The 53312-nt window shown below is 43.2% G+C and overlaps 4 protein-coding genes across 5 annotated transcripts; 2 read left to right on the forward strand and 2 right to left on the reverse strand.

Annotated features, from left to right (window-relative positions):
* Positions 1–4178: 4178 nt before the first annotated feature.
* msmp2 (microseminoprotein, prostate associated 2) lies at positions 4179–5736 on the reverse strand. Its single transcript, XM_014152190.2, has 4 exons — positions 5567–5736; positions 5185–5308; positions 5007–5115; positions 4179–4882 (listed from the first exon to the last, which is right to left on the reverse strand). Exons 2-4 carry the CDS (start codon positions 5303–5305, stop codon positions 4672–4674), a joined length of 441 nt encoding a protein of 146 aa, XP_014007665.1. The 5' UTR covers positions 5306–5308; positions 5567–5736; the 3' UTR covers positions 4179–4671.
* Positions 5737–25357: 19621 nt separating this feature from the next.
* LOC106595606 (pollen-specific leucine-rich repeat extensin-like protein 1) lies at positions 25358–27844 on the reverse strand. Its single transcript, XM_014186974.2, has 5 exons — positions 27444–27844; positions 27263–27317; positions 26553–26667; positions 26257–26431; positions 25358–25820 (listed from the first exon to the last, which is right to left on the reverse strand). Exons 1-4 carry the CDS (start codon positions 27741–27743, stop codon positions 26257–26259), a joined length of 645 nt encoding a protein of 214 aa, XP_014042449.1. The 5' UTR covers positions 27744–27844; the 3' UTR covers positions 25358–25820.
* A 217-nt stretch (positions 27845–28061) lies between these two features.
* Positions 28062–41219, forward strand: si:dkey-87o1.2 (restin homolog). Of its 2 annotated transcripts, none has more exons than XM_045698590.1 (5): positions 28062–28335; positions 34320–34620; positions 38051–38105; positions 39519–39636; positions 39826–41219. In XM_045698590.1, exons 1-5 carry the CDS (start codon positions 28283–28285, stop codon positions 39857–39859), a joined length of 561 nt encoding a protein of 186 aa, XP_045554546.1. In that variant the 5' UTR covers positions 28062–28282; the 3' UTR covers positions 39860–41219. The 2 variants fall into 2 exon arrangements, with proteins under 2 accessions (XP_045554546.1, XP_045554548.1); XM_045698592.1 differs by having other exon boundaries at positions 28067–28335; positions 34323–34620.
* Positions 41220–45920: 4701 nt separating this feature from the next.
* On the forward strand, positions 45921–49456 carry LOC106575342 (acyl-coenzyme A thioesterase THEM4). The gene is made up of 6 exons (XM_014151825.2): positions 45921–46379; positions 46724–46913; positions 47241–47403; positions 47565–47675; positions 47867–47991; positions 48225–49456. The coding sequence occupies exons 1-6, from the start codon at positions 46218–46220 to the stop codon at positions 48266–48268; spliced, it is 795 nt and encodes a 264-aa protein (XP_014007300.1). The 5' UTR covers positions 45921–46217; the 3' UTR covers positions 48269–49456.
* Positions 49457–53312: the final 3856 nt, after the last annotated feature.

Below are 53312 nucleotides of genomic sequence, written 5' to 3' on the forward strand. Positions count from 1 at the left end.
TTGGAGTCACACTCAAAATTAAAGTGGAAAACCACACTACAGGCTGATCCAACTTTAATGTAATGTCCTTAAAACAAGTCAAAATTAGTCTCAGTAGTGTGTGTGGCCTCCACGTGCCTGTATGACCTCCCTACAACGCCTGGGCATGCTCCTGATGAGGTGACGGATGGTCTCCTGAGGGATCTCCTCCCAGACCTGGACTAAAGCATTCGCCAACTCCTGGACAGTCTGTGGTGCAATGTGGCGTTGGTGGATGGAGTGAGACATGATGTCCCAGATGTGCTCAATTGGATTCATGTCTGGGGAACGGGCGGGCCAGTCCATAGCATCAATGCCTTCCTCTTGCAGGAACTGCTGACACACTCCAGCCACATGAGGTCTAGCATTGTCTTGCATTAGGAGGAACCCAGGGCCAACCGCACCAGCATATGGTCTCACAAGGAGTCTGAGGATCTCATCTCGGTACCTAATGGCAGTCAGGCTACCTCTGGCGAGCACATGGAGGGCTGTGCGGCCCCCCAAAGAAATGCCACCCCACACCATGACTGACCCACCGCCAAACCGGTCATGCTGGAGGATGTTGCAGGCAGCAGAACGTTCTCCACGGCGTCTCCAGACTCTGTCACGTCTGTCACATGTGCTCAGTGTGAACCTGCTTTCATCTGTGAAGAGCACAGGCCGCCAGTGGCGAATTTGCCAATCTTGGTGTTCTCTGGCAAATGCCAAACGTCCTGCACGGTGTTGGGCTGTAAGCACAACCCCCACCTGTGGACGTTGGGCCCTCATACCACCCTCATGGAGTCTGTTTCTGACCGTTTGAGCAGACACATGCACATTTGTGGCCTGCTGGAGGTCATTTTGCAGGGCTCTGGCAGTGCTTCTCCTGCTCCTCCTTGCACAAAGGCAGTGGTAGCGGTCCTGCTGCTGGGTTGTTGCCCTCCTACGGCCTCCTCCACGTCTCCTGATGTACTGGCCTGTCTCCTGGTAGTGCCTCCATGCTCTGGACACTACGCTGACAGACACAGCAAACCTTCTTGCCACAGCTCGCATTGATGTGCCATCCTGGATGAGCTGCACTACCTGAGCCACTTGTGTGGGTTGTAGACTCCGTCTCATGCTACCATTAGAGTGAAAGCACCGCCAGCATTCAAAAGTGACCAAAACATCAGCCAGGAAGCATAGGAACTGAGAAGTGGTCTGTGGTCCCCACCTACAGAACCACTCCTTTATTGGGGGTGTCTTGCTAATTGCCTATAATTTCTACCTGTTGTCTATTCCATTTGCACAACAGCATGTGAAATTTATTGTCAATCAGTGTTGCTTCCTAAGTGGACAGTTTGATTTCACAGAAGTGTGATTGACTTGGAGTTACATTGTGTTGTTTAAGTTTTCCCTTTAGTTTTTTTGAGCAGTGTAGTATGACATCACTGTCGCCTGTATGGCCTCCCTTGATAAAAAAAGTATACAATAATAGCCAATGTTGAGCTAACTGAGCGAGCTCAACTGTGAATGGTGTCAAGGGAAGCCAGTTTGGATTTGGCTTCACTCAAATCACATCACATGGAGAGCAATACCTAATTGGTCTTGTCTACACTTGACACTTACATGTGACTTCTGCTATCAGACTACGAAGCTCGCATTGTGCGGATTTCCCCACAGTCTTGATGCAATCAGGCTACTGAAAGCGCATACAGTGGGGGACTTCATCAGCACTATTCCCACAAGTCTCCAGAAAACTTGTGTTTTTGGACAGAGGCACCTTTTCATTATAACATTGGAGGAAATACATTCCTAGTGTATGGGGAACGTGTTTGCTGGCCTCAAATGCTAGCCAGCTAGTTAATATTAAGAAAAACTATTTCTTGGGGGCTAGAGTTATGCTAACTCGTTTGCAATCCCTTTAGCGTTACTTGCTATCTTGCTGGCTAGCTACAGAGGTTAGCTAGGTACTTTGCTACAATAGTTAGCTACTGCCATCAGTTGTTGTTGTGTTAGGGTGCGTTCGTAAATTCACTCTGGCGATCTACTCCGATTTCAGTGCACTCTCATCTGAATGTGCCAGAGCGCAGAATAATTGATGAATTTACCAATGCGCAACACCTGTTGAATATGACCAGTGTCAGTAAACTTAGGCACATTTTTTTTAACTCAATTGTTTCCAGCAGCACAGTTAGTCACCAACGCTCTAGACAACATGAAAACAGCCTAACCACTTCTACTAGGGTGAGTAAAATGGTCAGAGTGAGGTGTTCTATCATTTGTGTGTGGAAGTAGCTAGCCAACTTTAGCCAGTTAGCTTGGGTGCTTGACTGCTGTTGTGAGGTCAGAATGCTCAGATCAACCCTACTCCTCAGCCAGAGCGTCCAGTGTGTGCTCTGAACGCTCACGCTCTGAAATTATAAATGGCTCACTTGACAAATTCCAATACTTTGAATTTATGAAAGCCTAGAGCGCACTCTGGCACTCCAGAATGAATTGACGAACACACCCTTTTTTTAATCATATTTAGCCTATTCCACCATTTGTAGAATGCATACTGGCATTTGAATATAGTGCAGGAATAGACACAATGTGGACATGGTGGACACATTTAAATGTAAATGAAGAGGCATGACTTGTTTGGAATTCCATGATCAGAACTCCATTATCGGAATACAAAAGCTCCATGAACTGTCAAGTGTAGACACGGCTATTGACAGAAACAACTTGAATTGTTGCGTCTCATTGTGTTGTTGTCCTCCGGTGGCTAGCTAGCTAAAATTGTCCCTTTTCTAAATTCACCATGGATGGAGATAGGGATTTGGACCTGTGATTTGACTTAATTCTCCATACTGGCCAATGATTATGAAGGTTATTCTGATCCAGCCATAAATTCATACATTGTGCCCTTGGCCTGAAAGCATGGAAGTTCGATATGTAGCTAGCTAGAAGTAGAAGGCTAATGTTAACTAGCTAACATTGCCCATGAAAGGAAGTTAGGCTAGCGAGCATGCATTTTGGCCAGGTAGCCTAGAACGACAAAAAATAAAGGCGTGTACTGTATGACAGAGTCATAGACCGTTTCATCAACATGAAGAGAGGATTGCGGCATTATGTTTTTTCTACTTGCATGAATACACACACACACATACACACACACACACACACACACACACACACACACACACACACACACACACACACACACACACACACACACACAGAAACCAGAACCATGGACAGCCACATCATATTTAGCTTACGTTGATTGGACTAAATTGTTTTTGGTATCTTTTAGTTGTCACTGTATTAGACTAAGCAGAGGTGATTTGATGATGTTGAAATGTTGCCGGAATAGTGGAGGCAGCTCTTGTTTTCTTTGCGACTTGGGGTAACTTTCCAATAGTTTAATAATCCGATAATGTCGGAAACTTTAACTTGCTTGACCATGCTGTAGGTCATGTAACTGTTTGTTCCATGCAATATGCTTTGTGGACTTCACCGGACGGAGGTTGCTCTCTGTATAATGTTTCAGGTAATACAGAATGTAGACTGTGTTGAAGTAACAATGTTTATTACAGCAACAGGGGCAGGCAAATGACAGGTCAAGGCAGGCAGGGGTCGATAATCCAGAGTGGTGGGGCAAAGGTACAGGACGGCAGGCAGGCTCAGGATCAGGTCAGGCAGAGGTCGGTAATCCAGAGTAAGGGCAAAGGTACAGGATGGCAGGCAGGCTCAGGGGCAGGCAGAGTGGTCAGGCAGGCGGGCTCAGAGTCGGGACAGGCAAGGGTCAAAACCAGGAGGGCAAGAAAAAGAGAGACTGGGAAAAGCAGGAGCTAAGACAAAACACTGGTTGACTTGACAAACAAGACGAACTGGCAACAGACAAACAGAGAACACAGGTATAAATACACAGGGGATAATGGGGAAGATGGGCGACACCTTGGAGGGGTGTGGAGACAATCACAATGACAGGTGAAACAGATCAGGGTGTGACACTGATTTTCTGATGAAACAAAGGTGTGAATGAATTTATTCTATCACTGTCTTCTTACTGTCTCTGCCTTCAGGCCTATAAATCACGGTGGCAAGGCAGGTGAACTAACAGGTTACAGAGCAAACAAAGGTTGTAATATGGCTTTTTTCCCCCAGGGATTTTTCTCACGCACCACTCTACATGCACAGAAGAAGAACAGAAGGCATTTGAAATGTATCTTTTTATTTAAACATCAGGTACATGTAGGACCTAGGTACTAACGTCTTGTGGATTAAACATGTCCAATGTAACATACATGTATGAAGGAAATTCAATAATGCAGTGAGTCTGACTTTATAACCCCTCCCCCAATCTTTCGGTGTCACTGTGCCATTAGCTGCTGTGGCTGTGTGAGTGGATTGTATTACAGTAATTCTTATTCTTTGCTGTGTTCAAGCCTTGACTTGGGCAGGAGCTCACTGGAGCTGAGTACCAGTATCTCAAATGTTCTACTGCTTGGGCTCCTGTTCCTTTTATAGAATATTATCTCAAAAGTATTTGGAGCTCCTGCACCTAAATATAAACAGTACCGGCACCCAAAATGATTACCGGAACCAATTTCAGTCCAAGTCAAGCACTGCCTATGTTAATAACAGTCTATCTGCATTTGTTTGTAAGAAACAGTGAGAAACACTATCAGTCAATCTGTGTTTTAATCATTTCTCATCTTCCCATTTATGAATGGCAGAATTATGGACCGATCCAAATAAAGGGCAGCTGTCAGATTTCCATGGCTGCCGCGCCCCTAGCCTGAGACAACCCGGTCCACACAGACAAGGCAGCTTGTGATTGGCTTTCATCACAGCGATGATGTTGCAGGAGTCTGGCTTGCGGATCACATCACACCAGTCCATGGGTTGAGATCCACTGTGAGGAAGGTAAAGACATTAATAACACACTTTGTTCTATCAACCGTCAATACAATTAAACAGTGTCAATGCTGGGGTGGGTATTGTTATGTAAAAGGCTACAGTGTGATGGTCACACTTACTGATCACAGCAGCCCACTCCAAATGGATCCATACAGACACACTGGTAACAGTCCTTGGTCATCCAACTCTCACCTATTCCATACACTTGCCCCATGTACTCACAGCTTCCTATAAGACACATACACACATGGTTAATACACTCACACGCACACACATACTGTACACAAATACACGCACCTTTGGTATTGAAGTAGCACTCCCCACTGTTGTAGACAGATAAACAGGGCATACTGACACTCAGGATGAAGACTAGAGCGAGCAGCATCATCCTCATCATCCTCACTGGGTCTGTCATCATTGTCTGTGGATGAGGAACCAACTTAATAGTCAGACAATGGTCAGTCCATAGGGTTTAGTGTGGTGCATAGAACCAACATGGTCAATTATGATGAAAGAAAGGTATACTGTATACTCTTAGAGTTAAGGCTATAGAAAGGAAATCAGTTAATTCCATTTTATACAAATTATCCATCTGTTCATCTCTCACTCTCCCTTAATCTCTCTCTCTCTCTCTTTTCCACACTCACCATCTTTAATTCTATTTTTCCATCTCACTTACCCCCCAAAGATCCCTCTGTTTCTTTGTTGTGAAACTCTCGCATGTCCTCCTCTTTCTCCCCCTCTATCTTCTTTCTCTCTTCTTGGACAAAGTCTTCAGCTCCTGATGTCTTCTGTCTCTCTGTCCAGTATTCCTTATCCCTCCTCTCCCTCAGCCTGTCTCCCTTGGTGTCAGTCTTGTACTGTGGTGTGGTCTGTTCAGACTCAGATATTTATACAGCACCTCCATCTCATCAGCTCTGTCCCCCCCTCCTAACTCTATAGGTCCATCTCTCTCTCTCTCTCTTTATGATTATCTTTCTATGCCTTGGACACACACACACACACACACACACACACACACACACACACACACACACACACACACACACACTGTTATGACTTGCCTTCGTCATCTCCTCTTGTTTCCCTGCAGTGATTGTCCCTGTGCATATTGTCCCTGTGCATACATTGTGGACTCACTCAGATAACAGTTGCCACAGGATGCAGTTATGAGACCATTTTTATGGATCCCCCAAACTGGATGTGACATGTGGCTTCAGAGAGTTAAACCACTGGTGATTTAAACCACTGGTGATCATGTGGCTTCAGAGAGTTAAATCACTGGTGATCATGTGGCATCAGAGAGTTAAACCACTGGTGATCTTGTGGCTTCAGAGAGTTAAACCACTGGTGATCATGTGGCTTCAGAGAGTTAAACCACTGGTGATCATGTGGCCTCAGAGAGTTAAACCACTGGTGATCGTGTGGCATCAGAGAGTTAAACCACTGGTGATCTTGTGGCTTCAGAGAGTTAAACCACTGGTGATCTTGTGGCTTCAGAGAGTTAAACCACTGGTGATCTTGTGGCTTCAGAGAGTTAAACCACTGGTGATCTTGTGGCTTCAGAGAGTTAAACCACTGGTGATCATGTGGCTTCAGAGAGTTAAACAACTGGTGATCTTGTGGCTTCAGAGAGTTAAACCACTGGTGATCATGTGGCTTCAGAGAGTTAAACCACTGGTGATCATGTGGCCTCAGAGAGTTAAACCACTGGTGATCGTGTGGCATCAGAGAGTTAAACCACTGGTGATCTTGTGGCTTCAGAGAGTTAAACCACTGGTGATCTTGTGGCTTCAGAGAGTTAAACCACTGGTGATCATGTGGCTTCAGAGAGTTAAACCACTGGTGATCATGTGGCCTCAGAGAGTTAAACCACTGGTGATCTTGTGGCTTCAGAGAGTTAAACCACTGGTGATCATGTGGCTTCAGAGAGTTAAACCACTGGTGATCATGTGGCCTCAGAGAGTTAAACCACTGGTGATCGTGTGGCATCAGAGAGTTAAACCACTGGTGATCTTGTGGCTTCAGAGAGTTAAACCACTGGTGATCTTGTGGCTTCAGAGAGTTAAACCACTGGTGATCATGTGGCTTCAGAGAGTTAAACCACTGGTGATCATGTGGCTTCAGAGAGTTAAACCACTGGTGATCTTGTGGCTTCAGAGAGTTAAACCACTGGTGATATTGTGGCTTCAGAGAGTTAAACCACTGGTGATAATGTGGCTTCAGAGAGTTAAACCACTGGTGATCTCTATCAATGTAGCTGTTTAGTAACCATTAACCTATGCCATCACGGGACAGCAGATGAGTGTTTGCTTTCTGTGCATGTGTGTGTGTTTGGTGTGTGTGTGCACCCTTGTGTGTTTATGAGGGAGGGAAAGTCATTGAGAGAAAGTGTCTGCAATATTTGAGGGACCATGTTGTAAGACCACATTATATGACCACTCAGTATACCAGATGTACTCCCATAGCTCCTTCCACCAGCCTCCTCTGCTATATACAGTTGAAGTCAGAAGTTTACATACACTTAGGTTGGAGTCATTAAAACTCGTTTTCAACCACTCCACAAATGTATTGTTAACAAACTATGGTTTTGGCAAGTCGGTTAGGACATCTACTTTGTGCATGACACAAGTAATTTTTCCAACAATTGTTTACAGACAGATTATTTCACTTATAATTCACTGTATTATAATTCCAGTGGGTCAAATGTTTACATACACTAAGTTGACTGTGCCTTTAAACAGCTTGGAACATTCCAGGAAATGATGGCAAGGCTTTAGAAGCTTCTGATAGGCTAATTGGCATAATTTGAGTCAATTGGAGGTGTACCTGTGGATGTATTTCAAGGCCTACCTTCAAACTCAGTGCCTCTTTGCTTGACATCATGGGAAAATCAAAAGAAATCAGCCAAGACCTCAGAAAATAATTGTAGACCTCCACAGGTCTGGTTCATCCTTGGGAGCAATTTCCAAATGCCTGAAGGTACCACGTTCATCTGTACAAACAATAGTACGCAAGTATAAACACCATGGGATCACGCAGCCGTCATACTGCTCAGGAAGGAGACGCATTCTGTCTCCTAGAGATGAATGTACTTTGGTGCGAAAGTGCAAATTAATCCCAGAACAACAGCAAAGGACCTTGTGAAGATGCTGGAGGAAACAGGTACAAAAGTATCTATATCCACAGTTAAACAAGTCCTATATCGGCATAACCTGAAAGGCCGCTCAGCAAGGAAGTGCTGGACTGCTCCAAAACCGCCATAAAAAAGCCAGACTATGGTTTGCAACTGCACATGGGGACAAATATCGTACTTTTTTAGAGAAATGTCCTCTGGTCTCTTGAAACAAAAATATAACTGTTTGGCCATAATGACCATCGTTATGTTTGGAGGAAAAAGGATGCTTGCAAGCCGAAGAACACCATCCCAACCATGAAGCACGGGGGAGGCAGCATCATGTTGTGGGGGTGCTTTGCTGCAGGAGGGACTGGTGTACTTCACAAAATAGATGGCGTCATGAGGAAGTAAAATTATTTGGATATATTGAAGCAACATCTCAAGGCATCAGTCAGGAAGTTAAAGCTTGGTCGCAAATGGGTCTTCCAAAGTTGTGTCAAAATGGCTTAAGGACAACAAAGTCAAGGTATTGGAGTGGCCATCACAAAGGCCTGAACTCAATCCTATTGAAAATGTATGGGCAGAACTGAAAAAGCGTGTGCGAGCAAGTAGGCTTACAAACCTGACTCATTTACACCAGCTCTGTCAGCAGGAATGGGCCAAAATTCACCCAACTTATTGTGGGAAACTTGTGGAAGGCTACCCAAAATGTTTGAACCAAGTTAAACAATTTAAAGGCAATGCTACCAAATACTAACTGAGTGTATGTAAACTTCTGACCCACTGGGAATGTGATGAAAGAAATAAAAGCTGAAATAAATCATTCTCTCAACTATTATTCTGACATTTCACATTCTTAAAATAAAGTGGTGATCCTAACTGACCTAAGACAGGTAATTTTTACTCGGATTAAATGTCAGGAAGTGAATGTAAACTTCCAACTTCAACTTTGCCTGAACATATTTCTTTAGCAGATGCACTTTAATTTAGATTACGGGGAAGTCTTTTAATGGCTGCATTGTCCAACAATTGCTTTATGATGCAATTACATTAATACATTCATGCATATCAGTCATTATGTATAACAAGAGGTTATATCACTTATGAGTCATTAAAGCTGGAATCCTTAATTGAAACAAAAACAAAGCGGCTAACCCCGCCTGTGTTTTGGTATAAAGCTGAGGGATGGGCCTGGAGAAATGAAACCACTTTCAAATTGAAAGCAAGAGCTATGTATGCAAGGACTGACCATCCATGATATCAATATTATTGTTTTAACCATGTTTTGAGGCTGTATAGTGTTTGTTTACATGTACTTTGTTTACAAACATTGGAGTATAACAAGCCTTTATTTTGGGTTAAGATGGTGTATGACAGTTGAACTAAGCCCATGAGGCATTTAGAAGTTATATTCTTCAAGAATCAATGGCTATACTGTATATCTTTAAGTCCTAAAATGGATGTAGCAACTAAGGATTCTTGCTTTAAAATGTGTTTGTGAATATGGCATCACTATGTTTCACTGACCTTTATAATGAATGTCATTACATTTCTTAGAAACATGCAGCCATCTAATTATGTAGATATAGGCAATGTTATCCACACAATTTCAAAGTTTTGTTTTGTGTGTGTGTGTGTGTGTCAGAGTTTATCTAGTAATCTATTGTTTATACACATTAATGTTCTTTCTTCTTGAAATTGTTTGCATTCACCACCTTGGGTGTCCTGATAACACTCACAAAACAACACACACACACACACACCGTGGGTGATACACACAGGAGATATAGAGATCTATGGTGCTGCTGTGAAACCATATTGATATATTCTGTCCTATCCTGGGTAAGCAGCATCTGATAGATATTCATATCCTCTGACGTCAGAAAACCCACCCACCCAGTATACACTACTACCCAAATCAGTCAAATTGATATCATTGTGATGTGCAATACATTTTTCCTAATGCTCTCAGAAGCATGTAGAGAGTGGTGTAAAGCAGTTAAGTACAAATTCTTTAAAGTACTACTTAAGTAGTTTTGGGGGGTAAGCCAGACAAAATTAAACGGGCCTATTTATATAATGAATATGAATTCAGAAGACAGAAATTATTAAATATCAAAGTATTAGACCTCTCACTGAAGGCTTCAGTCATACAAAAGGTATACTTAAATCAGAACTGGTTCACTGGGAAATTAATAAGAATGTCTCACCCTGTTACGATTGTGTGGAGAGACGGACCAAAGCGCAGCGTGATATGGGTTCCACATGTTTATTGAATGAAACGCACAAAAACAATAAAGAACGAATGAAACGTGAAGCAAATGAAGTGCTCACAGGCAACTACACATAAACAAGATCCCACAAAACACAGTGGGGAAATGGCTGCCTAAATATGATCCCCAATCAGAGACAATGAAAAAGCAGCTGCCTCTGATTGGGAACCATACCAAGCCAACATAGAAATAAACAACCTAGATTACCCACCCTAGTCACACCACGACCTAACCAACATAGAGAATAAAAAGGCTCTCTATGGTCAGGGTGTGACAGTACGCCCCCCCCCACCCCCCCAAAGGTGCGGACTCCGGCCGCAAAACCTGACTCTATAGGGGAGGGTCCGGGTGGGCATCTAGCGTCGGTGGCGGCTCCGGTGCAGGTCGTAACCCCCGCCCAGACCCCGGATCCGACCATGGCGCCGGGCTGAATGCCGTGCCTGGACTGGGCACCGGCGCAGAAGAAGGCTCCGGCCATGGAGCTGGGTTGGACGCCGTGCCTGGACGCCGTGCCTGGACTGGGCACCGGTGCAGAGGAAGGCTCCGGCCTTGGAGCGGGACTGGACGCCGTGTCTGGACTGGGCACCGGCGCAAAGGAGGGCTCCAGCCATGGAGCGGGACTGGACACCAGTGCGGAGGAAATCTCCTGCCCTGGATCTGGACTGGACACCTTGCCTAGAAGCTCCGGACCGTGGACCGTCGCTGGAGGTTCCGGACCATGGACCGTCGTAGGAGGTTCCGGACAGTGGACCGTCATAGGAGGTTCCGGACCGGGGATCGTCGCCAGAAGCTCTGGACCGGGGACCGTTGCCGGAAGCTCTGGACCGGGGCTGTGGACCGGGGCTGTGGAGGCACACTGGGGACCTGGTGCATAGAGCCCGGCACAAATTGTACCGGAACGATGACACACTTCGCACGGCAAGTGCGGGGAGCTGGCACAGGACGTACTGGGCTGTGGAGGCGCACTGGAGACCTTGTGCTTGGAGCTGGCACACATGGTACCGGACAGATGACACGCTCCTCGAGGCGAGTGCGGAGAGCTGGTACACGACGCACAGGGCTGGGGAGGCGTACTGGAGACCTGGTGCGTGGAGCCGGTACAGATTTTACCAGACTGATAGCACACTGATAGACCTCAGGACGAGTACGGAGAGCTGACTCAGGTGGCATCAAACTGATAACGCGCTCCTTAGGGCGAATGTCGTGCATCATACACCAACACAACAACTCTCTCCTTTCTCTCTCCTCCAATTAATCCATCAACTCACTGATGGTCTCTGACTCCCTCCGTTCACTCTCCTCCAATTTCTCCATCTTCTCCCAGACTGGCTCTGGTTCACTCCTTGGGTCCGCCAACCACCCCCATGTGCCCCCCCCCCCCCTCCCCAGAAAAATGTTGGGGCTGTTTTTTGGGCTTTCGTTGTGGCCGCAAACCCGGCGTCGTCGCTGACCTCCCTTATCTACTTGTGTCTGCTTCCAAGGAAGGCTTTCGTGTCCCTCCATGATTTCCTCCCATGTCCAGGATATCTTCTCCTCCTTGATCTCCTCCCAAGCCCAGGATACCTTTTCCTCCTGGGCACGCTGCTTGGTCCTGGTTTGGTGGGATCTTCTGTCACGATCGTGTGGAGAAATGGACCAAAGCGCAGCGTGATATGGGTTCCACATGTTTATTGAATGAAACGCACAAAAACAATAAAGAATGAACGAAACGTGACGCAAATGAAGTGCTCACAGGCAACTACACATAAACAAGATCCCACAAAACACAGTGGGGAAATGGCTGCCTAAATATGATCCCCAATCAGAGACAATGAAAAAAAACAGCTGCCTCTGATTGGGAACCATACCAGGCCAACATAGAAATAAACAACCTAGGTTACCTTTGATACTGTGAACCATCAGATCCTCCTCTCCACCCTCTCCGAGTTGGGCATCTCCGGCGCGGCCCACGCTTGGATTGCGTCCTACCTGACAGGTCGCTCCTACCAGGTGGCGTGGCGAGAATCTGTCTCCGCACCATGCGCTCTCACCACTGGTGTCCCCCAGGGCTCTGTTCTAGGCCCTCTCCTATTCTCGCTATACACCAAGTCACTTGGCTCTGTCATATCCTCACATGGTCTCTCCTATCATTGCTATGCAGACGACACACAATTAATCTTCTCCTTTCCCCCTTCTGATAACCAGGCGGCGAATCGCATCTCTGCATGTCTGGCAGACATATCAGTGTGGATGACGGATCACCAGCTCAAGCTGAACCTCGGCAAGACGGAGCTGCTCTTCCTCCCGGGGAAGGACTGCCCGTTCCATGATCTCGCCATCACGGTTGACAACTCCCTTGTGTCCTCCTCCCAGAGTGCTAAGAACCTTGGCGTGATCCTGGACAACACCCTGTCGTTCTCCACTAACATCAAGGCGGTGACCCGATCCTGTAGGTTCATGCTCTACAACATTCGCAGAGTACGACCCTGCCTCACACAGGAAGCAGCGCAGGTCCTAATCCAGGCACTTGTCATCTCCCGTCTGGATTACTGCAACTCGCTGTTGGCTGGGCTCCCTGCCTGTGCCATTAAACCCCTACAACTCATCCAGAACGCCGCAGCCCGTCTGGTGTTCAACCTTCCCAAGTTCTCTCACGTCACCCCGCTCCTCCGCTCTCTCCACTGGCTTCCAGTTGAAGCTCGCATCCGCTACAAGACCATGGTGATTGCCTACGGAGCTGTGAAGGGAACAGCACCTCCATACTTTCAGGCTCTGATCAGACCCTACACCCAAACAAGGGCACTGCGTTCATCCACCTCTGGCCTGCTGGCCCCCCTACCTCTGAGGAAGCACAGTTCCCGCTCAGCCCAGTCAAAACTGTTCGCTGCTCTGGCACCCCAATGGTGGAACAAGCTCCCTCACGACGCCAGGACAGCGGAGTCAATCACCACCTTCCGGAGACACCTGAAACCCCACCTCTTTAAGGAATACCTAGGATAGGATAAAGTAATCCTTCTAACCCCCCCCCCCCCCCCCCTAAAAGATTTAGAAGCACTATTGTAAAGTGGTTGTTCCACTGGATATCATAAGGTGAATGCACCAATTTGTAAGTCGCTCTGGATAAGAGCGTCTGCTAAATGACTTAAATGTAAATGTAAATGTTACCCACCCTCAGTCACACCCCGACCTAACCAACATAGAGAATAAAACGTTTCTCTATGGTCAGGGCGTGACACACCCTATGTTCTAGAATGGCCTTTTCCCCTTTATTCAGATATCAACCTTGCACTTTCAGTTATTTGAAAAGGAAATGATCTCCCAAATGTTGCTATTTTTAAAACAAGCCATAGAAAGTTGGTTGCAATTTCAATTTAATCCACCAGAAAAAACAGAACAACAAATATTGTGGTTAAACTCAAATATACTAATAGATTTTAAAAAATCCTAATCCTTGCAAATGATATCATAAATAGGACTGGTGGAGTTATGTCACACATGCAGCTAACAGAAATATATGGAAATGTCTGCTCTACCCAAAATTATAACCAACTAATTGCACAATTACCGCAAAAATGGAAGAGGAAAGTGGAAAGGGAAAAGGTAAGGAACTTGTCTGTCGGCCCGGCATTAAATACCATAATTGGTTAAAAAAAATGGTCATAAATAAAAAAGTATACCCGTTTCATTTAAGGACCAAAAAAATGACAGCTGTGCCATATAGATTGCAAAATAGTTGGGAAGAAATTTTCGACGTAGCGATTCCATGGCACATGGTTTATGAACTGATAAGCAAAACGACGCTGGATTCAAAACTTAGAATTTTTCATTTTAACTTATTATACAAAATTCTTGCAACCAATATATGGGGGATACAACCTTCCCAGCTCTGCAGATTTAGCTGTGAAGAGACAGAATCATTAGATCATTTGTTTTGGTGCTGTCCATGTGTAGCTTGTTTTTGGTCACATGTCCAGGAATGGCTGAAGAATTGCAACATTTACTTCCAGCTAACTCTGCAGATAGCACTACTGGGTGATCTGAAAAGTCATAGTCAATCAATCCATAATATAATAATACTTTTAGCAAAAACTTTAATTTACAATCTGTGGAAATTATGAGAATAGAAAGGTTCAGAGCTTTGGTGAAACATCACAGCACACTTGAAAAATATATGGCAAACAGAAATCCAATATGGATGGTGTCAAGAGATAGATGGGCGGGGTTGAATGGAGCTGAAGGTTGGGAATAATATCAACTAATAACAAGAAGATAACTAATGTAAATCATACTGTGTCCGTAAAACATATATTGGTTCAGAAATTTTGTGAAAGAAACAGATGGAGAGGTTGAGGTTAGCGGAAGGACAGGAGTAAAAACAAACAAAATATAACTATTGTAAAATAGACTGTGCCATAAAATGTATATAGTATGTATAAGCTGGAAGTAGAAGCCTAAGTGTTGTTGTTCACTAGTTTACTCCAATTAGGGGAGGGGTGGTAGGGTTAGAAAGTAATAAAGGAAAAAAAAAAATATATATATATATATATATATATATATATATGTATGTATGTATATATATGTATGTATGTATGTATGTATATATGTATATATGTATGTGTGTATGTATGTATATATGTGTGTGTATATATATATATATATATATATATATATATATATACTGCTAAAAAAAATAAAGGGAACACTTAAACAACACAATGTAACTCCAAGTCAATCACACTTCTGTGAAATCAAACTGTCCACTTAGGAAGCAACACTGATTGACAATAAATTTCACATGCTGTTGTGCAAATGGAATAGACAACAGGTGGAAATTATAGGCAATTAGCAAGACACCCCCAATAAAGGAGTGGTTCTGCAGGTGGGGACCACAGACCACTTCTCAGTTCCTATGCTTCCTGGTTGATGTTTTGGTCACTTTTGAATGCTGGCGGTGCTTTCACTCTAGTGGTAGCATGAGACGGAGTCTACAACCCACACAAGTGGCTCAGGTAGTGCAGCTCATCCAGGATGGCACATCAATGCGAGCTGTGGCAAGAAGGTTTGCTGTGTCTGTCAGCGTAGTGTCCAGAGCATGGAGGCGCTACCAGGAGACAGGCCAGTACATCAGGAGACGTGGAGGAGGCCATAGGAGGGCAACAATCCAGCAGCAGGACCGCTACCTCTGCCTTTGTGCAAGGAGGAGCAGGAGAAGCACTGCCAGAGCCCTGCAAAATTACCTCCAGCAGGCCACAAATGTGCATGTGTCTGCTCAAATGGTCAGAAACAGACACCATGAGGGTGGAATGAGGGCCCGACGTCCACAGGTGGGGGTTGTGCTTACAGCCCAACACCGTGCAGGACGTTTGGCATTTGCCAGAGAACATCAAGATTGGCAAATTCGCCACTGGCGCCCTGTGCTCTTCACAGATGAAAGCAGGTTCACACAGCACGTGACAGACGTGACAGAGTCTGGAGACGCCGTGGAGAACGTTCTGCTGCCTGCAACATCCTCCAGCATGACCGGTTTGGCGTTGGGTCAGTCATGGTGTGGGGTGGCATTTCTTTGGGGGGCCGCACAGCCCTCCATGTGCTCGCCAGAGGTAGCCTGACTGCCATTAGGTACCGAGATGAGATCCTCAGACCCCTTGTGAGACCATATGCTGGTGCGGTTGGCCCTGGGTTCCTCCTAATGCAAGACAATGCTAGACCTCATGTGGCTGGAGTGTGTCAGCAGTTCCTGCAAGAGGAAGGCATTGATGCTATGGACTGGCCCGCCCGTTCCCCAGACCTGAATCCAATTGAGCACATCTGGGACATCATGTCTCGCTCCATCCACCAACGCCACGTTGCACCACAGACTGTCCAGGAGTTGGCAGATGCTTTAGTCCAGGTCTGGGAGGAGATCCCTCAGGAGACCATCCGCCACCTCATCAGGAGCATGCCCAGGCGTTGTAGGGAGGTCATACAGGCACGTGGAGGCCACACACACTACTGAGCCTCATTTTGACTTGTTTTAAGGACATTACATCAAAGTTGGATCAGCCTGTAGTGTGGTTTTCCACTTTAATTTTGAGTGTGACTCCAAATCCAGACCTCTATGGGTTGATACATTGGATTTCCATTGATTATTTTTGTGTGATTTTGTTGTCAGCACATTCAACTATGTAAAGAAAAAAGTATTTAGTAAGATTATTTCTTTCATTCAGATCTAGGATGTGTTGTTTAAGTGTTCCCTTTATTTTTTTGAGCAGTATATAAAGATATGTATATATATATATAAATATATATATATATATAAAGATATGTATGTATATGTATCTATGTATGTATATATTTATGTGTGTGTATATGTATGTATCTATGTATGTACAGTGTGTATGTGTATGTATGTAAACGCAGCAAAAAAAGAAAGTCCTCTCACTGTCAACTGCGTTTATATTCAGCAAACTTAACATGTGTAAATATTTGTATGAACATAAGATTCAACAACTGAGACATAAACTGAACAAGTTCCACAGATGTGACTAACAGAAATTGAATGTGTCCCTAAACAAAGAGGGGTCAAAATCAAAAGTAACAGTCAGTATCTGGTGTGCCCACCAGCTGCAATAAGTACTGCAGTGCATCTCCTCCTCATGGACTGCACCAGGTTTGCCAGTTCTTGCTGTGAGATGTTACCCCATTCTTCCACCAAGGCACCTGCAAGATCCCGGACCTTTCCGGGGGGAATGGCCCTAGCCCGCACCCTCAGATCCAACAGGTCCCAGACGTGCTCAATGGGATTGAGTTACGGGCTCTTCGCTGGCCATAGCAGAACACTAACATTCCTGTCTTGCAGAAAATCATGCACAGAACGAGCAGTATGACTGGTGGCATTGTCATGCTGGAGGGTCAAGTCAGGATGAGCATTGAGATTGCCTGCAATGGCAACAAGGTCAGTCCGATGATGCTGTGACACACCGCCCCATACCATGACGGACCCTCCGCATCCAAATTGATCCCGCTCCAGATTACAGGCCTCGTTGTAATGCTCATTCCTTCGACGATAAATGCGAATCCGACCATCACCCCTGGTGAGACAAAACCGCGACTCGTCAGTGAAGAGCATTTTTTGCCAGTCCTGTCTGGTCCAGCGACGGTGGGTTTGTGCCCATAGGCGATGTTGTTGCCAGGGATGTCTGGTGAGGACCTGCCTTACAACAGACCTACAAGCCCTCAGTCCAGCCTCTCTCAGCCTATTGCGGACAGTCTGAACACTGATGGAGGGATTGTGCATTCCTGGTGTAACCTGGGCAGTTGTTGTTGCCATCCTGTACCTGTCCCACAGGTGTGATGTTCGGATGTACCGATCTTGTGCAGGTGTTGTTACACGTGGTCTGCCACTGCGAGGACGATGAGCTGTCCGTCCTGTCTCCCTGTTGCGCTGTCTTAGGCATCTCACAGTACGGACATCTGCAGTCCTGCCTCCTTGCAGCATGCCTACGGCACGTTCACGCAGAAGAACAGGGACCCTGGGCCTCTTTCTTTTGGTGTTTTTCAGAGTCAGTAGAAAGGCCTCTTTAGTGTCCTAAGTTTTCATAACTGTGACCTTAATTGCCTACCGTCTGTAAACTGCTAGTGTCTTAACGACCGTTCCACTGGTGCATGTTCATTAATTGTTTATGGTTCATTGAACAAGCATGAAAAACAGTGTTTAAACCCTTTACAATGAAGATCTGTGAAGTTATTTGGATTTTTACGAATTATCTTTGAATGACAGGGTCCTACAAAAGGGACGTTTCTTTTTTTGCTGAGTTTATATGTGTATATATATTTGCAAAAAAATATATGGGGGATTGGAAGTGATGCAGACAATTACATTGATGGAAGCTACATTCTATCTGCAATATTAAAGCTGATCTACCTCCTAAAAAATAAATGTATAAATAAAAATAATACATTTTGGGGGGGTATCTGTACTTTATTATTTATATTTTTGACAACTTTTACTTAACTACATTTCTTTAAAAAATGATGTACTTTTTACTCCATACGTTTATCCAGACACCAAAAAGAAAAATGTACATTTTGAATGCTTAGCAGGACAGAATAATGGTTCAATCACGCACTTATCCAGAGGACCTCCCTGGTTATCTGGCGGACTCACTAAACACATGCTTCGTTTATATCTCAAGTGTTGGAGTGTGCCCCTTGCTATCCGTAAATAAAAAAAAACTAAATTGTGCCGTTTGCTTATTATAAGCAATTTGAAATTATTCATGCTTTTACTTTTGATAGTTAAGTATATTTTTGCAATTAAATTTACTTTTGATACTTAAGTATATTTGAAACTAAATAATTGTTTATTTTTACTCAAGTAGTACTTTACCAGGTGACTTTCACTTTTACTTGTCATTTTCTATTAAGGTATCTTTACTTTTACTCAAGTATGACAATTGGGTATTTTTTCCACCACTGCATGTATACATCACACACATGATGATATTACTCATTACATTATCCTTAATCACATTAGCCGTTGCTTAGCGACTAGCACAAACTCTTAATGTGGAAAGTCTCTCATTCCCAAACTAAGTCAAATATATGATAATTGAAATATAAAAATAGACTTCTCGCAATATCTCTGCATAGGTAATACTGTTGAGCGACATGGATTCAGAGAGGGGTGAGTAAGGGAGAGAAGAGGGAGAGAGGGTGTGGGAGAAAAAGAGAACAACAGAGCGGGCAAGGGGGAAGAGAGGAAGAAAGAGTGAGAGAAGAAGACAGCTAGGGAGGGAGGGAGGGAGGGAGGGAGGGAGGGAGGGAGGGAGGGAGGGAGGGAGGGAGGGAAAATGAGACAATGAGAGAGGAAAATATCTCAGTTTTTCTGTCTCCGTGAGGTTTGATAATTTGATGTGGAGTTTTTGGAAGGCCAATCCCCGTGCATCCTCTTAAATGTAGAGGCAACATCAGCCCCCTCCACAGTTTGGACCACTTCCTGTGGGACTGGGATGGGCTGCTATGGCCATGGACCACTTCCTATCTGTGGGACTGGGATGGGCTGCTATGACCATGGACCACTTCCTGTGGGACTGGGATGGGCTGCTATGGCCATGGACCACTTCCTATTTGTGGGACTGGGATGGGCTGCTATGGCCATGGACCACTTCCTATCTGTGGGACTGGGATGGGCTGCTATGGCACTGGACCACTTCCTATTTGTGGGACTGGGATGGGCTGCTATGGCCATGGACCACTTCCTATCTGTGGGACTGGGATGGGCTGCTATGGCACTGGACCACTTCCTATCTGTGGGACTGGGATGGGCTGCTATGGCCATGGACCACTTCCTATCTGTGGGACTGGGATGGGCTGCTATGACCATGGACCACTTCCTATCTGTGGGACTGGGATGGGCTGCTATGACCATGGACCACTTCCTATCTGTGGGACTGGGATGGGCTGCTATGACCATGGACCACTTCCTATTTGTGGGACTGGGATGGGCTGCTATGACCATGGACCACTTCCTATTTGTGGGACTGGGATGGGCTGCTATGACCATGGACCACTTCCTATTTGTGGGACTGGGATGGGCTGCTATGACCATGGACCACTTCCTATTTGTGGGACTGGGATGGGCTGCTATGGCCATGGACCACTTCTTATCTGTGGGACTGGGATGGGCTGCTATGACCATGGACCACTTCCTATCTGTGGGACTGGGATGGGCTGCTATGACCATGGACCACTTCCTATTTGTGGGACTGGGATGGGCTGCTATGGCACTGGACCACTTCCTATCTGTGGGACTGGGATGGGCTGCTATGGCACTGGACCACTTCCTATCTGTGGGACTGAGATGGGCTGCTATGACCATGGACCACTTCCTATTTGTGGGACTGGGATGGGCTGCTATGGCCATGGACCACTTCCTATCTGTGGGACTGAGATGGGCTGCTATGGCACTGGACCACTTCCTATCTGTGGGACTGAGATGGGCTGCTATGACCATGGACCACTTCCTATCTGTGGGACTGAGATGGGCTGCTATGACCATGGACCACTTCCTATCTGTGGGACTGAGATGGGCTGCTATGGCCATGGCTCATAACTGTACTAAGGTGCCATTATAATTAGCCTACTGTTCACTCTTGATTCGTGCACATCGGATAACACAATCTTTGTGTAAGTGCATCAGTCCCAATTTAGATATCCACAGCGGATTTGGTATATCTGCGCCTGATATCTATATAATAGTTAAATAAACTATTGCAGATAGTAAAAGTCAACTGTACCCTCAGTGACCTGACAACCAGATACAATTCGCTGTACTGCCCATAAAAAGGTACATTTGCATTTGTTGATGGACAAACCGTAGTGAACTGTAAATGGTTGTTTGTTTTGTGGGCGGATTCTGTTGGCAGCTGCCAAACTGGAGGTGCAAATATTACGAAAGAGATGATGGATTCCCTACACACATACTCTGACGTCAAACGACATTAACCCTCACACCTCCTCAGTTCTCATTTGTTCAATGTTTTCTGTATACACAGCAGACACGGATCTTATCTCTTGAAACACTGTGGCAACATTTTACAATCAGTCTTTTCCAGGTTTAACTGTCTTTATTCAAAGTAAATGCAATAGCAAAGACTATATATATATATATATATATATATATACTAAATCTAAGCAGGCTTCTATACAGCCTAATACTACATTACATTGCCTGAATGTTGTCAATTGGTTATTTTAATAATGTTAAGAGATATAAAATAGAAATGTTTGTATCATTTTAATTTACAATATAGTCGTCCATGCTCGTCTATTCAAAAACTGGATAACTCTTTAGAATAAAGTAAAATAATAGCTCATGAATAAAGCATTTTTTAAATGATTTACAAACAATACAAACCATGATTATCTGACTCGACTGGCCTGTTAGTATCCAGGGTCTGTAGATGTGTGCCAGGCTCTGTAGGAATATGTCTGATATTTAGTTGACTTGATTACGCAGGAGAACAACCGAATATCAAACATATCACACAGCCCCTGGCCAAACAGGACCCCATGCAGCCATCCTGTCTTCTGTCTGAAAGGACACAGATATGGGTGGGTTTTTAGGACAGATCATTTGTGTGCCAGTGTTAAGCGTTAGAGAGATGATGAAAAACGAAACATCAGGAAAAGGTGAATTTGGACATTAACATGAACAATTTATAAAAAATTTAAAAACGGTGGTATAAACGGGTTTAAGACATTTGATGTAAGTGCACATTTAACATGTTATTTAGTTTCATAGGGAGAGGACCAGACATGAATGATATCCAGAGTTCCACCTACAGCAAAGTAACAGAGCAGAGGGAAGAGCCCTTTGTGGGGAGGGAGTGAAGGTGGGGTTTGGAGGGACAGACGAAACAGATGAAAGACAGGTAACCAACTGATCCAACACTCCTACAGAGCGAGAGAGAGAGAGAGAGAGAGAGTCTTATACTTACAATGTTTTCTATGTCCCAATAGCGTAGTCCTCTTTATCTTGGTCCAGTGTATGTGTGTGTCATATCCATTGCCCCTGTTCTGTGTTGTTGACATGAAGAGCAACAGCCGTTCAATGCATGTCCCATTCACAGTTCTACTCTAGTTACAAAGGTGTTAGGTCTCAGCATGTGGGTGCGTAGGTTTGTGAAGTTTCCGTAAAGTATGTAAGTACAAGTCTATGTCTTTGAAAGTGCTGGGGTATTTGAGAACACGTGTGTGTGTGTGTGTAGCTGTGTGGTGTGTAGCTGTGTGTCAGTGTGTGGCGTGGTTGTGGTCTGTGTGTAGGAGTTTGTGTGAGTTCCCTGTGGGACGGGGTATATATACACCCCTGTAGATTTGGGGGGCTCCACACACACCCATACATAATTAGGAGTGTATTGATTGCTGTGGCCTAGGGCCCTTCCTCCCTGCATTAGCTGGATCAATACATCAGACTTTCATCCAGCTGTGAGTTCACACACTGACACACCAATATGGTCATAGACTAAAGTCAATTAACTCCATGTTTGAATATGTGTTCTTAGCTGTAACTATGGCTATAACGTCACTGTAACTATGGCTAGAATGTCACATACAGCCTTATAGGTGGACTATCTTTGTGAGTTTAGTAGATAGGAAAGTTGTTTGGATTGATTGTTGCTCCCTCCAGCAGTGGCCCTGTGGTGGGCCTACTGTGGATGGATGTACTGTAGACAAGCTATAAATAACCTGTGTTTTCTCCTTACAGCCTTTTTCTTTATTTTCAACCACCCCATGTCATCAAGGAGCCCTGGTTGTCAAGGTGACCCTTGGTTGTCAAGGTGAACCTAGTCGTCATGTTGACCTTAGTCATCAAGGTGACCTCTGGTTGTCAATGGAACCCCATGGTGGCTTGTGATGTCATCTGGTGAGATTTTGCCTTGTGTCTGTGTATCTCACACTGAATGCAGGTCAAGGGTCATCCCTCTTGATGTGTGAAGGGCTCAATGAGAGCAGAGCAACATTTCTCTGGGTGGTATGAACCCACACCTTCAGGGGTAGAATGAGGGAGGAATCTGAAAAGGGAAAATCAACCAGTTCAACAAGGGGTTTGGTGTTGTGTTGTGTGAGGGGATTCACAGTCTTATTTCACAAACATCCAAATATTCTGTTTACTTCCCTTCTTTCAATCATGAGCCTGCCTCAGATGTGCAATCTACTGGGTTCCTGTAGGACAAAAAGGGTACAAAGGATATTATAAAGTAAATATGAACATCAAAAAATCGGACTGTTTTCCAGCAAAACGTACCAACAGAGGGTTATTAAAAAAAAATGTATATGAGGCTCCAACTACATATACTTAAACGTATACATTGTAAAAATGTTTATAATACATTTACAATACAATTTAAAGTGTAAATTAAGTCTGGTTCAGTTTTGCAACATGATTAAGTCTAATAGCAACGATTCTATTTATCGGTTGAGGATTTGTCATCTGTTAATTTCTAATACTATTTATCCTGTACTGTTAGAACAATTAGTACTTTCATATTAAACTGAATGACTAAGAATAATTTAACGTAATGACTACCACCTTACATCATTTCAATTGTCCACTTCCTCATTGCTTCGATTAAGGACAGATATTAGGCATATCAGGACATACTATATGTATTAGTGATGTTTGTGGGATGTTGGGCAGAGGTCCACTCCCCCATCCTATCTCTCCTCCCCCTTTCCCCACTCTCTCTGTTCTCCCTGTCCTACAGTTGCCAGGCGGTAACAGTGACCTTGTGAGTTTGCTGGAGCGGAATGATAGCTCCCTAATTGGCTAGGCCTAATTTAAGCCTGAAGGGAGCATTGTCATCTGTGGAGGGAGGTAGGGGGAGAGAGGTAGGGGGGAATAGAAAGAGAGAAGGGGGAGGTAGAGGGGAAGAGATAGGAGGGAGAAAGGTGGAGAGGGGGAGACATTAAATGGATAGGAGAGGGAGAGCAAGCGAAAGGTAAAGATAAAAGGACAGAGAGTGAACAGGATGGAGTGACAGAAAGACAGAGGTCTCCACAGTATATTGTATGAAACCAAATAAGCACAATTTTTTTTTTTATACCAATACATTTGCAGAGAAAAACATTTAATTCTCAAAAAGACACGTGTCTAAATTATTGGCACCCTTAAATATTCTTATATTTTATCCGAATTAACATTTTTATTTTTTAAGTTGATTTCAGTTTAAGGAACTGAATTGTGGCTTTCCATTGCTTCCTGTTTCACTGGGGCATAAAAATTAGGTAACACGCATGTAAAATCCCTCTGTCATTCATCACAATGGGGAAAGGCAAAGCACTCACAAATAAGAAGAGACATGGTTGTTGACTTTCATAAAATCAGGCAGTGTGTACGATTTTTTTTCCTGAAAAACCAAATATACCACTTAACATTATTAAGGCAACAATTTAGAAGTTTAAAACCACTGGAACAGTGGTAAACTTGCCTGGTATCGGATGCAAGTATATCTTGTCCCCAGTGGTGTAGTGGTAAAACTGCAAAACTTGGTCGCATCTTCGGGTCACCAAATCTACAATAAGATGCCACCTCCATGCCAGTTGGCTATTTGGAAAGGCTTCAGTAAAAAGCCTTTACTGAGAGCAACCAGCATATGGAAACGCCTGGAGTTTACTAAACGGCATTGGCACTTTGTTTAGAACCAGAAATAGAGCTCTTTGGCCATGCACACCAGTGTAGGCCATGCACACCATATGCAGAAAATAACCTCATACCTACTGTAAAATATGGTGGCGGATCTTTGATGTTAAAAGGCTGTTTTGCTTTTACTTGTCCTGGGGCCCTTGTTAAGGTCAATAGCATCATGAACTCTACCAAGTAGTACGAAAATATTTTTGACAAAAAGGCTGAAACTTGGCCGCAAGTGGATCTTCCAGCAAGACAATGACTCCAAGCAAACATCAGAAATCCACAAATAAATGCTTAATTGACCACAAAAAAAAATAAAAAATCTGCATTTTGCAATGGCCATCTCAGTCTCCAGACTAAAAAAAACCTGTGGTTTGAACTGAAGAGGCCAGTCCATAAGCACAGGCCAACAGATATCAGGGATCTGGAAAGATTCTGTATGGAGGAATGGTCTAAGATCCTTCAATCTCATAAAACATTCTAGAAAAAGGCTCAGAGACATTATCCTGGCTAGGTGTGGGTACACAAAGCATTGAAAGCAGGTGTGACAATAACTTTGACACTTGTCTTTTAGATAAAAAAAAAAAGAAATACTTGTTCAACAAAATATTTTTCTCTGAGCAATTGTATTACTATAAATATTTAATTTATTTGAGCATACAATATACACAATAGCTTAATATTTGTATTATATAGTACTTTTTGTTCATCTTTATCAAGGGTGCCAATAATTTGAGGTGATATCATTCTATATGAATTATACATCATTGTGATACTCTTACAGATCTCCAGCAGCTGTTATTAGTTATTTGCCTTGAAATGTTTAAAGATGGAGGGAATCAGAACATACAGTAAACAATGCCAATATTTGTGCTCACATTAAATATGAAATGGTTCTGTATCAATAGTTAATAAAATCCACATTCAACATTTTCCTTTAGGGTTAAGCTTTATTACATCAGAATCAGACTAACAGAAATAACAGTTAGCATTGACCAATCAAAAGTCGTGGATTAAACTATGGTCGACACCACTGCATAATACCGTCACCGGGGTAACAGAGTGAGGATGATGAGGAGTGACAGAGAGAGGCTATGGACTTTCCGATTGGTCGATACTGGTGGCACATACACATTTGTTCTAATCCCACACACAAACACCCCCCGAGGGAGGGTCATACTGAGAGAAAGGAATGGACAAGGTTAACAAAAAGTATTCAATATCCACTCATGTTAGATGGTAGTTAATAGACACTCTAAAGTAGCATGAAGGACAACTTCTGACGAGTTTAAAAAGGAACAGAGAAATGTCCTGCAGATGGTCTCCATTTTTCATCCGCCTTCCTTGTCTTTTCTTTGATTCCATGTTTCTCTTCTCGTTCTCGTCGCCCACCCTAAAAACAAACAAAGGTCAAAATGAAAGAGTCAGTCATCCTTCACACAATAAAGGCAAATACAACCAACATCCTGATAGACAGATGAGACATTGTTCCAGAGAAGACAGATCACACATCTGTCATGCACACACCTCTGTCAACAATGAGAGATGGGGATTATAACTAGGACATCACAAAGCTGGTTAACATCATACTCCAGTCAACTCTAATACAGTCCCAGACAGCAAGACTCAAAAGATAGTATTTCAGTCAAATACAGTGTCACTATCCTTTTTAATGATAGAAGCCTTTTTTTATGATGGTGTTTTTGAGTCTTATCTGGCATTTCTACATAACATGTATCTTCACTGCTATAAGCTGTTTCCTAATGCTATCAAGACAATACCAATCAGTGGAATGCTAACAGAAAAAGACAGAACAAAAGATACTCAGCTCATCTCATCTTTGGGGCCTCAGGTTTGGGTTCTTCTGGTTTGGGGACGGCCTCTTGTTTAGGGGCTTCTTTAGGAGAATCAGGTTTGGGAGCATCTGGTTTGGATTCTTCTGGTTTGGGGGCATCTGGTTTTGGAGCGGCCTCTTGTTTAGGCGGTTCATCCCCACACAGTTTCCTTTGGGAGTCAGAGACAGAGCTAAAGTGTGCATGTGTCCATATACCTGTGGTGTACATCCCAAAGGAAACTGTGTGGGGACATGTATAGAGGTGTTCCATGTTCAGTCCCAGTCTCTTACCTTCCCTCTACAGAGTCCTTCTTCACAAAGACACACACTTTGCTGCGCTGCTCTACCTGCTGTTTGAGAGACGTCACCTCTGCTACCCAGGCAGCCTTTTGCTTCTCAAACTCAGCTACAGGACCAGACAGAGAGGGGGTTAGATGCTACAGGACACAACATGGAGCTAGAGGCTACAGAGACACAACATGGAGCTAGAGGCTACAGGACAGAGACACAACATGGAGCTAGAGGCTACAGGACAGAGATAGGGGGATACTAAAAGACAGGTTAGTGAATAAAACATATTCAATAAGACCCGTCGCATATACAGAATACTACTCTTAAACCTAGCGACCTGCAATGAGTTTATTCCACCACAAAATGTCTATTTCATCCACCAAAATCTTTAGAAGAGAAAACAAAGCTTGCACCTAGAACTGGTCACGGACCTGTTTTAAACCTGTTTTATGTTAAAGTTCACTGTGAAAGGGAAGGGAAAGGGGAGACCTAGTTAGTTGCACAACTGAATGCATTCAACAGAAATGTGTCTTCTGCATTTAACCCAACCCCTCTGAATCAGAGGTGAGGGGAGCTGTCTTAATCGACGTCCACTTCATTGAGGAGCAGTGAACTATCATACATGTTATCATAGTCGTACCAGGAATAAGGCGAATATCCTTTCAGAACAGTGTTGATGTAACCATTGTTTAAAAACCTGAAACTCTCACTTTTGGAGTTACTGTTCTCTGCCTCAACGGCCCCCACCTCATCAGCGACATGTTTCTGTGACAGGAGAGAGAGAGAATACACACACACACACACACACACACACACACACACACACACGATGAGCACAGAGGAAATCAATTGTGTACACTCTAAAGCCCAGACATATCCCTCCTTCCTTACCTTTTCTCCCTGGCATGCCTCCAGTTCACTCTTCTTCTTGGCCTCTGCAGCCTGCAGTGGGGTGAGTTCTGACCCCAGAGTATCCACCTGAGCCTTAGTCTTGTCCAGCAGGTTGTGGACTCTGATTACCTCGTGTTGGTACTCTCCCAGTACGTCTCTGGTCACACGCAGTTTAATCGTCTCGAACGATACATGTTTCTGCTCCTTCACCTCTTCTTTCTGCCGCACGTTTATCAGTCCCAGTAGAGCTAAGCTAGTCAGTAGAGACACCCCCACCAACACACCCTGCGTCTTCATCATGCCGTGAAGTTTGACCAAGGAACAGTCGTTTTCGCTGGTCCCTGTCGACTGCTCGACAGATGTGTTGACGACGTCCTCGCAGGCTTACAGCGGAAGTACCAATGGAGTGTGAAAGGACAGGTGGACGCCCACTGTACTTGAGCGGGTCCGTACTTCAGTTTTCAGGTGAAACGGAAGTCAGGTTGAATATACAATATCCACTATATCCTTAAAAAACAGAAACATCTGCTTCTGTTGACTCCGAAGAGAGCCCACTTCTTCTTCTTCTTTTTTCTTTTGGAGAGCGCTTCACCAAAACCATCCCCGTGCCCGCCCACCTGTCACGGTCCATGCTATCTGGGATCCTTGGGACGGGCCTACCTCCCTTTGAAGTTGACATTTAAAATGGTTAACAATGCTTAAAGTTAGGTAAGGATTATGGTTAAGGTTAGAGTAAGGGTGGGGTTTAAGGTTAGGGTTAGGATTTAGGGTATGTACGTCCCAAGGCTCCCAGATAGCACTAGCATACCTGGCACTGCTACGCGGAAGTAAGTGGATGAATGCAAAATGGTCATCAGCACTACGGAATTCAAGGGAATATAAACATAAAAAGGTAAGGTGATAATACTGTATAACATGCGCAACTCGAATTAGGAATGCTATCATAATTTGTTATAACACGCCCTAGCCTATAGGCTACGGCTACGTTTGATTTAGTTCTATTATAAACATTTTGTCATGACAAACCTATTAACCTATAAAGCTCTGCCAGTTTCATGTAAGGCCACACTAGCTATGTTTCCAGTAACTTGTCAAGTGAACTAGGAATTTACAGGAAAACAAAAAGCAGAGTAAAATAGTTGGTAAAGTCAATAAAAAAATCGTATCTGGTGCATTAGTTACAACCAATAGTTTACATACAGTAGATGACTGACATGGGGCGCTGTGTTGAAGCCACCTGCGCCTCCATCTTGGAACTCCCCCGCCGGTGTAAAAAATATTTAAGGAAATATAGAAATGTACCAAGCTAAGGACCCTGGGACTAAATACCTCCCTCTGCAACTGGATCCTGGACTTCCTTACAGGGTGCATGCTTATTGATGAATTGGGGGGGAAAAATGTAATCTATATTAGAATAAGGCTGTAACGTAACAAAATTGGGAAAAAGTCAAGGGGTCTGAATACTTTCCTAATGCAATGTATATTTTCAGTTTGTGAGTGTGTGAGATGCGGGTTGGAGACATGTTTATTTTGACATAATAAAGAACAACTTTTATAAACAATGGGAACACTGCCATGTTGCACTGAGCCTGAAAACCACATCAGTGTCCAACTTTCGGCTGTTGCAGATGCACCTCCCCCGACTTCACTCCTCGACTTTTGTCTACAGTCGGTTGCTTTCACCTTCCCACTCAAATGATCCCAATGTCTTACTGGCCTCTTAGAGACAGGCCCTTTATATCCTAATCAGACAGCACCAGAGTAAACACCAGCCTCTTGGAGACAGGCCCTTTATATCCTAATCAGACAGCACCAGAGTAAACACCAGCCTCTTGGAGACAGGCCCTTTATATCCTAATCAGACAGCACCAGAGTAAACACCAGCCTCTTGGAGACAGGCCCTTTATATCCTAATCAGACAGCACCAGAGTAAACACCAGCCTCTTAGAGACAGGCCCTTTATATCCTAATCAGACAGCACCAGAGTAAACACCAGCCTCTTGGAGACAGGCCCTTTATATCCTAATCAGACAGCACCAGAGTAAACACCAGCCTCTTGGAGACAGGCCCTTTATATCCTAATCAGACAGCACCAGAGTAAACACCAGCCTCTTGGAGACAGGCCCTTTATATCCTAATCAGACAGCACCAGAGTAAACACCAGCCTCTTGGAGACAGGCCCTTTATATCCTAATCAGACAGCACCAGAGTAAACACCAGCCTCTTGGAGACAGGCCCTTTATATCCTAATCAGACAGCACCAGAGTAAACACCAGCATCTTGGAGACAGGCCCTTTATATCCTAATCAGACAGCACCAGAGTAAACACCAGCCTCTTGGAGACAGGCCCTTTATATCCTAATCAGACAGCACCAGAGTAAACACCAGCCTCTTGGAGACAGGCCCTTTATATCCTTATCAGACAGCACCAGAGTAAACACCAGCCTCTTGGAGACAGGCCCTTTATATCCTAATCAGACAGCACCAGAGTAAACACCAGCCTCTTAGAGACAGGCCCTTTATATCCTAATCAGACAGCACCAGAGTAAACACCAGCCTCTTGGAGACAGGCCCTTTATATCCTAATCAGACAGCACCAGAGTAAACACCAGCCTCTTAGAGACAGGCCCTTTATATCCTAATCAGACAGCACCAGAGTAAACACCAGCCTCTTGGAGACAGGCCCTTTATATCCTAATCAGACAGCACCAGAGTAAACACCAGCCTCTTGGAGACAGGCCCTTTATATCCTAATCAGACAGCACCAGAGTAAACACCAGCATCTTGGAGACAGGCCCTTTATATCCTAATCAGACAGCACCAGAGTAAACACCAGCCTCTTGGAGACAGGCCCTTTATATCCTAATCAGACAGCACCAGAGTAAACACCAGCCTCTTGGAGACAGGCCCTTTATATCCTTATCAGACAGCACCAGAGTAAACACCAGCCTCTTGGAGACAGGCCCTTTATATCCTAATCAGACAGCACCAGAGTAAACACCAGCCTCTTAGAGACAGGCCCTTTATATCCTAATCAGACAGCACCAGAGTAAACACCAGCCTCTTGGAGACAGGCCCTTTATATCCTAATCAGACAGCACCAGAGTAAACACCAGCCTCTTAGAGACAGGCCCTTTATATCCTAATCAGACAGCACCAGAGTAAACACCAGCCTCTTGGAGACAGGCCCTTTATATCCTAATCAGACAGCACCAGAGTAAACACCAGCCTCTTAGAGACAGGCCCTTTATATCCTAATCAGACAGCACCAGAGTAAACACCAGCCTCTTGGAGACAGGCCCTTTATATCCTAATCAGACAGCACCAGAGTAAACACCAGCCTCTTGGAGACAGGCCCTTTATATCCTAATCAGACAGCACCAGAGTAAACACCAGCCTCTTGGAGACAGGCCCTTTATATCCTTATCAGACAGCACCAGAGTAAACACCAGCCTCTTGGAGACAGGCCCTTTATATCCTAATCAGACAGCACCAGAGTAAACACCAGCCTCATGGAGACAGGCCCTTTATATCCTAATCAGACAGCACCAGAGTAAACACCAGCCTCTTGGAGACAGGCCCTTTATATCCTAATCAGACAGCACCAGAGTAAACACCAGCCTCTTGGAGACAGGCCCTTTATATCCTTATCAGACAGCACCAGAGTAAACACCAGCCTCTTAGAGACAGGCCCTTTATATCCTTATCAGACAGCACCAGAGTAAACACCAGCCTCTTGGAGACAGGCCCTTTATATCCTAATCAGACAGCACCAGAGTAAACACCAGCCTCTTGGAGACAGGCCCTTTATATCCTAATCAGACAGCACCAGAGTAAACACCAGCCTCTTAGAGACAGGCCCTTTATATCCTAATCAGACAGCACCAGAGTAAACACCAGCCTCTTGGAGACAGGCCCTTTATATCCTAATCAGACAGCACCAGAGTAAACACCAGCCTCTTGGAGACAGGCCCTTTATATCCTAATCAGACAGCACCAGAGTAAACACCAGCCTCTTGGAGACAGGCCCTTTATATCCTAATCAGACAGCACCAGAGTAAACACCAGCCTCTTGGAGACAGGCCCTTTATATCCTAATCAGACAGCACCAGAGTAAACACCAGCCTCTTGGAGACAGGCCCTTTATATCCTAATCAGACAGCACCAGAGTAAACACCAGCCTCTTGGAGACAGGCCCTTTATATCCTAATCAGACAGCACCAGAGTAAACACCAGCCTCTTGGAGACAGGCCCTTTATATCCTTATCAGACAGCACCAGAGTAAACACCAGCCTCTTGGAGACAGGCCCTTTATATCCTAATCAGACAGCACCAGAGTAAACACCAGCCTCATGGAGACAGGCCCTTTATATCCTAATCAGACAGCACCAGAGTAAACACCAGCCTCTTGGAGACAGGCCCTTTATATCCTAATCAGACAGCACCAGAGTAAACACCAGCCTCTTAGAGACAGGCCCTTTATATCCTAATCAGACAGCACCAGAGTAAACACCAGCCTCTTAGAGACAGGCCCTTTATATCCTAATCAGACAGCACCAGAGTAAACACCAGCCTCTTGGAGACAGGCCCTTTATATCCTAATCAGACAGCACCAGAGTAAACACCAGCCTCTTGGAGACAGGCCCTTTATATCCTAATCAGACAGCACCAGAGTAAACACCAGCCTCTTGGAGACAGGCCCTTTATATCCTAATCAGACAGCACCAGAGTAAACACCAGCCTCTTGGAGACAGGCCCTTTATATCCTAATCAGACAGCACCAGAGTAAACACCAGCCTCTTGGAGACAGGCCCTTTATATCCTAATCAGACAGCACCAGAGTAAACACCAGCCTCTTGGAGACAGGCCCTTTATATCCTAATCAGACAGCACCAGAGTAAACACCAGCCTCTTGGAGACAGGCCCTTTATATCCTAATCAGACAGCACCAGAGTAAACACCAGCCTCTTGGAGACAGGCCCTTTATATCCTAATCAGACAGCACCAGAGTAAACACCAGCCTCTTGGAGACAGGCCCTTTATATCCTAATCAGACAGCACCAGAGTAAACACCAGCCTCTTGGAGACAGGCCCTTTATATCCTAATCAGACAGCACCAGAGTAAACACCAGCCTCTTGGAGACAGGCCCTTTATATCCTAATCAGACAGCACCAGAGTAAACACCAGCCTCTTGGAGACAGGCCCTTTATATCCTAATCAGACAGCACCAGAGTAAACACCAGCCTCTTAGAGACAGGCCCTTTATATCCTAATCAGACAGCACCAGAGTAAACACCAGCCTCTTGGAGACAGGCCCTTTATATCCTAATCAGACAGCACCAGAGTAAACACCAGCCTCTTGGAGACAGGCCCTTTATATCCTAATCAGACAGCACCAGAGTAAACACCAGCCTCTTGGAGACAGGCCCTTTATATCCTAATCAGACAGCACCAGAGTAAACACCAGCCTCTTGGAGACAGGCCCTTTATATCCTAATCAGACAGCACCAGAGTAAACACCAGCCTCTTGGAGACAGGCCCTTTATATCCTAATCAGACAGCACCAGAGTAAACACCAGCCTCTTGGAGACAGGCCCTTTATATCCTAATCAGACAGCACCAGAGTAAACACCAGCCTCTTGGAGACAGGCCCTTTATATCCTAATCAGACAGCACCAGAGTAAACACCAGCCTCTTGGAGACAGGCCCTTTATATCCTAATCAGACAGCACCAGAGTAAACACCAGCCTCTTGGAGACAGGCCCTTTATATCCTAATCAGACAGCACCAGAGTAAACACCAGCCTCTTGGAGACAGGCCCTTTATATCCTAATCAGACAGCACCAGAGTAAACACCAGCCTCTTGGAGACAGGCCCTTTATATCCTAATCAGACAGCACCAGAGTAAACACCAGCCTCTTGGAGACAGGCCCTTTATATCCTAATCAGACAGCACCAGAGTAAACACCAGCCTCTTAGAGACAGGCCCTTTATATCCTAATCAGACAGCACGAGAGTAAACACCAGCCCGTGAGGCTGGTAGGAAGTCAAAACAAAAGGCTGCTACTTTGCCAGCTGCTACAGAATCATACAGTGTTTACACAATGTCATCAATACAATATGAATAATCAGTGTGTCCTCGGTCCTTGTACATCCAGTCTGGCGTTAATCACTATCAACAGATATGAGAATAATCCATAACTTTCAGTATCAAGTCTAGTGACCATCAACCCGCACCTTGAGTGTCACATACACTGGAAATCATGTGTTTTACAGAAGGAACATAATATCTACTAATATGCTAAACATTGTGTTAATCACTCTAAACTGAATATGAACTTTAATGATCTTAAATCTCCCCATTGTACACACTGCACCCTAAATGATGACGTACTACATGGAACAATTTCATAATCTCTGGTTGTCTGTGTACCCTCTAAGAGGAAGAGGGAGAAGAAATTAAATGCAAATGAAAGAGATAGATAAACAATAGAGAGAGAGCATATCTGTTAGTAATAAAAGGTGACCTCTGAAACAGAAGGTGAGAGAGGAAGGGAGGGAGAGAGAGAAGTGGGGAGGGAGGGAGATTAAAAGCGGTGGAAGTGTTGTAGTTAAACAAGGAAGTAGATTTCGCTTTGTCTACCAAACATTCTGCCTAGCAGGACGAACTGGTTACAGGTGGACAGACTGCCATCAGCAACCAGAGGGAGGGAATGTGAACACACACTCCAACACACACAGGCTGACTACGGAGATGGTTGAGGAGTGACCAATCAAGACAGCAGACAAGAAAGACAAACTGGACCTGACTTGAGCCTCATTTCTCTCTCCCTCTCTCTTTCTTTGCCCCCTTCCTTCTCTCTGTCCTGTCCCAGCAGTATGCGGGCTGTGTCTGCGCTAGTGTTCCTGTCCGTGGGTGTGATGGTGGTGTTGATGTACCAGGCGGTCCACCAGGAGCTGACTCTGCGGGGTCTTAAAGCCCGCGCTCTGGAGAGCTCCTCTCAGGTCAAGCAGAAGGAGAACGACATCGTCCAGGTCAAGATGAAAATTCAGAAGCTGAATGGTGAGCTTGAGCCCATCAACACCAAGAGAGACGAGCTGACTAAGAAGAAGGAGCAGTCTGCTAAAGGCACAGGCGAGGCGGACAAGAGTCTAAAGACCTGTCATACAGAGAAGGTAGCCCCCCCCCCCCCACACACACACACACACACACACTTTATGCAAACAGACACCTGCTACATAGAGAAGGTACAGCACCGTTTATACTCGTGTTATGATCTATAATAATCCATTAACAGAATGCCTGTGCCAAGTCTCACCAGAGACACAGAACCAGAGAATTAGGAATTAGAACACTGAAACAAAGGCAGCACTAAAACAATCTTTCTATCCATTGTGAAACCATTGGCAACAGACTGGCTTGTGATATGTTTATAGGTCAAATTCAGTTACAGTGGGAGTGTTGGATATGATGATGGTCAGTTGACTTATTTTCCGTAGATTCATTAGTACTCCTAACCCTCATGTAAGGGCCCTGTATTCACCGATCACCATCAAATCAAATGGAATTTGTCACATGCGCCGAATACAACAGGTGTAGTAGACCTTACCGTGAAATGCTTACTTACAAGCCCTAACCAACAATGCAGTTCAAGAAATAGAGTTAAGAAAATATTTACTAAATAAACTCAAGTAAAAATGTTTTATCAAAAGTAACACAAGAAAATGACATAACAATAACGAGGCTATATACAGGTTGTACCGGTACCAAATCAATGGGCGGGGGTACAGGTTAGTCAAGGTAATTCATACCTTTTTACATGTAGAGGTGTATGTCAGGTGAGGTGTGTTAATGTTTTGTGTTTCATACTAGAGGGCAACTTGATCTGATCACCACATCACCACATCATTCACCACTGTGGCAGATTACACACACTGGAAGGTAAACTGACAAGGGATATATTACAGGGCCTTCAGAAACTATTCACACTCCTTCACTTTTTGTTGTTTTACAACCTGAAGTTAAAATGGATTAAATTGAGATTTTGTGTCACTGATCTACACACAATACCTCAAAATGTCAAAGTGGTATTATGTGTTCTGAAATTGTAAAAAAATATAAAAAATGAAAAACTGAAATGTCTTGAGTCAATAAATATTCAGCACCTTTGTTATGGCAAGCCAAAAATAAATTGAGGAGTAAAAATCTGCTTCTGCTAAGCTAATTGTTTTAAGATGGTCATACCATGGATTATTTAGCTATTTTATTTGGAATTGTTTATACCTTTAGGTATATAACAAAAAATATAGCACATAGAAACGCATTGAATAACTCATTCATAAATGGCAAAACAGACAGTCAAAAAATAAATAATAAGGAATAAGGTTTTGATGTGTCTGTCCTATATCTAGGAGATATAAGAAAGCTCAGGAAATAAACAATTCTTTGGCACAAAACTACTTACATACTTCCATTCATTTTTTGACCCGTTACAGGGTTACATTCAGATGAGCCCCATGACACTTGTTCGGACACTACAGACGTTTTCGTGAGGAGACCGATTTTCGGGATGTATGCTGATCTGACAAACAGCATTGTAGCTCTGCCACTTTCCACTGCAGATGCACAAGGTGGATGCAGTGGATTGAGACACAGCCCATACAGTATCTCTATCTTAAACAGACAGATTTTGATGGGGATTTTGCATGGACTCACTCTGTGTGCCACAAGTGTTTAACATGATTAGACCTTACCGTGAAATGCTTACTTACAAGCCCTAACCAACAATGCAGTTCAAGAAATAGAGTTAAGAAAATATTTACTAAATAAACTCAAGTAAAAATGTTTTATCAAAAGTAACACAAGAAAATGACATAACAATAACGAGGCTATATACAGGTTGTACCGGTACCAAATCAATGGGCGGGGGTACAGGTTAGTCAAGGTAATTCATACCTTTTTACATGTAGAGGTGTATGTCAGGTGAGGTGTGTTAATGTTTTGTGTTTCATACTAGAGGGCAACTTGATCTGATCACCACATCACCACATCATTCACCACTGTGGCAGATTACACACACTGGAAGGTAAACTGACAAGGGATATATTACAGGGCCTTCAGAAACTATTCACACTCCTTCACTTTTTGTTGTTTTACAACCTGAAGTTAAAATGGATTAAATTGAGATTTTGTGTCACTGATCTACACACAATACCTCAAAATGTCAAAGTGGTATTATGTGTTCTGAAATTGTAAAAAAAATATAAAAAATGAAAAACTGAAATGTCTTGAGTCAATAAATATTCAGCACCTTTGTTATGGCAAGCCAAAAATAAATTGAGGAGTAAAAATCTGCTTCTGCTAAGCTAATTGTTTTAAGATGGTCATACCATGGATTATTTAGCTATTTTATTTGGAATTGTTTATACCTTTAGGTATATAACAAAAAATATAGCACATAGAAACGCATTGAATAACTCATTCATAAATGGCAAAACAGACAGTCAAAAAATAAATAATAAGGAATAAGGTTTTGATGTGTCTGTCCTATATCTAGGAGATATAAGAAAGCTCAGGAAATAAACAATTCTTTGGCACAAAACTACTTACATACTTCCATTCATTTTTTGACCCGTTACAGGGTTACATTCAGATGAGCCCCATGACACTTGTTCGGACACTACAGACGTTTTCGTGAGGAGACCGATTTTCGGGATGTATGCTGATCTGACAAACAGCATTGTAGCTCTGCCACTTTCCACTGCAGATGCACAAGGTGGATGCAGTGGATTGAGACACAGCCCATACAGTATCTCTATCTTAAACAGACAGATTTTGATGGGGATTTTGCATGGACTCACTCTGTGTGCCACAAGTGTTTAACATGATTACCCCACATGATTACCCCATTGGCGCCATTGAATGTTCCTGAGTGGCCTAGTTACAGTTTTGACTTGAATCGTCTTGAAAATCTATGGCAAGACATAAAAATGTCTGTCTAGCAATGATCAACAAACAAGTTGAAAGAGCTTTAAGAATGTTTTAAAGAATAATGGGCAAATACTGTACAATCAGATGTGCAAAGCTGTGTGCTCACAGCTATAATCGCTGCCGAAGGGGATTCTAACATGTATTGGCAGGGGGATTGAATATGTACAGTATCTAATCAAGATATATTAGTGTTTTATTTTTCCATTATTACTTAAAAAAAATATATGTTTTCCTCTTTGAATTACAGAGTATTTTGTGTAGATCGTTGGCAAAAAAGTACAATTAAACCTATTTGAATCCCACTTTGTATCACAACAAAATTTGGAAAAAGTCAAGGGGTGTGAATACTTTCTGACGGTAATGTATGTTTTGTGTTGAGTGGCATGTGAGAGGTATTCTGCCAGGTATTCTCTTAGCAGTGATCAGTCAGGAATTACATTTTGTTCTCACTTATTAGTCACGAAAATGATTAGTCACACTTTAAACAAAGTGCATATTATGAAGGACTCATTGTATGCCTTATGTAGCCCTTAATAATGCCTAGCTAGATAAGGCCCACAATGCTTCAAATACCGGTCCTCATCTTCCTCATCTCCCCTCTTTTTTTCTCCTCAGGCCGATGCGGAGAAAAAGAAGACTGACGCGTCAGCGGCCCTTCAGAAAGTTAAAGGTACGATGGTTATTTTACTGCAGTGATGGGATACCGTCAGCGGCCCTTCAGAAAGTTAAAGGTACGATGGTTATTTTACTGCAGTGATGGGATACCGTCAGCGGCCCTTCAGAAAGTTAAAGGTACGATGGTTATTTTACTGCAGTGATGGGATACCGTCAGCGGCCCTTCAGAAAGTTAAAGGTACGATGGTTATTTTACTGCAGTGATGGGATACCGTCAGCGGCCCTTCAGAAAGTTAAAGGTACGATGGTTATTTTACTGCAGTGATGGGATACCGTCAGCGGCCCTTCAGAAAGTTAAAGGTACGATGGTTATTTTACTGCAGTGATGGGATACCATCAGCGGCCCTTCAGAAAGTTAAAGGTACGATGGTTATTTTACTGCAGTGATGGGATACCGTCAGCGGCCCTTCAGAAAGTTAAAGGTACGATGGTTATTTTACTGCAGTGATGGGATACCGTCAGCGGCCCTTCAGAAAGTTAAAGGTACGATGGTTATTTTACTGCAGTGATGGGATACCGTCAGCGGCCCTTCAGAAAGTTAAAGGTACGATGGTTATTTTACTGCAGTGATGGGATACCGTCAGCGGCCCTTCAGAAAGTTAAAGGTACGATGGTTATTTTACTGCAGTGATGGGATACCGTCAGCGGCCCTTCAGAAAGTTAAAGGTACGATGGTTATTTTACTGCAGTGATGGGATACCGTCAGCGGCCCTTCAGAAAGTTAAAGGTACGATGGTTATTTTACTGCAGTGATGGGATACCGTCAGCGGCCCTTCAGAAAGTTAAAGGTACGATGGTTATTTTACTGCAGTGATGGGATACCGTCAGCGGCCCTTCAGAAAGTTAAAGGTACGATGGTTATTTTACTGCAGTGATGGGATACCGTCAGCGGCCCTTCAGAAAGTTAAAGGTACGATGGTTATTTTACTGCAGTGATGGGATACCGTCAGCGGCCCTTCAGAAAGTTAAAGGTACGATGGTTATTTTACTGCAGTGATGGGATACCGTCAGCTCAGTCATGAATTGCTTCCTTTTAGGTGGTTCTGGAATTTAATGTCTCTTTTCTGGATTTAGATCATTAGTGGGTATCAGCCTAATTCTGCTCTACATGCATTATTTGGTGTTTTACATTTTACACTGAGGATATTTTTGCAGAATTCTGCATATAGAGTCTCAATTTGTTGTTGTCCCATTTTGTGAATTCTTGGTTGTTGAGCGGACCCCAGACCTCACAACCTTTCTCTCAATACATTTATTCCTGCCCTCCCCATTTCCCCCCATGTCTTTCTCTCCTCCTTCCCACCTCTCTCTCAATACCCTTTCCTCCTTATCTACCCATTTCCTTCTGTCTTTTTTCCTACCCTCCCACTTTCCACCCCTCTCTCATTATCCCTCGCTCCCCCTCTAGATGATCAAGAAGCAGAGAAGAAGAAAGCTCAGGAGGAGATCCAGGCGTTGAAACAGCAGATTCTGGACCGGGACAAGGCACTGTGTGCGTTTGTGGACCAGACCAATGAGGAAGGACGGTAAGAGCAGACACACACCCAGGCATTCAGCCACACTCACACACTCAGTAACACAGTCTTGTGGTCACCATTATGAAAGACTTCTATGGTCACGCTGTACTGTGTGTCATGTAGTTCTGTGGTTACTGGGTGCTCACATGCTATTGATAACTAATGGTTGTTGTTGTTGTTTTCTTTGTTGTTTTGCAGGAAGCTGTGTGGAATCACAGAGGCCCCAAAATGAAGACTTGGACTACACTATCAGCCTCCATCCCTCCCTCCCTCCCTCCTCCCTTCCTCATGCTTGCCGTGATGCACACACACCCATACACATCATCGTTGTGCAGCTCATAACATTCACCACCTACAACCACCTTCACTTCACTGTACCTCTCAATACTCAGGAAAATAAAAAACAAGAAGGGTTTGGAAAACCCAGTCTGAATGTCATGTCTTCATTACATACAGTACACTGTTAGTTTATGTATGCAGGTAAAGAAGGGAGACATTACATGTTTTTAATTAGTGAGTTTCATCCTATGGTACAGTACATTAATGTAGGAATGACTGAAAGAGGTTAGGGATAATTCCCTCAGAGATGGAGCAGGGTGTCTCTGAGGTGATTTCTGAATGTTGCAAAGGTTCTAGAGAAGAGTTCTAGAGAAGTGTGCAGGTGCATGCCCATCTGGTTCAATTGTCTATTAAATATTTATTATGCATAGATGTATGATTGACCTTTATCGTGCATAGATGTATGATTGATCTTTATAGTGCATAGATGTATGATTGACCTTTATCGTGCATAGATGTATGATTGATCTTTATAGTGCATAGATGTATGATTGACCTTTATCGTGCATAGATGTATGATTGATCTTTATAGTGCATAGATGTATGATTGACCTTTATCGTGCATAGATGTATGATTGATCTTTATAGTGCATAGATGTATGATTGATCTTTATAGTGCATAGATGTATGATTGACCTTTATCGTGCATAGATGTATGATTGATCTTTATAGTGCATAGATGTATGATTGACCTTTATTATGCATAGGTGTATGATTGACCTTTATTGTGTATAGATTTATGATTGACCCTTATTGCATTTGGGTGTGGTGTGCGTTAATCAGAGTATAACATTGCCCTGTGTGCGTGTGGGTAATGGGAAAATGTAAGATGAATAAAGTGAATATTCAGTTAACAGTAATTAACACAATGATTAACATATTTATATGTTTCCCCTTTCTATAATACACATGATTTCCAATGTTCTATTTGTGACACTCACTTTTGTATGGGTTGATGGTCACTAGACCTGAGCTACTGAAGGTACAAGGACTGAGAACACACTGATTATTATTGTATTGATGACATTATGAACACTGTGTGATTCTGTAGCAGCCGGCAAAGTCACTGTCTTTTGTATTGACTCCAAGCCTCTCTGGTTGATATTTTAGAGAACATTTGGTACTGTCTGATAAGAATATGAAGGTTCGGTCTCCAAGAGCCCCGTTGGACATTTTCTGTGCTTCTGTTCTGGAGGTGTCTCCCTGAATGATTGTATTAAACTGGATTGATCTCTGATTGATATTATCAACAACTGCTCTCCTTTTTGTTTATCTGGAAATTCCAGTTACTTTCTCAGTCTGTGTTAGAATCTCCAACCCTGCATGACCAAGTGTCCCAGATATGGCTAGAGAGATTGGACATGTCATTGTGAGCTACAATACACTATGTTAAATGTAGTGAGCTCATATGTTACATAATTACTCCTCAAAGACTGAAGCAAATGACCAGTAGAGAGTTCTACTGAATGGACAAATGCCAGACTGTGTATCGGTTGATTTTTTTGGTCTTGCTTGCTGTTGACAAGGAGACCTGTTTGTTAACCAAATATTTGTTTTGTTTATGTACAGTGTTACCTCCCTGACTGTCACACAAATTCCTGTTTTGTTAAGGTGACATGAGTCATGTGACATGAGGCCCAGTAATTCATTACTGGAATGTAAATTGCTTAAAACTGTACTTTTACAGAAGCAGTTTATCCACTCTGCTTCTGTACAGATCAGACCTTTTTTTATTTATGTAAATACAACGATGTAAAACTGTAATCCTTAAGATAAAACACTTTAATATGTGTTTTATCTTTAGGATTAGAGTTTTACATCATTGTATTTACATAAATAAAAAAAGGTCTGATTGTAAACAAGGTGCTTGTAGATGGCTGTGAGTAAATGTTTTCACATTAATACTTCAAAGTATTCTATAGTTGTTCACACATCCTTGCTGCTAGATGGCTTTCTGCATAAACTTCAGATGATCTTTGGTGTTGTTATGGGTCTAGTGGAGACTAGAGTCTAGACTGTTTGTAGATGGTCTTGCCCAGTCTGTTGAACTCTATGACGTACTGCTGTCTCTCATGCTCCAGGAGGGCCTGCAGTGCTGCTCTACGGACCTGCACACACACAGAAAGCAGACATCATGGAGAGCATGTACTGTAGATACAGGGGAAACTGTAGTTGAAGTTCTGGTACAAATATGGACAATGCAAGCAATTCATAATTTGGTGTGTCCTATATGGAAAACCTGACAATGTGTAGCCTACTTTTACCCCTGCCTGGTGTTACAAATGTGTAATTGCTCTGACAGTGTATGTGTGTAAGGGACACAAATTAACAAGAATAAGACCATTAATTTTCCTCAGTCAGAGGAATAGGTTAGAGATATGATGCTACGAACCTTCATGAAAGGGCTGATAATAGGTTATTTAATGAAGTCCCCTAAGAGAACAAGGTCTCTAAAATGGTATGGAGACAGGGATTAGCTTCATGGCAACAACACTAGCTGGATCCTATCCACATTAATATATACTTCAGGTTTCCTGATTTTGCCTTCAAAATAAAAGTCTGCGGTAAAACGCTGTGTCTGCCACTATATATATATTTTTTTTTTTCAGCTTTGTGCATAATAAAATTAGGAGAAATATAATAACTACATGGGGTAAAAATCTAAACTAAAGAGAATTAGTACTTTATATAAATCAAATCAAACATGCCCCGAATACAACGGGTGTAGTAGACCTTACTGTGAAATACTTACAAGCCCAAACCAATAATGCAGTTAGAAAATTTATAATAATTAATTTAAAAAAAAACGAATATAATATATATAAAAAAGTTAAATAAATAATTCATTAATACATTTAAAATATATATTTTTTTATAACAAATAAAAGTAACAAATAATTAAAGAGCAGCAGTAAAATAACAATAGCGAGGCTATATACAGGGGCTACCGGTACAGAGTCAATGTAAAGTAATATTAAAGAATATTATAAGGTGGAGCATAATGAGAAAATGGTTGGCGCTTAATAATATCCTACTGGTAAAAAATATATATATTAAACATAAAAAATATATATATATTTTGATTGTATGATTCTTGTTTATTTACTGGTGCTATTGTTTAAGGATGCAATTTGAAATGTAATGTTTAGAAAAAAAGTACTGTATTTTTGTTGTATTGCACAGACAAATTGCACACAGGAAAAGCGATTGATTGTGTGTCCATAAAACCAGGGCCCAGTCTACTTACTAGAGTTCCTAGAATACAAATCAGATGAGTTAGAACAAAAAACTAGGTCATAGGAAGAGTTGCTGTACTTTTACTGTGGTCAAACATCTGAAAATGTGGTGCCTGGTCACTATACGATTATTTGTGCAGATGTAAAAATGGGGTGGGGAGTACTCAGGGTCTGTAGAATGTAATGGTGTCATTTAGTGTTGCTGGCCTTTTACTCCACCCATTCCATTGGCCACGATGCAAATCACTGTATAAGGAATACATGTTGGCTTATAGAGAAAAAACTATTCTAGGGGTCACAGTAGAAGCATTGTAAGGAATACTCAGTATGGTCTGTAGAATGTATATATGGTGTCATTTCATTGGGCTCTGAATAATACGGAGTGTTCCTTTCTGTACAGTGCTATATTTGCACCTTATAGTGTCTAGGCACCCCAATTTAAGCTGTTTGACAACAGTGAAAATTAAATCAAATTAAATGTTATTTGTCACATACACATGTTTAACAGATGTTATTGTGGGTGTAGCATAATGCTTGTGTTTCTAGCTCTAACAGTGCAGTAATATCTAACAATTTCACAACAATGCACACAATCTAAAGTAAAGGAAAGGAATGAAGAATATATAAATATATGATGAGCAATGTCAGATCGGCATAGACTAAGATGCAGTAGAATACAGTATATACATATAAGATGAGTAATGCAAAATATGTAAACATTATTAAAGTGACTAGTGTTCCATTATTAAAGTGGCCTCTAATGTGCTAGTGATGGCTATTAAACAGTATTTAACAGTTTGATGGCCTTGAGATAGAAGCTGTTTTTCAGTCTCTCAGTCCCAGCTTTGATGCACCTGTACTGACCTCGCCTTCTGGATGATAGCGGGGTGAACAGTCAGTGGCTTGGGTGGTTGATGTCCTTGATGATCTTTTTGCCCTTCCTGTGACATCGGGTGCTGTAGGTGTCCTGGAGGGCTGGTAGTTTGCCCCCGGTGATGCGTTGGGCAGACCGCACCACCCTCTGGAGAGCCCTGCGGTTGCGAGCGGTGCAGTTGCTGTACCAGGCAGTGATACATCCCGACAGGATGCTCTAAATTGTGCATCTGTAAAAGTTTGTGAGGGTTTTAGGTACCAAGCCAAATATCTTCAGCCTCCTGAGGTTGAAGAGGTGCTGTTGCACCTTCTTCACCACACTGTTTGTGTAGGTGGACCATTTCAGTTTGTCAGTGATGTGTACGCGAGGAACTTGAAGCTTTCCACCTTCTCCACTGCGGTCACATCGATGTGGATAGGGGGGGTGCTCCATCTGCTGTTTCCTGAAGTCCACGATCAGCTCCTTTGTTTTGTTGACGTTGGGTGAGAGGTTATTTTCCTGGCACCACACTCCCAGAGCCCTCACCTCCTCCCTGTAGGCTGTCTCTTCATTGTTGGTAATCAGGCCTACTACTGTTGTGTCGTCTGCAAACTTGATGATTGAGTTGGAGGCGTGCATGGCCACGGAGTCATGGGTGAACAGGGAGTACAGGAGCGGGCACGCATCCTTGTGGGGCCCCAGTGTTGAGTATCAGCGAAGTGGAGGTGTTTTTTCCTACAGTACCTTCACCACCTGGGGGTGGACCGTCAGGAAGTCCAGGACCCAGTTGCACAGGGTGGGGTTCAGACCCAGGGCCTCAAGCTTGGAGGGTACTATGGTGTTGAATGATCTGTGTCTTGATCTGTGTTATTCAGAGCCCTATGAAATTACACCATATATACATTCGACAGACCCTACTGAGTATTCCCTACAACACTTCTACTGCGGCACCTAGAATAGTATTTGCTCTACAAGCCAATATGTATTCCATACACAGTGATTTGCATTGGGGGCATTTAGGCTATTGACACTTTTCTGCTATTACGTGCAGACATTTATTCTGAACATTCTGAAATTCTGTGACCCGGAAGTACTTTTTTAGTGTTGCTGAGGAGACAGGGCCCTGTTTCAGCACCCCTTCACTCCCTCACCATCGTCAGAGCAGCCTTTCCCAGCTCAGTCTCTCTCTGCTGGGTCAGTTCTCTCAACTTCAGGGTCTTCATGGAACCAGCCTGGGTGGAGCCCTCAAACTCAGCCTTTTGCATCACACCACAGATACTGAGAGAAAGAAAGAGAGGGGGGGTCCTTTCACCACATTGAGAACTGAAAGGACTGTAACTTCAAGGTATTTCAGGGAAAATGTATCAAACGTTGCAGTTACAATTAGCCCAACTGTACAGAACGGAATAGTTTACACACCTGTCCAGCTCTGCAATGCGGTTAGTCATCTCGCCATCTTTCTATAAAAGAGTGAAAATGCAGACTATAACACATTTCCAGCCACTTAGCTATAGGTATCTGACCACTTTTTTGTCTGTGTGTTGCCTAGTATTGACATGCTTACCTTGATTCTGTCTCTCGCCCTCTGCACACGTTTGTTTTTGGAACGTCGTTCCTCACAACCAAACATCCTGCTGGCAGTTTATTTGAAGTAAATAATCACTAAGTTGCTTGCTTTAACAAAAACTGCACAATAAACGAATAAATGGTAAAAAAAAAATTGTCAGCGTCTCAATAGATGGAGGAGAGTCTGTCTACGTTGGCATGGTAACTAACCTATGTAGCCGGAAATATCATTCCTTCGCTGCCAATTACAATAAACGATACAGATCACATGACCAGGATGACGCGTGTTGCCCGTCGTCGTTCCTTGTGCAGGAAGTGGTAACATGGGGCGATGAGATACACATGAAAGTCATTCTACCGGCAAAACTAGAGGCGAGACAAAATTGACAAAAGCTCCGTATTTATCCTCCTGTTGTTAGTTTGTTACAGTAGAAAGTTATAGTTCTATGTTAGGTTTGATTCGGAATGTGTATTGCTATCATACAACAGCCACTAGTCAGTAAAGCTGAAGGGCTGGCTAGTAGTAACCGTAACGTTACAGTAATTTGTAGTTACATCAGAATAGGGCTTGGCAATCTTACCCCAACATTGTCATCATGATACGAACAGGAGTGCAGCAGATGGCCAGGGGACTGTGCCAAATAATGCGACGTGAAATCTCAAAGGGAAATTTCAACAACAACATCAGACAACAAATGACTCCAAGAGGGACTCTCCAGTTTCCCTGGTCCTCTATCAACAGTGTCCGAACCATGGCGGTAGGTCCAGAAACACACACACAGCCACACATATTTAGCTAGATACAAACAGCCATAACATTAGTGTAGCCTACTGTCAAGGGCAATGTGAGTGAGAACATGTGAGTCATGATTCATCTTACCTAAACATTTGTCATGGTTCCCTTTTCCCAAACGTTACTGCCGATAGAAACAGTATTTTTTCCCACAATGTGCATTGTGAACTGTGCTGTAATGTATTTCGTTATGGATGTTTCTGCCGTGTCATGCTGTTCTGTTGTCATACAGTGGGACCCCCTGTACTCAGTCAGATAATACTGTAAAAAAGTATGGATAAGAGTGTAATAGTAGTGTTTGTCCACTAGGTGCTGCCCTGGCCTTTCGCTTTCCAGCCACGGGACTTCAGCCTGCCCAACACGTCCTGGGGCTCCGACATGAGGCGTCTGTATGAGCACTATAACAGCCAGTGTGAGGTAGAGACAGATGACGGAGAGAAGAAGTGGGGGGTCTGGAGAAGACTGCCCAGCTATAACCGCTCCCTCAAGTATGCCACAGGTACAGTAAGGAAGGGTTTCTTTCACTTATGGATGGAGTATGTGTGTGTGTGTGTACGAAAATGCATGCACTCACTACTGTAAATCGCTCTGGACTAGATAAATTGCTAAAATGTGACGTAAAAAAAATGTGTTTGTATAACCCTGTCTCTCTCATGTCCTGGGCATAGTGTCTGAGTAAGATGCTGTGTGTATGTGTGTAACTCTGTGTCTCTCCTTCCAAGGTGGGGTGTATATGAGTAAGATGTTGTCTATATGTGTGTCTCTCCTTCCAAGGTGGGGTGTATCTGAGTAAGATGTTGTCTATATGTGTGTCTCTCCTTCCAAGGTGGGGTGTATCTGAGTAAGATCATTCAGTCGAAGGCGCGTCTGTTCACGCGGAACATCAGGGAGCAGGGTGCAGCGTTCGAGTACGTCGTGTTTGTCAACAAGCAGGAGCAGAAGTGTGTGTGTGTGTTCCAGGCTGGCCACCTACTGGAGGGACCCCCGGGGTGAGCTGTTTGTGTCTGTGTGTGCTGATGGCATGTGTATACTGTGACAATGTTTGTCCTTGTGTGTGTATCTCTGTAAAAATGACACAATCAACTGCTAGCATTCAAACATCATATTTAGTCAGAAGTGTAATGTTTATAAATTATGTGTGTGATTCCAGGCACGTCCATGGGGGGGCAATAGCTACCATGATTGACACTGTAACAGGGACCCATGCCACCTACCTCTCTGGGCCTGTCATGACTGCCAACCTCAACATCAACTACCGCAGGTACACACACACTTTCTCCCTCACTCTGTTCCTCACTCTCTCCATCACTCACTCACGGCTTATTAAACTCTAAAAACATGTTTTCATGTTATTGTGATCATTATTGTAAGGTTCTAAGTGAGGTTCTAGATTTTTCCTGACCACATTTCCTGGTTATGACACATACTGTATCCCGCCTCTCCTCCCCAAAGCCCCATCCCATTGGGTAGTACAGTGCTGCTCACCTGCTCATTGGATAAGAAAGAGGGACGGAAAACCTTTGTTTCCTGTCAAGTGACCAACACGGACAGTTCCAAACTACACACAGAGGCCACAGGTTCTGTCACCCACCCTTACATGTTGGTTGTGTTTTTAGACGTGTGTCATTGGACTTTCAGTCAGTCTGAAGTGTTCTCTCAGTCTTAGTATGTTTCTCTCTTTTCCCTCATCCTTCTCTCTCTCATTCTCCCTCTCTCTCTCCTTCTCCCTCTCTCTCTCCTTCTCCCTCTCTCTCTCCTTCTCCCTCTCTCTCTCCTTCTCCCTCACTCTCTCTCCTTCTCCTTCTCTCAGGGCTGTTTCTGTCAATCACAATGGGACACCTATTAGGAGGATGATGGATTGGCCAGCTCATCGACCAACCAGACGCTACAAACACACAACATCAGAAACAGCACTGACTTCCTAGGGGGTGTGTTTGTCTGCACACAAATGTTTGGGTGTATGTCAGTACCTTAGTGTGGGAGTGTGTATGCTTTAGTGTGTGTGTGTGTGTGTGTGTGTGTGTGTGTGTGTGTGTGTGTGTGTGTGTGTGTGTGTGTGTGTGTGTGTGTGTGTGTGTGTGTGTGTGTGTGTGTGTGTGTGTGTGTGTGTGTGTGTGTGTGTGTGTGTGTGTGTGTGTGTGGTTATGACTGTCAGATCCAGTAATCTTCTTAACTCTAGCAGTTTGCCTGAGACACCTGATGCCTTGCGCTCCACTGACATAGCCTACAGATACTGTATATCATAGACACAACCAGTTGTGGATATTGTACCTCTCTTTCTCCACTGTTACACACTCCTGGACCACCAGCTCCAGTCAGAGTGAAGGACATAACCTCTGGTATATTATATTTAGTTCGAGGCTGTGGATACAACTTTTCTGAACCCTTCTTCCCGACAGCTAAAGGTCCCGACACTTCTGCATGTGCAGGATTCTCTACTTTTACGCACCTCCCTTCACATTTCTCAGTCAATTGTGAATGATAATCTTCATGTTTTACCTGTGAAACATCCATGCAGCATCTGCATACCTGTGTCTAGTTTCAATCATAGCACATATTCTGCCTAGTGACACGTGCTGTTGAGTTTTGGCCACATGAGAGAAAAATGTGCCCGTTCGCACAATCATCCTAAAATCTCATAAGAAATGAGGTGGTGTTTTGTCTTAAAGTAATTTTATACTACGCTATTATATTGGGTTCTATTATGTAGAATACCATCATTGTGTGATCTGTCAGACATTGATTCAGCTTTGATCTAACTTTATTAAACGAGCTCCATTCACCAGAGTAGCTTGTTCTCTATGAGTAGAACAGAGACGGTGTGTAAAGAAGCTTCAGGACCTTTAGCCGTCGGAATGAGGGGTCTAGAAAAGTTGGATCCACAGCCACTCCGATATATTTAATAGATTGTTTATTTTTAGTATTTTATTTATATAATTCTGAATAATTTATTGGGCCTTTACAGTTTGAGATTTGAATCATTGCTGATACGTTATTATGTGACCATTATGACCTCTTGAATAAAGCCTTACCTCTTTGGTACTGTAGACTGTTTTTCTATGGTATCTGGCTCAATGTGGGATAACTTTTCCATTCTCATTGGTCCATGTGTTATAAACAACCTTCAGACAGACTGATGTCATACAGACCCTTTTCTCTTCATATGTCAACCTCTCTCTTCGAATCTATATCTACCTCTCACCCCTACTTCCTTCTTTCCCCTCTTCCTTCCTTCCTCTCTCTCTCTCTGTCACTGTCTGTCTCTCTTTTTCTTTATTTGTCAGTCTATCTTGTCTCTGACCCCTCCCTCTTTGTGAATGATCCCCTTCCAGTAAGAAATGAATGACAGGCAGCATTACGGTAAAAACTGACACGTTGTCCACATCACAGAGTTCAGAGGATTCTGTCAGCATAAACCCAGCAGACCACATAGCCTTAACCAGCACTCTCACTACTGAGACTGATACTGAGGACAAAACATAGACACTATGGTCCCAATCTGGCCATTTCAAAATGCTACTTTATTCGACTCTTTGGGTATCGTAGGCACGCATAACACATAGTAGGCATGGTAATGAACTGATAATAGTAGGTATGGTAACGAACTGATAACAGTAGGCATGGTAACTAACTGATACTAGTAGGCATCGTAACTAACTGATACTAGTAGGCATGGTAACGAACTGATACTAGTAGGCATGGTAACGAACTGATACTAGTAGGCATGGTAATGAACTGATACTAGTAGGCATCGTAACTAACTGATAGTAGCAGGCATGGTAACTAACTGATACTAGTAGGCATGGTAACTAACTGATACTAGTAGGCATCGTAACTAACTGATAACAGCAGGCATGGTAATGAACTGATAACAGTAGGCATGGTAACAAACTGATAATAGTAGGCATGGTAACTAACTGATACTAGTAGGCATGGTAACTAACTGATAGTAGCAGGCATGGTAACTAACTGATACTAGTAGGCATGGTAACTAACTGATACTAGTAGGCATGGTAACTAACTGATAACAGTAGGTATGGTAACTAACTGATACTAGTAGGCATGGTAACGAACAGATAACAGTAGGCATGGTAACTAACTGATAACAGTAGACATGGTAACGAACTGATAGTAGCAGGCATGGTAACTAACTGATAACAGTAGGCATGGTAACTAACTGATACTAGTAGGCATCGTAACTAACTGATAACAGCAGGCATGGTAATGAACTGATAACAGTAGGCATGGTAACAAACTGATAATAGTAGGCATGGTAACTAACTGATACTAGTAGGCATGGTAACTAACTGATAACAGTAGGTATGGTAACTAACTGATACTAGTAGGCATGGTAACGAACTGATAACAGTAGGCATGGTAACTAACTGATAACAGTAGGCATGGTAACGAACTGATAGTAGCAGGCATGGTAACTAACTGATAACAGTAGGCATGGTAACTAACTGATACTAGTAGGCATGGTAACTAACTGATACTAGTAGGCATCGTAACTAACTGATAACAGCAGGCATGGTAATGAACTGATAACAGTAGGCATGGTAACAAACTGATAATAGTAGGCATGGTAACTAACTGATACTAGTAGGCATGGTAACTAACTGATAACAGTAGGCATGGTAACTAACTGATACTAGTAGGCATCGTAACTAACTGATAACAGCAGGCATGGTAATGAACTGATAACAGTAGGCATGGTAACAAACTGATAATAGTAGGCATGGTAACTAACTGATACTAGTAGGCATGGTAACTAACTGATAACAGTAGGTATGGTAACTAACTGATACTAGTAGGCATGGTAACGAACTGATAACAGTAGGCATGGTAACTAACTGATAACAGTAGGCATGGTAACGAACTGATAGTAGCAGGCATGGTAACTAACTGATAACAGTAGGCATGGTAACTAACTGATACTAGTAGGCATGGTAACTAACTGATACTAGTAGGCATGGTAACGAACTGATAACAGTAGGCATGGTAACTAACTGATACTAGTAGGCATGGTAACTAACTGATACTAGTAGGCATGGTAACGAACTGATAACAGCAGGCATGGTAACTAACTGATACTAGTAGGCATGGTAACTAACTGATAGTAGCAGGCATGGTTACGAACTGATAGTAGCAGGCATCGTAACTAACTGATAACAGTAGGCATGGTAACTAACTGATAGTAGTAGGCATGGTAACTAACTGATAGTAGCAGGCATGGTAACTAACTGATACTTGTAGGCATGGTAACTAACTGATAGTAGCAGGCATGGTAATGAACTGATAGTAGCAGGCACGGTAACTAACTGATACTAGTAGGCATGGTAACTAAGTGATACTAGTAGGCATGGTAACTAACTGATACTAGTAGGCATGGTAACAAACTGATACTAGTAGGCATGGTAACTAACTGATACTAGTAGGCATGGTAACTAACTGATAGTAGCAGGCATCGTAACTAACTGATACTAGTAGGCATGGTAACTAACTGATACTAGTAGGCATGGTAACAAACTGATACTAGTAGGCATGGTAACTAACTGATACTAGTAGGCATGGTAACTAACTGATAGTAGCAGGCATGGTAACTAACTGATACTAGTAGGCATGGTAACAAACTGATACTAGTAGGCATGGTAACTAACTGATACTAGTAGGCATGGTAACTAACTGATAGTAGCAGGCATCGTAACTAACTGATACTAGTAGGCATGGTAACTAACTGATACTAGTAGGCATGGTAACTAACTGATAATACTAGGCATGATAACTAACTGAAAATAATATGTCTGGTAACTAACTGATACTAGTAGGCCTGGTAACTAACTGATAATACTAGGCATGATAAATAACTGAATGTCTGGTTAAATAACTATATGTCTGGTTACTAACTGATGCTAGTGGCTCATTTCTCTGGAGTTTCTGATATAATTGAAATATATGCACACAGTTTACTGGTGTGGTTTTGGAGTATTTTGCTGTGTGTGTGTGTGTGTGTGTGTGTGGTTAGGTGTGAACTCCTCTATCCCCCTTCCCTTAGGCCCCTCGAGTTTCTGTCCTCATATTGGAGACAGTTGTGTGTGTGTGTGTGTGTGTGTGTGTGTGTGTGTGTGTGGAGGACACAGCCAGAGCAGCGGTTGGGAGAGCCTGAGACTCAGGTGTGGTCAGATGGGCTTTGAGGAGCGAGGGTGCAGTGGAACTGAGGTGGACAACTTTCCAGTCATTTAATTTTGTTAAAACCACCTAAACACACATACATTGTATGTCCAGAGAGTAGTACTGCTTTCTTTCACTGTGAGAGATTAGATTTTTGTCTTATTTTATCTCATATTTGAATGCCATTATCTGTGGCCCTGGCATATTGTCGGTTATGTATTGATCTGTTTTTATCTCTTTACAGATTGATGGCCTTGCTCACACAAATGCCATATCATATAGAATAAATAATAAGCAGATCACCTCACTGAGACAGTTAAGCCTATATCTCTGGTCCAGCCGAAGGAAACCGACAGTTGCTAAACCGCGCGGCTGTAATTAAAAAAGGATAGCACTGACGCACCTGAGACCACACCAAAATTAACGGGAACACACTGTTCATCCCGGGTGAAACCTGAGTAGCCTGAACTGATTACACAAGGAAGTTCATTGCAAAAAGAAGACATGGCGGAATATGGAGAGTAAATGAGTTTAGTAACTATAACAGAGATGATAGTGCATGTTGTAAAGCGCATACGTAGGTCACCACTGTTGCTTTAGTTAAGGACGGTTGGTTACAATTTGCTCCCAACTATTGTAGCTATGTATAGCCCACAAAAAAATATTACACTGCTTAAATCATCTTTATCTGATATGACCTGAGTTAGAACCATCAACAACAAGCAGG

This window comes from Salmo salar, chromosome ssa02 (assembly GCF_905237065.1).
Source record: "Salmo salar chromosome ssa02, Ssal_v3.1, whole genome shotgun sequence".
Taxonomy (NCBI): Eukaryota; Metazoa; Chordata; class Actinopteri; order Salmoniformes; family Salmonidae; genus Salmo; species Salmo salar.

Bases quoted from the DNA above. Each gene is read 5' to 3' on its own strand.
- msmp2 (XM_014152190.2), bottom strand. From the start codon at position 5,305: ATGATGACAGACCCAGTGAGGATGATGAGGATGATGCTGCTCGCTCTA. The intron at 5,116-5,184 runs GTGCGTGTATTT...TGTGTCTTATAG, and splicing joins GTGCTACTTCAATACCAAAG to GAAGCTGTGAGTACATGGGG. The intron at 4,883-5,006 runs GTAAGTGTGACC...CCTTCCTCACAG, and splicing joins GGAGTGGGCTGCTGTGATCA to TGGATCTCAACCCATGGACT.
- LOC106595606 (XM_014186974.2), bottom strand. From the start codon at position 27,743: ATGATGAAGACGCAGGGTGTGTTGGTGGGGGTGTCTCTACTGACTAGC. The intron at 26,668-27,262 runs GTGAGAGTTTCA...CTGGTCCTGTAG, and splicing joins AGAGAACAGTAACTCCAAAA to CTGAGTTTGAGAAGCAAAAG. The intron at 26,432-26,552 runs GTAAGAGACTGG...TGACTCCCAAAG, and splicing joins AAGGACTCTGTAGAGGGAAG to GAAACTGTGTGGGGATGAAC.
- si:dkey-87o1.2 (XM_045698590.1), top strand. From the start codon at position 28,283: ATGCAAAATGGTCATCAGCACTACGGAATTCAAGGGAATATAAACATA. The intron at 28,336-34,319 runs GTAAGGTGATAA...GTCCTGTCCCAG, and splicing joins GGGAATATAAACATAAAAAG to CAGTATGCGGGCTGTGTCTG. The intron at 34,621-38,050 runs GTAGCCCCCCCC...TTTTCTCCTCAG, and splicing joins AGACCTGTCATACAGAGAAG to GCCGATGCGGAGAAAAAGAA.
- LOC106575342 (XM_014151825.2), top strand. From the start codon at position 46,218: ATGATACGAACAGGAGTGCAGCAGATGGCCAGGGGACTGTGCCAAATA. The intron at 46,380-46,723 runs GTAGGTCCAGAA...TTTGTCCACTAG, and splicing joins ACAGTGTCCGAACCATGGCG to GTGCTGCCCTGGCCTTTCGC. The intron at 47,992-48,224 runs GTTCTGTCACCC...TCCTTCTCTCAG, and splicing joins ACTACACACAGAGGCCACAG to GGCTGTTTCTGTCAATCACA.